The 64,614-nt window shown below is 39.1% G+C and overlaps 9 protein-coding genes across 14 annotated transcripts in view; 4 read left to right on the top strand and 5 right to left on the bottom strand.

Moving 5' to 3' along the window:
* Positions 1-304, top strand: part of LOC133721419 (UDP-glycosyltransferase 86A1-like) — a 2,744-nt gene extending 2,440 nt beyond the window's left edge. The window contains exon 2 of the mRNA XM_062148030.1: positions 1-304. This exon is cut by the window's left edge and continues 943 nt beyond it. Coding sequence (XP_062004014.1) covers positions 1-10 — 10 coding nt within the window. The 3' untranslated portion in view covers positions 11-304.
* Positions 305-3,624: 3,320 nt separating this feature from the next.
* LOC133720010 (cell division cycle protein 48 homolog) lies at positions 3,625-8,263 on the top strand. The gene is made up of 9 exons (XM_062146212.1): positions 3,625-3,784; positions 3,911-4,076; positions 4,428-4,656; positions 5,151-5,917; positions 6,015-6,236; positions 6,332-6,403; positions 6,516-6,797; positions 7,258-7,617; positions 7,734-8,263. Exons 1-9 carry the CDS (start codon positions 3,756-3,758, stop codon positions 8,028-8,030), a joined length of 2,424 nt encoding a protein of 807 aa, XP_062002196.1. The 5' UTR covers positions 3,625-3,755; the 3' UTR covers positions 8,031-8,263.
* Positions 8,264-16,531: 8,268 nt separating this feature from the next.
* On the bottom strand, positions 16,532-17,260 carry LOC133722876 (uncharacterized). Its single transcript, XM_062149736.1, has one exon. The coding sequence runs from the start codon at positions 17,258-17,260 to the stop codon at positions 16,532-16,534; it is 729 nt and encodes a 242-aa protein (XP_062005720.1).
* A 10,435-nt stretch (positions 17,261-27,695) lies between these two features.
* On the bottom strand, positions 27,696-28,425 carry LOC133719713 (small polypeptide DEVIL 16). Its single transcript, XM_062145881.1, has one exon. The coding sequence runs from the start codon at positions 28,092-28,094 to the stop codon at positions 27,876-27,878; it is 219 nt and encodes a 72-aa protein (XP_062001865.1). The 5' UTR covers positions 28,095-28,425; the 3' UTR covers positions 27,696-27,875.
* A 10,446-nt stretch (positions 28,426-38,871) lies between these two features.
* Positions 38,872-39,903, bottom strand: LOC133722875 (uncharacterized). Its single transcript, XM_062149734.1, has one exon. It carries the CDS (start codon positions 39,901-39,903, stop codon positions 38,872-38,874), a length of 1,032 nt encoding a protein of 343 aa, XP_062005718.1.
* Positions 39,904-44,889: 4,986 nt separating this feature from the next.
* Positions 44,890-47,416, top strand: LOC133720871 (pentatricopeptide repeat-containing protein At2g32630). Its single transcript, XM_062147349.1, has one exon. The coding sequence runs from the start codon at positions 44,986-44,988 to the stop codon at positions 46,783-46,785; it is 1,800 nt and encodes a 599-aa protein (XP_062003333.1). The 5' UTR covers positions 44,890-44,985; the 3' UTR covers positions 46,786-47,416.
* Positions 47,417-47,508: 92 nt separating this feature from the next.
* On the bottom strand, positions 47,509-51,882 carry LOC133720872 (RNA polymerase sigma factor sigF, chloroplastic). Of its 3 annotated transcripts, none has more exons than XM_062147351.1 (9): positions 51,577-51,882; positions 50,900-51,027; positions 50,530-50,630; positions 50,212-50,412; positions 49,878-50,130; positions 49,552-49,782; positions 48,934-49,074; positions 48,323-48,523; positions 47,509-48,173 (listed from the first exon to the last, which is right to left on the bottom strand). In XM_062147351.1, the coding sequence occupies exons 1-9, from the start codon at positions 51,674-51,676 to the stop codon at positions 47,886-47,888; spliced, it is 1,644 nt and encodes a 547-aa protein (XP_062003335.1). In that variant the 5' UTR covers positions 51,677-51,882; the 3' UTR covers positions 47,509-47,885. The 3 variants fall into 3 exon arrangements, with proteins under 3 accessions (XP_062003335.1, XP_062003336.1, XP_062003334.1); XM_062147352.1 differs by having other exon boundaries at positions 50,900-50,970; XM_062147350.1 differs by having other exon boundaries at positions 50,900-51,051; positions 51,577-51,881.
* Positions 51,883-53,614: 1,732 nt separating this feature from the next.
* LOC133719793 (transcription factor TCP11) lies at positions 53,615-55,004 on the top strand. The gene has a single exon (XM_062145964.1). It carries the CDS (start codon positions 54,020-54,022, stop codon positions 54,764-54,766), a length of 747 nt encoding a protein of 248 aa, XP_062001948.1. The 5' UTR covers positions 53,615-54,019; the 3' UTR covers positions 54,767-55,004.
* Positions 55,005-55,166: 162 nt separating this feature from the next.
* LOC133719792 (OVARIAN TUMOR DOMAIN-containing deubiquitinating enzyme 12) lies at positions 55,167-60,747 on the bottom strand. 4 transcript variants are annotated; one of them, XR_009851466.1, is made up of 12 exons: positions 60,566-60,747; positions 58,931-59,330; positions 58,704-58,843; positions 58,201-58,274; positions 58,039-58,093; positions 57,802-57,876; positions 57,625-57,698; positions 57,483-57,531; positions 57,244-57,328; positions 56,840-56,896; positions 56,410-56,609; positions 55,167-55,576 (listed from the first exon to the last, which is right to left on the bottom strand). XR_009851466.1 is itself a non-coding variant. In XM_062145963.1 (12 exons), the coding sequence occupies exons 3-12, from the start codon at positions 59,256-59,258 to the stop codon at positions 56,545-56,547; spliced, it is 1,002 nt and encodes a 333-aa protein (XP_062001947.1). In that variant the 5' UTR covers positions 59,259-59,330; positions 60,240-60,348; positions 60,566-60,747; the 3' UTR covers positions 55,167-56,544. The 4 variants fall into 4 exon arrangements, 3 of the variants coding, with proteins under 3 accessions (XP_062001947.1, XP_062001946.1, XP_062001945.1); XM_062145963.1 differs by adding an exon at positions 60,240-60,348 and having other exon boundaries at positions 55,167-56,609; XM_062145962.1 differs by adding an exon at positions 60,244-60,348 and having other exon boundaries at positions 55,167-56,609.
* Between the last annotated feature and the right edge of the window lie 3,867 nt (positions 60,748-64,614).

The raw sequence follows: 64,614 nt of genomic DNA, 5'->3' as shown, positions 1-64,614 counted from the left end.
CATTCGCTAGGGTTCCTAGAATGTTACATATTCCAATAAGCCAATGTTGTCGGTTTTGTTTGTTTTATTTTATCAAATTCACCAGGTGGGCTGGCACGGCGCTTACGTTCATGTTTGTCCACTTTCTTGAAATGTAGGAAGATATTGCACTTCTGTGTCACTATATGGTTGCCTACTATCACATTTTCGTGTAGTTTTAGAATTCTAGTGCGCTATAGATTGAAGATATTTTATTAGGATGTACTAATCAGAGCTATGTGATTCCATGGTACCATTATGGAACATTCTGTTTTTGTTTGTGTTATATGTGATCGAATCTACACCATTGATTATGTTGATAGACAATGAATGTGTTTGTTGATAAGGCGTTTTTTGGTTATTGTCAAATGATTTTGTCCCAATAAAATCTTGGAAGAAAGAAAAACGAATTAGACTTCTATTATTATTATTTTTTATGTCGAAATAAGTTCAATGAAAAATTTATGGCATCCCTAATGTCGAGAGCCATGCATATTGGTGGTTACCAAACTCAAAAATTTACGAAAATCAAAACCACGATTAGCCATATCAATGTACTAATTCTTCAAAAATAGTTGCAACAATATATTTACGGTACATGCAAGGAATTCGAATTAATTCTAAAAAACACAATAGATCTTTAATATATTCTTACCTCCAAGAGATTAGTTAACCGTCATTTATATTAATTTGCAATAGTTTATAATCCTTCTTTCCTTTTTTCTTTTCTTAATCAGCAAAATGAATAACCTAAAGAATTACATATGTGACATACCTTCAGATTATAAATGTATAAAATAGAAGTTCGTTTAGTTCTACTAGTTGTCTAGTTGGTTGATCTTGTGGGAAGAACATAGCCTTTTTCTCCTTTTGAAGTAAAAGATCTGCTAGTGGGTTGGGTGCTTAAAATAGTTGGCCGATTTGCAAGACAGCCCAGCCCAAATCGTATCTCTTTCCTTTTTCTTTGGGTTTCCAAACCCGAGCTTTAGCTTATGATCATTACTTTCCTTCTTTCTGAAATGAGGATAATTACTTTCTTAAATGAGGGTTAAAGGGATACTTCGGATAAAACTTTATCCATCTCTTTTCTTTTCTTGTTTTTGAAATGGATCCATCTTTCAAATAATTTCATAAATTATACGAGGATATATACATGACGTGTATTCCTAATTACTTAATACGCACATTTTACTCAATACATCACCTATTTAATTTCTTATCCTAGCGTTTTACTAAAAACACACCCAAAAATATCCAAACTACCCTCAATTTTCATAAACCAACATCCATTATCAATCACTCAAACAAATCTCAGATCGAGGCAGCACCATAATCAATCAACCTCGTGTCCAAGATCAAGGTAGTGTCATAAACCATAATTGATGACCTTGATGGGATTAGACCTTTTTTTTTTCCTCAATGAGTAGAAATATGATTGGATAAAAGGACACATATTATTTTCATGCTAGAGGTGAATAATAATTTAGGAATTGAATAATGATTTCATGTTCATCTTATTTTAGGAATTGAATAACAATTCAGCTTCTCTAACTCATGATTGTAGGTGTTTGAATTGAATAATTATTTTATGTTCATCTTTTCTTTAGACATATACAAATGTAGCTAGACGATTATGATGGTAATGTTGACGTGTGCAATGTTAGGGTTAGGAAGAACAAACAAAGAGATATATAGAAGAGACAACATAATTCATTTAAATTATTTCTTCTATCAATCTAATATAGATGTTTTTTGGTCATTTTCTCTACCCACAAATTTTTATTTGAAATGGAAAATATTGGGATGTATATATAAAAATTTTCAATGCAAAGTAGAGTCATGCCTTCCTAGTGCTATTTCTACTAGCCATTACTCGAAATTTTCTTTTCAAACCGTTTTTGGCCTAAATAATAATATCAAAATTTAGTTCTTAAGAGCATCTTTAGCAATGCTAGCCATTTTTGAGTCAAATTTTAGCCAAAGTAGCTAAAAACGTCTGCATCCGTGCTCTCTATTATAGCTGGTTTTGAATTTATATTATTTTTTTAAATGAACGTTAAATAGTTTAAATGTATTTAAAAATTACTAAAAATAACTCAAAATGAATGTTATAAATTATAAAGAGCCTCATCTTGCTCTTTATATTTAGGAGTGAGATAGTTAAAAGTTATAATGGAGAGCCACTTAGAGCATTTTTAGCAGACTCTCTATTTTGGCTCCTTAACTATTTTGGAGAGCATGTTTAGCTTTTTATATATTTTAATAGCTGCACCAGACTCCTAAGTGACTCTCTATTATAACTTTTAGTTATCTCACTCCTAAATATAGAGAGCGAGATGAGGCTCTCTATAATTTATAACATTCTTTTTTAGTTATTTTATGTAATTTTTAAATACATTTAAACTATTTAACTTTTCTTTAATAAATAATATAAATTCAAAACTAGATATAATAGAGAGCACTAATGCAGACGCATTTCTAAAGTGACTAGCCAAAATGACATTTTAGCTATTTTGGCTAAAATCTGACTCAAAAATGGCTAGCATTGCTAAAGATGCTCATGAGTCTGTTGCAGCTGCTAAAATATATAAAAAGCTAAAAATGCTCTCCAAAATAGCTAAGAAGCCAAAATAGAGAGTCTGCTATTTTGGAGAGCATTTTTAGCTTTTTATATATTTTATGTAATAAATAAATACATTTAAATTATTTAAATTTTATTCAAAAAATAATATAAATCTAAAACTATCTAAAATAGAGAGAGGAACTGATGCAAACGTATTTTAAAAGTGGCTAACCAAAATAACTTTTTAGTTACTTTAGCTAAAATTTGACTTAAATATAGCTAGCATTGCTAAAGATACTCTTAGACTTGCTATCTAATGTTACAACAAGTGTCCAATGATCATGAATTATTCATCTTATGGATTAAACAAAAATTGCACATTATATTTAACTTGTCTTATAATTTGGGCTATAGTTTATTTGAAATATCTTACTTTTTTCCTGACTTTTGAACAACTAGTCTTTTTAGAGTGATGGCTAGTGCCACGGATGTGCTATGATAACAATTAACAACACAATGTCATCATAAAAACCTCTAGCCTAGAATACATCACAAGATTATTCACATTACAAGGTAATTTCCCAATATTCCGTAACAATTAATAATTATATCTCCCTCATAAAATAATTAGGAGCCCAATTTTGTTGGATACAAGACTTGCTGGGTTTGGTTTAGTCGGCGTCCACACCATGATAAAAACAAGCAGATAGAACATTCTAGATTTAAAATAATCCCTATTGGTCTTTACATGATTATTTTTAAAGCCATAACCAATCCAAAAAAGAGAACAATTCTTCATTTACCTCTCTCATAAAATCGAAATCGAAATCGAAATACAACTTGAGCAAACCCTTTTCATGGGTGTATTATGATTCAAACATGAAATTGTAAAATTTTCCATTTGAAAATCCACAAATAATGAAAGAAAAAATAGTTTCTAATAATAAATCCTTGTATTATTTTATTCCTGGACTGAAAAACAAGTAAACCCCAAAAGCTTTTCTTTCCAAGCAAGAAATTGGAGTTAAAGTCTCTATAGTGTTGGGCTCTCTATATATAAATATCCCAACCCCCAACACACCCCACCTACTCTCTCTATATCTCCCTTCTCTTCTTCTCTCGAAAACAATCTCTCTGCTTCGGTCTTCGTCGGTCTTCCTGCTCTTGTTCCACCATGACCGATAAAGCTGAATCGTCCGACCCGTAAGCCCCCAGATCCAATTCCTCTTCTTTTCGATTTCGACCTAACTTTTTTGATTTTCTCAATTTTTTATTTTTTTTGTTAAGGGATTTTGATTTCTGATGCGATTGGTTTGAAAATTGTTGCAGTAAGGGGACCAAGAGGGATTTCAGCACTGCGATTCTCGAGCGGAAGAAGGCGGCGAATCGCCTCGTCGTCGATGAGGCCATCAACGATGACAACTCCGTCGTCGCGCTCCACCCTGAGACCATGGAGAAGCTCCAGCTCTTCAGGGGCGACACAATCCTCATCAAGGTACGGTTTTGATGTGCCTATTTGGAATATTGTTGAAGAAATTGATGGAATTTTGCTTAATTAGGTTTTGGGTAGTGAGTAAAGGATTGGGTTGATGGGTTTTGTTTGAGATCTGATGACTGGGTGTGTTTGGGTGTCTGAAAGTTAGGGTTTTGATTGTAAAGTTTTGTGCTTTTCTGCTGCCTCTGAACCCTTATGGGTGTGACTCAGGTTGGACTGAATGCCTATGAATTCTAGTTTCTTTCATGGGTTGTTCAGTTGGGATTTGGTGCTGAACCCTAATTGTGCAGTGTATGCTTGATATTGGCATTGTTTGCAAGTACAAGAGCTAATTATGTATCTTTCTTTCAGGGAAAGAAAAGGAAGGATACAATCTGCATTGCCCTTGCTGATGATACTTGTGACGAACCAAAGATTAGGATGAACAAGGTTGTGAGGAGCAATCTAAGGGTTAGGCTTGGGGATGTTGTTTCTGTTCACCAATGTGCTGATGTCAAGTACGGGAAGCGTGTGCACATTCTCCCTGTGGATGACACTATTGAAGGGGTCACTGGAAGTTTGTTTGATGCCTACTTGAAACGTGAGTCCCTATCTAAATCTGTATATTCCCAGCTGTAACGAAAGTTGACATTGAATGCATGAGATAGAAAGGACTTGCACAGTTTTGAGCTTTCTACAGAGCTTATGTCAATAAAAAAACAAGTAACACCTAATAACAGTGTAGTTCTCGAATGTTTCAACTTCTGCAGTTGGTACTGCTGTTTAGTTATATCTGCATGCATAGAAATTACAGCTTTGCTGTGATCAGAGTAATTAATAAGTGGATCATCTATTTACATCATAGATACATGTGAAAACTATGATACTTTTCTTTACTGGAATTTATTTAAAGAGTATGCAATGGTGAAAATGTTATGGATATCCTTGTCATATAACAGATATTATACTGTTTGACAGTCACTGTTGCTTTTGAGCATTGAATTTTGAGTTTATTACATCTGTGTTGTAGCTTAATGCTGGGGTTTAATTCCCAATGGCTCGTATATTTACCTACTCTTCTGATCTATGTTGCAGCGTATTTCCTGGAGGCCTACCGCCCAGTGAGAAAGGGTGATCTCTTCCTCGTGAGAGGAGGAATGAGGAGTGTAGAGTTCAAGGTTATTGAGACTGATCCTTCTGAGTACTGTGTTGTTGCTCCAGACACTGAAATCTTCTGTGAGGGGGAGCCAGTAAGAAGGGAGGATGAGGATAGATTAGATGAGGTTGGTTATGATGATGTTGGTGGTGTCAGGAAGCAGATGGCTCAGATTCGTGAATTAGTGGAGCTGCCACTAAGGCATCCTCAGCTCTTTAAATCAATTGGTGTGAAGCCACCAAAGGGTATTCTGTTGTATGGGCCACCTGGATCTGGTAAAACTCTAATTGCCAGAGCTGTCGCGAATGAAACTGGGGCGTTCTTTTTCTGCATCAATGGACCTGAAATCATGTCAAAATTGGCTGGGGAGAGTGAAAGCAACCTCAGGAAAGCTTTTGAGGAAGCAGAGAAGAATGCACCATCAATTATCTTTATTGATGAGATTGATTCAATTGCTCCCAAGAGAGAGAAGACACATGGAGAAGTTGAGAGGAGAATTGTGTCCCAGCTCTTGACACTTATGGATGGACTTAAATCCCGTGCGCATGTAATTGTTATGGGGGCTACAAATCGTCCAAACAGTATTGACCCAGCTCTCAGAAGGTTCGGTAGATTTGATAGGGAGATAGATATTGGTGTTCCAGATGAAGTTGGGCGTCTTGAGGTCCTTCGTATTCATACAAAGAACATGAAGCTTGCTGAAGATGTAAGATTAAATGCCGTCCTTCTACTCTTTTTATTCCAAGTTGTGCTATTTTTTCTTTCCTTGATAAAGTGCTTATAATGTGGTTTTCTCTATATAGGTTGATCTGGAAAAGATTGGCAAGGAGACACATGGTTATGTTGGTGCCGATCTTGCTGCTCTATGTACTGAGGCTGCACTCCAGTGCATCAGAGAGAAGATGGATGTCATTGACTTGGAAGATGAGGAAATAGATGCTGAGATACTCAACTCAATGGCAGTTACAAATGAACACTTCTCGACTGCTCTTGGAACAAGTAACCCATCTGCTCTTCGTGAAACGGTAAGTATTTAGATTTTTATTTCTAGTGATAAGAGTTTTTGATGACTGAACGATTTGTTGATCCATAACATGATGTTTATGTTTATGCTGGCCAGGTTGTTGAAGTGCCCAATGTTTCCTGGGATGCTATTGGAGGTCTTGAGAATGTTAAGAGAGAACTTCAAGAGGTATTTGAGTTTACTCTGTTGTACTATTATATACAAAATTATTTATTACTTATAAGATATATTTTTATTCTACGTAACAAAAAATTAATATCTGTTTTGTCTTGTGATGCAGACGGTTCAATATCCTGTTGAGCATCCTGAGAAATTTGAGAAATTTGGGATGTCGCCCTCAAAGGGAGTTCTATTCTATGGCCCTCCTGGGTGTGGTAAAACTCTTCTTGCCAAGGCAATTGCCAATGAGTGCCAGGCAAACTTCATCAGTATCAAGGGACCTGAATTGCTTACTATGTGGTTTGGAGAGAGTGAGGCCAATGTGCGTGAAATCTTTGACAAGGCTCGTGGATCTGCTCCATGTGTCCTGTTCTTCGACGAACTTGATTCCATTGCTACTCAGGTTTGAACCTGTCTTTATTTTTGTTACTGCACTTGACTTTTAAGTTGAATATTGCAATTAATCAACCAGCAGTTAAATTAAGGAGAATGGACTACTTGAATATCCATAGCTTAGCACATATATGCTATTATGACCTCAGCAACTCTTAAAAGCCTCATCCAAAAAGAGCATTTTAGATTGTTATTATTTTTTCTTTGCTAGTCTCATGATGCAGAGACCTATGCTTATAGTATGCTAATCTTATAGTATAACAATCTTGGGGGTTTGCATACTATAAGATTAGCATCCAAGAAAAAAATAATCATAAGATTAGCATACTATAAGCATAGGTCTCTAATCTAGAGACCTATGCTTATAGTATGCTAATCTTATGATTATTTTTTTCTTGGATGCTAATCTTATAGTATGCTTTTACTCTTATCTATACATATGCTTATTTCTTTACTCATACATCTTGCAGAGAGGTAGCAGTTCAGGTGATGCCGGAGGTGCTGCAGATAGGGTTTTAAACCAACTCCTTACAGAGATGGACGGAATGTCCGCAAAGAAGACTGTTTTCATTATCGGCGCCACCAACAGACCTGACATTATAGACCCTGCACTTCTACGTCCAGGCCGTCTGGATCAATTGATATACATCCCTCTTCCTGATGAGGAATCCCGCCTTCAAATATTCAAGGCAGCCTTGAGGAAGTCTCCAGTTTCCAAAGAAGTGGACCTTACTGCCCTTGCCAAGTACACCCAAGGTTTCAGCGGTGCTGATATCACAGAAATTTGCCAGCGTGCTGTCAAATATGCCATCAGAGAGAATATTGAGAAGGTATGAAATTAGACTTCCTGGTTGCTTGGGTTTATTTTGTTTTTTACAATTTTTTTATTGTGACCTGGAGAAATGTGAATTCATTTGTGATTAACTAATACTTTCTAATCCTGAAGGATATTGAGAGGGAGAGGAGGAGAAGCGAGAATCCTGAGGCTATGGAGGAAGATGTGGAGGATGAAGTTCCTGAAATCAGGGCAGCTCACTTTGAGGAATCGATGAAGTTTGCTCGTCGCAGTGTTAGTGATGCTGATATCCGCAAATACCAGGCATTTGCTCAGACATTGCAGCAGTCAAGAGGATTTGGAACAGAGTTTAGGTTTCCAGAAAGTGGCTCTGCTGCAGCCGCCACTGGATCTGACCCTTTTGCAACTAGTGGTGCTGGGGCTGATGAAGATGACCTTTACAATTAGAATAGTTCCATTATGCACACTTGTTATCTTTTCAATTTCAACTTGCATTTTGGATTCCATCTATGTTGTGGTGGAATTGCCCATTTAATTGATGATGTGCCCGAAAAGGCCTTGGGGTTCTTCCAGCCACTGGATGACCCAAGGATAGGTAAGTTAAAACAGTGTTATCACAATGGATGATGTAAAGACTGCACCATTTATTTCAGTTCGACAGTTCCATGTTTTTAAAGACTTTTCTGGTTTTTGGTCATCTCTTACTATATACTACTTTCTCTGTGTTTTATTGCTATGTCGGGAAGGTTTCAAGTTTCTGGGCTTTTATCCTCAATATAATGTGTTTTAACAAATTGCATTTGGATAATGGAAAAACGAGCTTCTGATAATTCGATGAATTGTTTCTCTGGCCGCTATTTCATGTTCTATTACAGAACTGCTATCAACAGAGTTCAGTGTTCAAAATGGACGGAGGAGATATTGGTCCGGCACTTGCCGCCTTTCATTCTAACACCCAGGCCTGCCTACCCCCATGTCTTGTCCAATGCACAATGGTCTTACTTCACACCACTCTGGTCTACTTCCCGACGAGGGCTTCAGGTATTCAATCCTTGCACTCAGTAGAGAGTAGAGACCAGACTCTGTTTCTCACCATTTGGGATCAAGTTCTCAAGTGCAATAGTTGGATATGAAGTTCAAGATTTTCACTTTGGGCTCCGCTGCTGCTTGATGGATGTGCTGATACGTAATGCAGAAGTTTCGTGCTTTCCATACTAGTTGCGGTGTGTGCGTCCCTTGGATGCGTAAGACCGAAAAAGACAGTGGCATTTGAGAATAGTTGGAACGGAGTTTAGGTTTCCAGATGAGACTTATAGTGATGACACCGCACCGCCTAAATATTGCGGAGTCAAGTTTCAGAGAATAGTTGATCCAAGTGGTGCTTGTGTTGCCCGAATGGATCTCAAGAAACAAATAGTAGAGTTGTTCCTCGTTAATATTTTTTTCTGACCAAAATTTCATTGCTTCTCATCAAAATTTGTTTAATTATTTTGGCCGACGATTATTTCATTGACAATGGTTGTTTCTTATAAAGAAATTACTCTTATTTAATTAGTTTTGCCCAAGACTGTTTCATCAGCAAATGTTGTTCCTCATCAAAAAACTAAATTACTTTTGTTGTTGACGATTATAATGTCCGCAACGGCTAGCCCTCATCTTTTTGCTTTATTTTATTTTATGTTAGTTAACAATCATTGATTTCATGGATCATAGGACCTCTCTCTGTTGCCTTCCAAAAATCTTGACCTGATTTCAACATGCCATTTTCCACAAAAAGCGTGGTGCTATATATAATATAGTAAGCAATTTTTGTTGGTTTTGCATGCTTCGCAAGTGTTGGACCAAAACATGAATTTCAGACAGTTTATACTTCAAATGCAGCTCCTAATGCCATATCCCTAAATTTGAGAGTTCTAAACCCCAAACTTACTCTATACTTTTGCAAAAATTACAATTTTGTGATTGACTCAGTCCAATCTATTTTGAAGAATCGGCATCCGATCTAATTATAATTGAGTTTTTTATTTTAAAATATAATCAGATGCAGATGATTATAAATTTATAATTGGATCGGATAGGGCAATCCAATATACTTTTATGAAGTAAAACTTTAATAATATTTAAATATAAAATCCATACATAAGAAAACAAAATATTCATCGTGTAATTCTGAATTAGGTTAGGACTATGTTATATCAATGGTCTCTTACCCTCAAATATAACAAAAAAAAAAAGTTAAATTTATTCAGATAAATGCTAGAGGCATCCACAAACTAGATAGAGCCCCTTCGCACCTATATTTACTAGTTTACTGGTCATTTGGACGATAAACAACGAAATCTTTAATTTTACTTTTATTTCGAACATTTAGAAGGAGCTCCAGAGTTGACTTTTTCTTCGGTTCATTTTTGGTGGAAATTTCCTTAAGAAAGTTGTATAGGACGTTAAACCGAGTCCGTGGACACGTCGCATACTCAAATCCAAGTTCGTATGAGTAAAATACGGTCTACAAAAGATTAATTTTTCGTTAGAGTTTTTCGAAACCTTTATAGTGGTAATCACATCATTTATTGTCATGAGTATAAAAAGAGAGAACCCTAGCTGTTATGGGGGGACCCTTATTATCTCAGGCCGTATCCACGGAGAGAGAGATATGCAGACCGGGTTTCTACCCGTCCTGCAACCAGATCCAACAGTTTCTTCACCGTCTAGCCACCTTAGGCCGCCGTACAGGTCGAAAATGATCGCTTCCTCATCCTCTTGAGATCCTTGGTGATCTTTTACATCAATTTACCTAGAGGATGGAGAATCGAAGAGTTTTGTGCTGGTGATACCAAATGTGCTGACCCGGATCGATCTCTGATCTCCGATCATTATTGACCGAGCCCTTGCGAACCCAACGCCACCAGCCTCACCTCTCAATTCGGCCAAATGCCGCTAGAATCGAGTTCGAATGTTTCAGAATGCTGAAACTTTTGAGGTAAATTCTAATCTCCTCATTTGAAATCAATCTTAGGTGTAGTTAAAGATGTTTTTGTGCGCATTGTGATAAACATTTTGATATAAGTTTTGCAGCCCAGTGGTCGTAAAGGCGACGCGTCAACGTGGCCGCGCATTGGGGCGTGTGCTGCTGCTTTTGGTTTTCTATTTATTCCATTTTGTCGAGGATAATGTTACGAGCATATGGATACAGTTTGGTAGGAATACGTCGAACTTTAGGATCGATAGGAATTTCTGAATTGTTAGAAAGTCGGGTATGAATTCATGTAATATGACCGTTGGAGCATCATGATTTTTTATTAGGTTGTTAAAACTAGCGAGTTGGTGATACCCTATAAGTTTGAGCCAATTCCAATGTGGTTTAGGATTTTTGGGAATGTTGAAGAATTATTGAATTAGGGTTTTGGGGTTTCGTTTAAATTAGAATTTATTTAAATATTAATTTATTTCCCACGAGAGTGTCGGATTCGAGCATTAATTTTGATTTGTGATTTTCTTTGGATATCATTTTACATATGATTTAAGATTTTTGATGAATAATTCAGATTTGTGTTATAATTATAATTTATGATTTCCAATAAATAGCTCGGATTTGTAGTTCATTTGTGATTCATGATTTCTGACGAATATCTTGGATTTAAGATTGGTCGTGATTGAGATATATGCTCTGGATTGAATCTTAGTTATTATTATGCGTTTTCGGATTATTATGGGATTGTGGATGTATTGATCATCGATTATGTTACTTTATGTTTGCGATATATTGTTGGAGACACTAGGAGAGAGAGGATGGACTAGTGGTCTCGATTTCTGGCACCAGAAGAGAGGGGATAAATTTGTGGCCATGATCGGAGATGATGTCTCTAACACCATCATAGTCGGCTAACACCATCATCATCATGGATTTAGGATTCATAATAAACTTTGTATTAAGACTTATCACCGAAAGATGTGTGAAAGTTAGAGCTGAGAAACAGGTTAAAAGCCAAATAAGTAACAATTCAGAAGGAAGAAAATGTTGCGATAGGATACTTAGAGAAAACTAGAAAATAGGTTGTAATCCACAACCAAGATCTTCTAAAAAGAGAAGATATAAGTGAAAGCATTTAAAAAGAAAAAATATATTAGAAAGAAAAAACAAATTTAAGTATGAATCTTTATAAGTGGGATCCATACTTAAGTGATTTGGTTTGATGTTAAACCAAACTATTCCATTTACTAGGTTAGATTGGATTCCTCCAATCATTGAAAAGTGGATTATTTAGTCTTTTGTCAAAGACTACAGCAAGTATTGTTGTATCCAACCCTTGTTTGAATAATGTAGTTATAGTGATCTGCATTATACCAATATTAACATATCTTATGTCTGTATATTTTTTTCTTCCATCTTTCAATTCTTTGTTTGTCAAACAATGGGATTTCAGTTGTTCCTTCTTCATTACATTGAGCCGTGGTGTTTCCACTAAATTGCTCAAATATTCTATGAGAAAATATTTCAAATCTAGAATTCCTATAAATATTTTCTTTATGGGCTAAATACTGATTACTACCTTGTAGTTTGAGTCCAAAATCAATTCAGTCATTGAACTTCTAATTTCATCAAAAATAGCCCTGCACTTTCAATTTTGATCTAATAGGTCCAATCTGTTAGTTTTCCATTAATACTCAACTTGCTGACGTGGCTCATATGGGGCCTATGTTTTATGATGTGGTGTTGAGGTGGTATGCATAGTCAGTTTAGGAGTGGATCCCACTATTAGAAATCTATCAAATAAAAAGTTTTTTTTTTAAAAACTCAACTATAACTAGAACCCACATCAGAAAATTAACGAATTGGATCTATTAGATTAAAATTGAAAGTATAGGGGTGTTTTTGATGAAATTGGAAGTTCAGGGACTGAATTGATTTTGGACCTAAACCACAGGGTAGTAACTAGTATTTAGCCCTTTCTTTTCTTTATTTATAGCACATTTGACTTATTTTAAATTTTGTAATTGTTCATTAGAAAAGCTCATTTCTTCTCCAATGAGATATTTTAATCTTATATTCTGAAGTTCTTCTCCAGAATTTTCTTTAATATGCTCAAATGATCTCTTCATCATCTGAGCTATCACTTCCAGTTTCTAGCTCATAGTGAATTTCTCTGTCGTCAGACATTTCTTCTCCGAATAGTATTTCAGGTTATTTTTTCAATCATTTTAACCATTTTTTTGGTGTTTTTTTTTTTCCCTTTTTAGGACATTTTGGTGCATAATGCCCTTCTTCATTACAAATGTAACATATGTATTTCTTTTGTTTTGGATTTTTTCCAAACTGTTTTTTCTTTCTCATATATTTTTCCTTTTTTAAAATTGTTTTTCTTTTTAAATGGATTCTACTTATATCTTTTTTTTTTAGAAAATCTTGGTTGTGGATTACAACCTATTTTCCAGTTTTATCTAAGTATCCTATCACAACATTTTCTTCCTTTTGAATCGTTACTTATTTGGCTTTTCACCTGTTTTTTAGCTCTGACTTCTACACACCTTTCGTTGATAAGTCTTAAAGCAAAGTTTATTCTGAATCCTAAATTATCATGTTTAGAAAATCAGGATAACCTTTTTTCGCTAATTCATCCCATGGGTTTGGGAGTTTATGAAAAAATTACGGGAGAGGATCCTCTCCTGAGCTCATTCCCCTCCTGAGCTGCCTGAGCTTTTCATTAGATTTCAACACGTGGATATAATAAATCTAACGGTTTACAAACAATTCTAGTTTGTTGTTGGTGCAGAAAAATTCTGTAGAGGAGTTTGACTCACCAATGAATGACGACTGGAGCGGGAGCTGACCGGGAACAATTGAGAAGCTTCCCTCGAGCGTTGACTCGAGGTTTGACCGTCGGCTCGAGGAGGAAGGGGGGTGCCTGCAGAAAACTCTCCGATGCCTAAGTCAGTATGTTTCTCAGTAGTGGAGTAGAGAGAATTTGAATCAGATGCCTTACCTCGACGTCGAGTAGCCTATTTATAAGTGTATTTCGACGTGGGCTGCAAGTAAACTTGCACAACAAGTTGCAGTGACTTGAGCGGTACGCCACCATTAAGGCCGCATTCACTCCTGCAATAACCGTCACTTATTGGCGGCCATAATTGCCATAATGAATGTCGCATTTATCACGTCGCATTTACTGCTACATTAACCGTTGCATTTACTGTTGCCATTACTTCTCTTTAATTGTCTTGATTGTATGGTCAAATTTGTTTACCACCCCCACAATGCCCCCAAATTTTCTCCTTGGGAATTCATCCCAAGAGAAAATTTCCAAAGCTCAAATTTCTCTATGGGCTCCACATCTTTATATTTCTCTTTGAGCACCCTCTTTGAATTTCTTCCAGGCCTTCCTCGTGTTAAAAATGTAGATGCCCGTATAAGAAAATCCTCGTTCCTTGTTTAGAGTCGGCATCTCATCTCGTCGACGACGCCGACGCTGACGTGCCCAAATCAGGACTCAAATCTGCCTTTGTCTTGCAGCCATTCTAGTGTCGGGTCTTCGCGTTGCGGACTCGTCTGCTTGTGGATTCTCCGGTGCCTCGCCCATAGCGCCGAAGCCTAGTTTCTAGTCCCGCCTGCACTCGATGCCCCTGCTGAGCTACCTCGTTCCTAAGCCGTGCCCCTAGCGCAGCTCAAACCAGACTCCGAGCCTGAGGTACCCTACTGTGAAACTCTTCCTCTTTTCCCTTCTTAGTCACCTAACATTCTGTGACATCGGCCTCGACGTCATGACGTCTCCTTCACAATGACCACGATGTCGGCGTAGGCGTCGGTGACGTGTTCTTTAATGTCTGCGGTGTCAACCTCGACGGTGGTGACTTTTCCTCAATAACCTCGGCACCAGCCTCGACGTCGGTGACATCCTTCTCAATAACTACGATGCCAGCCTCGACGTCGATGATGTCGCTCTCAATAACCTCAGCGCTAACCTCCACGTTGGTGTCAACCTCGACATCGGCGCCAACCTCGACGTAGGTGACATTTTTCTCAATAACCTCGGCGTCAACCTCGATGTCGGTGATGTCTTTCTCAATAACCTCAGTGTCGACCTCGACGTCGGTGACGTCATTCTCAATAATCTCGGTGATGCTTTCACAATAACCTCAGTGTCGACCTCAACGTTGGCGTCTCGTCATCTGCCCTTGGCGTCAACCTCGACGTCGGGGTAGGCGTTTTTCTCAATAACCTCACCTCAGCGCCGACCTCGACCTCGATGTCAGTGTTGACCTCGACGTCGGTGACGTCTTTCTCAATGCCTTTAGTGCCAATCTCTATGCCGGTGTTCACTTCGACGAGGGCACTCTGACGTTGAGGGTGTCAACCTCGGGTTGGCGTAGGCGTCCATTTTGATGAAGGCAAGGGCGTCTCGACGTCGGCGTAGGTGTCCACTTCGACAAGGGTGCCTCGACGTCGGCCTCCATTTCGACAAGGGCGCCTCGACGTCGGCATCGACAAGGGTACCTCGACGTCGGCGTCCACTTAGACGAGGGTGCCTCGACGTCGGCGTCCACTTCGATGAGGGTGCCTCGACGTCGGCATCCACCTCAACGTCGGCATCCATTTCGACGAGGGCGTCTCGACGTCGGGGTCCATTTCGACGAGGGTGCCTCGACGTCGGCCGTCTATTTCGACGAAGGAGCCTCGATGTCGGCGTCCATTTCGACGAGGGTGCCTTGACGTCGGCGTCCATTTCGATGAGGGTGCCTCGACATCGGCGTCTATTTCGACGAGGGCGCCTCGACGTCGGCTTTTATTTCGACTCTCCTATTTGCCCACTTGTATTCCACTCTCCTATTTGCCCCCTTGTTTTTCTTGTCTGTGCTCGCAGACTCTCAGAAAGAAAAACAAAATAAAAGTAAAATATTCAAGGCATGGAGCCGTGCAAAATAATAGAAGAATGGAATCAAAACCGTAATGGAGGGGCATCTGCCACGCATTGCGGCATAACAACGTCCGAGGATGGGATTGCCCCCACTCCCCGTACAGAACCGATTGCATAACCACTAGATCCTGCACATGTAAAATTCGTCACACCATCCCACCCCCGCCTGCAGCGAGGGGTGAGGCACGCCATCCCACCCCCGCCTGCAGCGAGGGTGTGGTCCATCATCCCACCCCAGCCCACGGCGAGGGGTGAGGCATGCCATCCCACTCCCACCTGCAGCGAGGGTGTGGTCCATCATCCCACCCCCGCCCACGGCGAGGGGTGAGGCACGCCATCCTACCCGAAGCATTAAGGTAACTGTCCTACTCGAGGTACCAGCTCCTATAAATCAAATGTTACTGTCCTACTCGAGGAACTAGTGTCGAATCATTAAGGCAACTGTCCTACTCGAGGAACCAGTTTCAAACCATTAAGGCAAATGTCCTACTCGAGGAACTAGCTCCTATGAATCAAACGTAACTGTCCTACTCGAGGAACTAGTTTCTACAAATTAAATGCAACTGTCCTACTCGAGGAACCAGCCCCAGTGATATTATTCACGCGAGAAATACAAAATACATGATTTCAATAGTCACTCGAATGAGATATCAACATGCGCAAAAATCACTTAAACTTTTTTATTTTTCTTATCTGAGTTTTATGAGTTGTACCATCTTTTATCAAAACGAAGTCACCATATTATCGTACGTTCTCTATTACTCGAGATGAATTTCGGCACGTGGACTTTTCCATGAACCCTCTGATTGCCTTAATTTATGTCATTTTATACTGAAGGAGTTTACCAGTCTTCATTGTTGTAAGGATTGCAGGTCGCACTCCTTGACACTTATATATGCCGTGCCCCCTTGCCTCGTGGAGCGGGCAATATCGACTTCTTTCATCCTCGTCACTAGCCTCCGGTTGGGGGAGCGGCTTACCAAATATTCCTTCATGATTGTGTCTTTTGTATATGGTCACGGGGTGAATCGTAAACCATTATTCAAGGAGATAATCTTGAGGTTTCCCTCCTCTATCACTATGAATGTCATTCTTTGTGTTATTCCATTCAACTTCTCTCGAGGTGACAACGGCAGTGAGTCGGGCCTCGCATGCTTCTTTGGCCTTTTCAATTCTGATCTCCCCCTCAACCCTTGTAATGATGTCCTCCATGTCCTTTGGCGGATCGCCTAGCAAACTTTCGTATAACGGTGTTCCCAAAAGCAATCCTTCTCGGAACGCGATTGGGGCGAATTGGGGAGCACAATTAACATGGCTCATTTCAGCTCTAAACCTTTCAAAAAAAATTCCTACCTTTTCCCCTGGCTTCTGCTTAGTACTGAACAGAGTCGCCAAGTCCTTCTTTTGCTTGCGATTGCAGAAGTATTGTGAAATGAAAGCGCGGCTCAATGTGTCGAAATCCAGTATGGAATGCGGCTTGAGGTCTTGGAACCATGTCGACGCAGGCCCCGTGAGACTGGAAGGGAAGATCTTGCACATTAACTTCTCGTCGGTTGTCTCGATGGATATCTGTTGTTTGTAACCCTTGATATGGTCCACCGGGTCGGTTGTTCCGTCATATTTGTGGAATACTAGCGTGGTAAACCGGCGGGGTTTCACCGCATTCAAAATGTCGTCGGTAAACAGAGACTTACCGACGTCCCTTGCGATTTCCGCCTCCAGCTCTCGTTGATCGGCACACTTGCATGCATCAATCATTTTTTCCATCTTCTCGCGCCACGATTTTTTGCGCGCCCTCTTGGATTGGCCTAATCCGGCTCCACCGTTCGGCCCCCCATTCGACGTGCCTCCCACCCCCTCGACGAGGGGTCCACCGGAGATTCCCCCAATAACGCCACTGGCGCCTCAACCGCTGCGTCTCATCAGCTGGAGGCAGGTTCAGGTCGCCGATAGGGCTCGGGATGGACCCATTCAGTGGCTGGTGGGGAGGAATTTCATCACTACCAGTCCTCAGTGACAGAAATGGAATCCCGTCAGGGGCAGCTCCCGCCATCACTTTTTAGGGAAAAGTGTTTCCCACAGATGGCGCCACTTGTTGGTGCAGAAAAATTCCGTAGAGGAGTTTGACTCACCAATGAATGCGGACTGGAGTGGGAGCTAACCGGGAACAATCGAGAAGCTTCCCTCGAGCATTGACTTGAGGTTTGACCATCGACTCGAGGAGGAAGGGGGGTACCTGCAGAAAACTCTCCGATGCCTAAGTCAGTATGTTTCTCAGTAGTGGAGTAGAGAGAATTTGAATCAGATGCCTTACCTCGACGTCGAGTAGCCTATTTATAGGTGTATTTCGACGTGGGCTGCAAGTAAACTTGCACAACAAGTTGCAGTGACTTGAGCGGCACGCCACCATTAAGGCCGTATTCACTCCTGCAATAACCGTCACTTATTGGCGGCCATGATTGCCATAATGAATGTCACATTTATCGTCGCATTTACTGCTACATTAACCGTTGCATTTACTGTTGCCATTACTTCTCTTTAATTGTCTTGATTGTAGGGTCAAATTTGTTTACCACCCCCACATTTGTCTTTTTTCATCTGTTCATTCACGCCTACCTAAGTGCCTCTATCTCTCTCTCTCCTTCCAGTTCTTCTTCTTCACTCAGCACCAAAACAAACAACGACTAATCAAGTGAGTTTCAATGAATTTTATACGGAAAGAGTTTCGATTTTCTGAAAATAAAAGAAAAAGAACAAGCAGTGTTTAAAGGGCATATCCAGAACTGTGGAAGTTGGATTCCTCACACTGTTAAGTCCCTAAATTTCGACAAGGCTGGCCAGTATCTGAATTGCCCCAAATGGCGAATTTGGGTAGTTGAAAGTGTATCCCGTATTGCTTGAAGAGATAAGATTGAAATTTTACAGGGAAGAACATCAATGGAACACCCAGCACCAAATCAAACCAATTGCAACCAGAAATTCAGCCCCAAAACAATAAAAGGTGCAAAAACACAAATCTCAAGTTGCTATCCCAGATTTCCATTACATACCCTTTTTTGAAGAATTAACAACAATATTGATTTGAGATGAGTCGGGTCGACGTCAGGGGAAGTGATTGAATGATCTCTTGTTCTTATTAAGAGAATCCAATTGAGATAATGACACATGCAGGAGAGAGCCATTGAATAATAAACCCTTGAGCCCAACAGGATATGTATGATCCCTTCTGTTCTTTCAACCAATTGCATCTGGAGTTAAGCCATGGATATATGTATGGTAGAGAAGAACGCTGACAGGAAGAGGGAAGACGAAGGAAGAAGAGAGAAGAGATTGATCTGGAAAGGGTATTATTGTAAAATTAATAACCAGAGAATATTTGGACCATTGGATGTAATATGAGCCACGTGTCTTCATCTTCCTGAAAGCTTAGGCAGTTCAGGTGAGAAATGAGCTCAGGAGAGGATCCTCTCCCAAAAATTACATTAACCAGTGTAGGCTTGACTCTGGTTTTACTTTGAAATAGTATTTTTATACATTTGAGCGTATTCTTCATACTGACATATATTGCAAAATTTCATCTTTGACAATATATATTCAGCATCTTCATGGATGATTTTTTCATCCGTTGCTCCACACAAATGCTCTTTTATTATTTGTGTAAAATCTTTTAATATCGAATCAAAATCTTTAAAATTCATTACAAAGCTGATTTTTGCAGCTTTCTTTTGAGCTTTCCCATTCCTTTAGTCATTGCAAAGTGTCTCCTTGCAATGTTGCTGCAAGATAATCTAAATTTTTTTCTTTTGTCCATGGACTTTTTTAATTAGTTATTAAGATGGACATAGATTGTGCTTAATCATCTATTGTTTTTTCTTGATCTTTAAAAGATATATGGGTTAAATTAAGATATGTCCGGTTTTGAGCCACAGTCTGTTTGTTCATGTCATCTCTTCTGGTATAAGATGGATTGGGTTGATCCAAAGATTCATTTTTTTATTTCAGAAGCTGATATATGTTCTTTTGTATTAATGAAATCTTTATCTGTTTCATCTTGAGTTGTTCTCAAGTATTCCTCAAAAGCTTCTTGGTTTACAAACTCGGAAAGAGATTCTTTGGCTTTTCTTTTCTTTTGAGATTCAGAAGTGTTTTCTTCTGTATCTGTTTCGTTATCACTCAATGTGTTTATTTCATTTTCATTTTCATTAGATTCTAAGGATGTTGTTTCATCATCAGATAACATATTGATATCATAATTAAAATAAGAAAGAAAAATTTCGTATTCCAAATAAGTTGTTCTTATTTGGTTTAGGATATGATTTGTTTCTTCAATTGTTGCTTTAGGATCTTTATAGACAGTTTTCCAATAGTCCAAAATTTCTACTATGCTGTTGTATTCATCTTTATTAGGTTCTTTGTCTTAAACTCCATTATATCTGTTGTAATAAACTGTTTTTGTTAACTCTTGTTTTTGTTCTTTAGTCTCTGTTTTGAGATCTATGTCAACTATTTGTCCAAGAGATTGAATTTTTTGTTCAATCTTGCTTATTGTGATATTAAGATCACAAAGTTGTTGTTCAATAACTTTTTCATTATATGTCTTTTGATTTTTTTGATAACATATGTAACATATCACAGATAGCATTTATAGTACTACTAAGAGCATAAATATCTTTATTATAATTTCTAGGAATATGTAAAGTATGATCATAATGTTGTTCATCATATAAACATTCTAAAGGTTCTTCTGTTATAAATTTTTTTGCCATTTATATTTCATAGAAGATACCTAAAACTGGTTCTCTCTGGTGCTTAAAACCAATTCCCAAAAGCCTGACAACCACCACTTGATTTAAACGGCTATAGAGAGATATGAGTTTTGAGAGAGTATAGGTTTTACTATGCTCTTGGAGCTTTATTTATGAATGATTTAAAGTTATTAGAATATATATATATATATATATATATATATATATATATATATATAAATTTACTTAAATTGTTGATTCAAACATCCTCTCACCAAACACATTTTCGTTCATCGCATATTATCATTTGTACTACCTATTTTGGTTTTTCCGCCATTATGTCTTTTTTCACATAAACTTTAATGTTACTTCCTCACAAATTGTTGACCCAGTTGACCCAATATTAGTCGACAAAACCTCAACATCTTTTCTCATAATTCACTTTCAAATCTCACTTTACAATGGATATTGCAACCTATTTTGAGCCCTTTTATCCTCAAAATCATTGGACTGTGTATAATAATAGTACTTTGATTTAATAGCATGGAATTTCATCATCATCCTTTTTTTTTGTGCTTATATTATGGATGGTCAATACGGGTGTTAATAGTATGGGTCAATTGGTAATGCATGAGTGACTAGACTTGAACAAGTATATATAGCGCGAAGGGAGTCATTCATGTCCACCAATGATTAATGTATTGTCCTTAATAAAGCAGGGGAAGAGGGTTGTTTGAGTAACCACATATAGCTAAGTTGGGGTCTGGGAGGCACTGATTAGACAAGTATAAAAGGCCCCCCCGCCGAAGTGGAAGCAGCAAAGGGCTGCAAAGATATGAATGGTTGCTCATTTATAGTATTTTAGGTATTGATTATCATCCATCGGTTTACTCCACTATTGCTGTGATTGGACTCCAATTCCAGCTGAAAATGATGATGATAACTTCATCTTCTATTCCATATAATACCAAGTTCACCCGTAGTTAAGAAATGTCAAGGTCGAAAAGTCAAGGCGTCGACTAGTCAAGTAACTGTTCACTGTCACTGGACATGGGTTTCCATCCGTTTTTTTTCTTGACCAGTCAAGACTGTTCATTTTTCACTGTTCATCAATTTTTTCTTACATAAATGAAAAACTAGGAATAAGTACAATACAACGTTATTTAGTTGTTGTACGAGAAATTCGGTTTCTAATCGATTTTTATTTTTGAAACAAACGTTATTTAGAGAGTCGTGAAAATTGACTTTTTATACGTTCTGAATTTGGGAAAACTTTCTTTATGAAATTTGTAGAGCTCGTCGATACGATCTCGTGCATATATGGAACGCAATATTCGGAGTTTGTATGAATTTATTATGAATTTTTGAAATCTGAAAATTTTCTATAAATAACAAAAAAAAATTTCTATTTTGTTTCAAATGACGAAAATTTTTCTTTTTTTCATTTCCCCCCTCCGGTTCTCTCTCTCTCGCGCGCCCCCAGACCTGGCAGGTTTCGTCTGACCCGACCCACCTGTTTCTCCCTCCTCCGGTGTCCTCCATCCACGGACCCGGCTCCCCCAAGGTCGCCTCACCTCGTCCAGCCGCTCCGTGGCGTCATCCCGCCCAGACGCTGCCCCCAGGCCGAGACCGAAGCAACCTCAGGTGGAGCAAATTGTCCTCCGGCAACTGGGCTTCAGTTTCTGCTTGCTGCGACGCCACGCGTCAGCTTCTCCTGCTTCAGTCTCTTCATCAGCGCGTCTGTTTCTCTTCTCTCTCCGCAGACGTCACCCACGTTTGGGTGTGGGCCGAGCTGGCACAGGCCTTGGCTGGGTCAAGGAAAATGTCAACCTCTTGCCTTTTTTCTTGACTTCAGTCAAGAAAATTCATCATTTGCCCGGTCTAGCTTGTGTTGGTGGAAGAGAGATTTTGGGGTTGGCCGGTCACCACCTCACCAAATCCATGCTTTGCCCGGTTAAAGAGGAACCGGCGGACTTGCTCTAAGGTTGCCACTTAATTTGGTAATTACTAAATTGACCGAATATCAACTGATGTTTTAGGTTTGGTATACCGACTTTTTAGTAATCGAGACTGATAAAACTGAAATATAAAATTACTGAAAAAGTTGGTTTGATTTTGGTAAATACCGAATCTACTGATTATCTAAATATTAGCTTTATATATTATAGTTTTCAATACACATACATGTATATTAAGAAATAAAAATAAATTTTTTTCATAATAGCATAATATTACTACATATACTATATGTATTTTAAGTAACTTGGTCAAAGATGGTTAAATAACCTAGTTTTATTGAAAAAGGCTAAAACTTGATGTCGTATGTAGAAAAGAAAGTTATAATAAGTAAATGAATACAATGTTTACGACTATAGAATTGAAAAACCTAGTATTGTTCATTCTAATTTATATTACAAAAAAATAGTTATTCTAAAGTTGATAATACTGAAAACCGAAATATTGAATTTGGTAAATATGATTAAAAACTGAAAATTTTGGTTGGTAATTGGTAACTCAATTTTAAAATCAAAATATTTGATTTTGAAGTTAGTAATACCTATAACCGATTCGAACCGACCAAGTCACAGCCTTAATTTCATGTGATAAGGCAAGACTTCTCCTCCTCAAACACACCCAGATCGTACAGCATGATGTTTCTGAAACGAGAGGACACAGCTGTTAGCCTGTTAGTTGGCAAAGTCTCTCCTAATAATGGGAAGCAAGACATGGTAAGCAAGACACATCAAATCATATCATAACCAAAATAATGATGTTAGAAGCAGCTAGATTTCAATTATGCCTGTTGCCACATCTGGCACCCCACCACATTTCTCATCTGCACTCCATTTTCCTCCCAATATTATGTAGGGCAACCCTACAAAGGGGTCCATATCCTACATTATATGACTCAGCCTACACATCGATGATCGATCTTACTCACTAAAAGTGATGGACTGATGGGTATATCATTTCAACTATGCTCACTTCTGTAAGATTCATGTAACATATCCATCATAATGAGGCTATGCATAATCGATAACAGTGCAACCACCACTGGATAGTAGTATAGTAGTAAAACATGAGCATGATGAGCTGAACTGTAAACTCATCGGATCAACAAACACAAGAACATTAGATTTTGATTTACTAAGCAATTGATTTTGATTCTCGAAACTAAGAAAAAATGTTCGATAAAATGCTTCAAAGTTCAACCATGTATCTCTACGTAGATCTATAGTTCTGTATTTCGTCTCCCTGATCTATCTAACTACGCACATTCAGAATATTCTACCTCAGAACCCTACTTCTACAGCAGTACGAGCTCCAAACTCCATTCAATGATGGACATTGATGGCAAATGCCGATGAAATCAAATGAGTCATGGGATCGACAACTGTCAACTGACAAGTTGTTGGAGAAGATAACCAAGAAAGAGATAAAGAGTTAGGGGCTTTAGGTCTTCCAGTACTTCTGGTTCACACACACACGTGTGTCTGCACATGAAGTTTCAATGGTTGTTGCAGAAAAGCATTGTGTCAATGGTGACTTTTGGCGCGATGAATGTAACAGAGCACACAGTAACATCGATCAATATTTCAACCATGTCAGGGATGCACGTGTTTGCCCTACTGTCAGGCCCAGCAGAGGAACAGCATATTGTCCAAGACTTTAATTTACGTTCACATTTTCATCTTTTGGATTTGGCATTTCATCATTAGAAGATATACTTGATTGATTGTTCTCTTGGATAGTAAAAATGAAATTCTGTGGATTCAGAGCATTGTGTTATCTGTTCCAAATTGGCAATAAATGCGACTCAAGTACTCAACCAAAGAATATATATATATATATATAGCTTCACTCGCATGTGTTCAGAGTTAGAAATTTATCATTATAGAAAAATGAATGATGCCTCCTTGTGCCATATGTTATCTATCGATGAAGGTTAGCTACCCCCCAGCCTCTTGAAGTCTTGATCATTCTTTGGATTCTTACATATCCTTCAACGGAAGCATGTTTTGAAATTCATTCGTACTCATTTGATACCGCTAATGCTTCCATAAACCTTAAAATTCATCCTCAATCTTTTCTGCAATAACCAAAATCTTTTTCTTCCAATCCCTCTCAAACCCTCAAATGGTTGGTCTTTAAGTATTCATTTCCTAATCATGAAAACTCCACAAATATAAAAACAAAAATCCAAGCTAGATGCCACATATGCAACAATACTTCGAACAACACAAATATGTTCTATAGTTTACAGTCCGGATCCATTAGCTCCTTGTGTAGACCATACATCAAAAAGTGATAATCTAACAGCTCCTAACTCAATATTCTGAAATACTACCATATATATCTTACACGAAAGAATAATGCTAGGTGAACTACTTTTTTCATTATTACATGAATCTCACTTTTGTGGCAGCTGATGTAACAGAAAGTCTAACCAACCACAGAATTTTATTAAATAACGTGATTGCGCCACATCAACTGCCACATAAAGTTGGATGCATGTGGTACCTAAAAAAATAATGCACCTAGTATTACTCTACACCGAAGTGTATAATTTACTCCTGTAATTGTCAAATGATTACACGTCAAAGGTAAGGTCTCCATCTTGATTGAAATAATTGTGTTGAACCCGAAAAAAGAGAAATAGGTCGACTGGAAATTTTACCTTCCGAGACGCAAAAATTGACTGGGCGGATCGGAGGTCGGTGAAGTGTCAAGTGTGTGCTTCATACTGTAGTTTAGCAGTAAATCACATGGTCAGAAATGAAAAGAATGGTAGACCCAGAAAAAACGAACTGGAAAGGGAAACTGAGACGATGGCCGCACGAGGGGGCTGTGTGGAAAGTCTGCTTCAGCTACACCATTCTGCACCAGATCCTGCCACCAGTCTCTCTTTAGTCTTTACGATTCTCGCTGTCCCCTCTGCTGACATACCTTCTGGGCACCACTTCTACGAAGCATGGGCCACGGCCCACGCACCCGGCATCTTCATCTTCTATCCTCGTATGCTCGCCGGAAAAATGATCGGCCACGGCTCTGGCTCGTTTTATTGTTCGGAAATGGATATATATAGATTGGTTCTATAAGTAGTAACTTCATACTAACGGGGTAGGTCCGTGCAATGGGAGACTAGCAGTAGTACAAATGTCCCTAACTTGTTTGACAATTGATATTGTATAGAGTGTTCTATATAGTTTACCTTTTTCATTATTTTGAATAAATTCGTCATTGTAGATGGTTAACCATTCATTTGCCCAAACCTATAATTCTATCATGTAAATGGCTTTCTACACACACACACACACAATTACATACTAGTCTGCAAACAGCCAAACACATGCTCTCTGCATCTGCATGTATAAGAAAATTTCTTTGATAAAAAGAAAGTAAAAATAAATAAAAAATTTAGAAAGTTATATAATTATGTGAATGATACACTCCCTGGCTCTCTGCAGATAACTGTAGATAATGTGTAGTTATCTATAGAGAAAGTTGATTGTATTTTCTTATTTTCGCATTTTTATCTAATTTTTTGTTGTTTCAGTATTTTGACAATTATGTGCCTGATATACTAGCAGTGGCCTACACACACTGTGCATAGAAAGATTTTTTTTTAAATTTTTTTTTTAGTGTGTGGTATAGAGTTTTTTTTTTTTTTTTTAAAGATGATCAAAGGATTTCACTCCTACCCCCATGGTGATTCGAACCCAGGACCTTGATCTTAGGTAATGTGGTATAAAGTTAAAAATGGTGGAAACTCCCACCACGTCTCCACTACATACAATTGAATTTCTATTTTTATTTTTTATTTTGTTAATTGACTTTATTATCCCTATTGCTTATTTCTTATTCAAAGTATTTTAATATATAAGGGGTAAATTGATAAAAAAAATTAGTTAAGGAGAGCAAACTCTCTTCTCTTAATAATAGTATGTATGTGTGTGTGTGTGTGTGTGTGTGTGTGTGTGTGTATATATATATATATATATATATCAGGGCCCTTCTAGTGAGAGATCCATTTTTTTGGTATTTTCTAGGGATATGGTATTAGACTAACTTTTCGATCATATTTTAGCATCTCAACCCTTCAGTTTTTAGGTCCTAATGTACAGATCACTTCTGCAAATTTTTAGCCAAATCAATTATCGTTAAGGCATTCAAAACTGCGATTTAAAATTATAAGCATGAACGGTTCAAGTTTGACAGATTTGGTTCGTCCATTGATTTAACCTAGTTTGACATCTTAACGATCACCGATTTGGTTGAAAATTGGCAGAAATGATCTACACATTAGGACCTAAAAACTGAACGGTTGAGATGCCGAAATGTAATCGAAAAGTTTGTCTAATGTATATCCCTAAAAAAGACCAAAAAAAGGAATCCCTCAGTGAAAGGGCCCTCTATATATATATATATATATATATATATATATATATATATAGACATACAGACATGTGTATGGCATTCTCTCTTTTATTACATAAGATTTTGTTGCAAATCAAGGAATACAAATACAGACATGTGTATGGCATTCTCTCTTTTATTACATAAGATTTTGTTGCAAATCAAGGAATACAAATATGCACTCCAAAAATTCTAATAATACATGAATGGTTTCCTTGTTCGTGTCTAGTGTTCCCTAAGCAGGAGGAGGCCACTTGTGATTAGATTGTCTGAATCGACAAATCATGTAAGATATATAGGGTATGGGTGGCATCCGTTTTATATAAATGCATCAAAATATAAACAATGTCTCTTAATTCCATGCATTAATACAGCTATATATATAGGGCCCTTATCTCAGACATGGGGAGGATTAATTAGTTGGGCACTTTGGAACTACAATGATAAAGCTGGAAAGTTAAAGGGAGAAATTATTCTTTGCTTTTTTATTTATTTATTATTATCAATGGAAAAAAGAAATTCGAACTTACCACCTTTAAAGAAAGAAATCTATAACACCAAACTAATTATAGTATCTGAAGTAGTTGGAAAGCTAGTACGAAAAATTAAATCATGCATTTAAACCTTAACTTACATCGAGCCAAAATAAAAAGAAAAATATGCACTACTATTCACTTCTGTTTCTGCAAAATCTTCTGTCCTGGTTTTAGTTTAGAAGTTAGTTATAACCAATGATCTAAATCTAATGAAGGGTAACTTTTATATCCATTTTTGACAGTCCATATAGTTCAGAATATGGATGATAAGGATCTATCCCCTAAAACCAAGAAAACTCACCTCTGAGGATTGGATGATAACAACCCAGAATTCCTTCCAATCTCATTGATCCATTGGTAAACTCCACGAGCTCTTAGTTTTAAACAGCACCATACAAAAATGGAGGAGATAGAAGAGGAGTAGTTGACAGAAAAACGAACAATAAGCTAAAAAATGAAAATAATTTAAGATCCAAGTAATATTGGACAGCAAACAGATCTTGATGATTCCATCAAAAAAGGCTAATTATAATTCCATGACGAACAGTTTAATTACAGTCCCTAGATAAGATATAAGTAGATTAACAATACTAGTAATTAACACAGAAAATAGATTAAGCAGCAGAACTAACAATCTGCAGCTGCAGCTGTATATAAAGGAGGGTGGGCTAGCTCGATGGATCCTCAGGGATCGTTACGTTCGTGCCAGCAGAGAAGCATTGCTATGCAACGTCGGAGGATGTAGAATTTGGTCCTCTGCTTCTTCATAAGATGAGTGCACTTTTGACCAAATGATCTGCAGGGCTCGCATCCGCCATTGTTGTCCAGATTCCCAGTGCTATTATTGAAGCTGGCAGTGGTTGTAAAAGTAGTAGTAGTACTATCACTTTCCTTCATTGCCATGAGGATGGATAAAGGTCTCTCGCCTGCAGCCTATTCTGCTACTATAGTTTTGTCACTACTACACTGCTAGTCCACTTGAAGCAGTAAATTAATGAGAAAGGTAGATATATATGGTGGTGCATGTGCTTCCTCTATTTATATAGAAGAGTTGTTTCACTTTACATGCAAACACACACAAAGGTAGCAAATGTAGAAATTATTTGTTACCATAAAATTATGCGGAATCACATGATGACAGTGCAAGTAATTCAACAGAAATAAAACTATATATTCTCCAGCAACACATTAATGAACCAGGAAAGAACACAAGACATTGCTAAAACTGTTTTTCTTCTTCATATGCAAATGAATGGAAAATGAAACTAAGGGGTGCCTAATATATAGAGCAGATATCTAAATCGATGACCACAAAACATAATTTAGGAAAGTAACTAAGACAACAGTAAAATAAACTAGAAAACTTAATCTCGACTTGATTTTTAAGAAAATCTAACCAAAACATAAGACTAACTAAATAAAAGACCTAAAAATAAATAAGACCTAGCTCTGCTAGGGTTTGGATTTCGCCGTTCCTTCGGGTTCGCCGCTCCTGCACCTACTCCATATTCATGGAGTCTATCATGGGTTTTGGCCTATTTCTCTTTACTCTTGTCGCTCTCCACAGTGGCGGTGGTGAGGTGTTTGTTTTGATTGCTTGGGTGGAGGAAGTTGGCGGTGGAGGTTGTCTCCTGGGGTTTCCGAAGTCTGGGCAATGGAGATGTGGTGGATTGTCGGTGCAGATGGCTGCTGACATAGATCCGGTGAAGGAGGATGTTGTGAGGGGCGCGTGGGACAGTGGTGGTGTTTTGGCTGTTGTTCACCGTGGCTGGTTGACAGAGGTGGCAAAATGCGGCGATTTGGTTTATCCAGGTGGAGGTAGCGGTGCCTTGTGCAACCGGGGGTCGACAGGGACTGATCGAGATTTGGCTGGTTCTATTGGTTTTGATTTTGATCTTGCAGGTCTGGTGGTTCGCTCTTCATCTTAGTCTCTACTTCGCTTGGGGGCGGTCGGTGTGGGATTGAGTCAGCGGTGGTTCTGGCGGTGGGAATGGAATGGGAGTCTGTTGCTTCTAACCCGGAGCCAACTGTGCATCTGGGATCCGGGTGGAATCTGCAACAGGATCCGGATCTGGGATCCGGGTGGTTTTTGGATTTGGACTGCAACACCCTATCTTTATTGTGCTGTATGTCAAATGCTAAACTGGCTTGGGACTCCTGGGCATTATTGGTATTGGATTCAAGACCCAAGTTTATGGTACCTGTTCATGAAAGATCGTCTGCCAACATGGCCATGTTCTGACACCCTTGGCCGACTTCAATCTTTAGGTGGGAGAGTGCCCTCATTCCAGTGCCAAATTGGTTTATGTCAATTTGTGCGTTGAAGTTGCATGGGTAGTCAAACCACCGACTACTCAATTCACTACACGGCTGCAATCCTTAGTGTAAAATCAGCGATGCGTTTCGACGTTGTTGCTCTTGCATTTTTAATTCTTGTATTTCCGATGTAATTTTCGCATCTTTTTCATTTCGTACTGTTTATTTCTTTATTGATGCTTGACATCGTTTCGTTGTAATTTTTCAATTTCAATAAAGGGATGACCTCATTTTACTAAAAAAAAAAAAAAAAAGACCTAAAAAATCAGAATGTGAAAAGTACAAAATTCCCTAGTTTTCCCACCGCCTGCGAAAACCTAATAGTGGAAGGTATAAGCGTACTATCAAGCTTTCACAATGATGATCCTAACTTTCCCAAATCATTCATCATGAGTCAACAAGGCTCATAATTATATGCTCATTCAAAGTTCATTATTTGTTTTCCTTGATCAGCGTGATATATGCAAAACACTCATTTTTGAGCTATTGCGCTAAGAAGCATACTTAATATGAATTTTAGGGAGAGTTTCTAATGAGGACTACTAAAATGAAGATTAGATGAGGATATTTTTGTGAGACTCACTTTTCGATCACATTTCATAATCGTAATTTATCAGTCATGAATATGAACAGTTCATGTTTGACAGATTTAGTTTGTCCATTGATTTGATCTAGTTCATAACTGATAAATCATGATTATGAAACGTTCATATTCATAACAATTAGCAATTTAGAAGAAAATTTTCAGACGTGATCTACTCATGCATACATAAACATCTAACGGTTGATTTGCAGTAGCATAATCGAAAAGCGGGTCTCCCAAACAGTTGATTAGAAAGTTCTCAACTTGTCCTCATTAAAGTGGTCATTATTAGAAGAGCTCCCATTTATTTTATATCTTCAAATCATTCATTCTTATGCTTTCTTTTCAATTTGTTTGTCGAAACTGAATCAATTGTTCTTGTACATCATATGACATTATTGAATTCTAATCTTCAGGGTAATTGGGGTTATGTTGTCGAATCCTAATCAAGAGCTTGATTTTATGGAAATACTATCTAGTCATATATTTTTCACTTCACAAAATGCCTCAAATTACTTGCAAACTCTATCCTAGAGACACTATGCTATTCTGTTTTGTTATACCGTATCAATATTTGAGAGATTTTTCTATATCACAAAATTGTTTGACAGCTTTTTTATTTTGATCTTATTGAAAACTTTTGAATGGGGGGGCGGGGGGTGTCCTGTTGGGATTGAATACAGAGCAGAGAAGAGAAGGGACCTTGTGAGCCTAGAAGTAGCCTCTGGTATTTTTAGGTTGTAATTATATGAACAGTGAACACTGCTATGTACCAGCTGTCCAGCTGTCAGGGAAGGATAGTTACACAGCATATGTAAACATAATAAAATGCCCTACTAACTACTTAGTTAAAAGTTAAAACTTGAAACATCCAGGCCAGTGAAACAATGCATATGTATATGATTAATCATGCAAGTCTTGCTTGATAGCAGCTAACATGCGGTGTCATATGTCCTCCTATGAGCCTTCTCTTGGTGCTGCACCGGAAAATTTTAGTCGAGATAGTGACGGATCTAAGGTTTTTATTTTTTTTTCACTATGATTGTGTGTGTATATATATATATATATATATAGATCCTATTCAGAGCGAGGCCTCGTTCTGAAATTAAAGTGCGAGGTTAGAGTTTAGGGTCACTTTTCGGTCGCATATCCACATCTCGACCGTTCAGTTTTTAGATACTGATATATAGATCATCTCTGCAAAATTTCAGCCAAATTGATGATCTTTAAGGTATCTAACTCGCTTAAACCAATGGATGAACTGAATCTGTCAAACCTGAACCGTACTAGCTTTAAGGCAGTTATCAATGCCTTAACGACTATCAATTTAGCTGAAATTTTGCAGAGATGATCTATATATCAGTACCTAAAAACTGATATATACAGATGCTATCCAGAGCGAGGCCTCGCTCTGAAATTAAAGTGCGAGGTTGGAGTTTAGGGTCACTTTTCGGTCGCATATCCACATCTCGACCGTTCAGTTTTTAGGTACTGATATATAGATCATCTCTGCAAAATTTCAGCTAAATTGATAGTCGTTAAGGCATTGATAACTGCCTTAAAGCTAGTACGGTTCAGGTTTGACAGATTCAGTTCATCCATTGGTTTAAGCGAGTTAGATACCTTAAAGATCATCAATTTGGCTGAAATTTTGCAGAGATGATCTATATATCAGTATCTAAAAACTGAACGGTCGAGATGTGGATATGCGACCGAAAAGTGACCCTAAACTCTAACCTCGCACTTTAATTTCAGAACGAGGCCTCGCTCTGGATAGGATCTGTATATATATATTCATTTTCATATTTTAGTTTTTTCAAAGTGTTTCATCAAACACTTTGCCTCCGGTTAATGTAGAAATTCTTTGAAAAATGCGAGTTACATAGCCCCCACTTTGAGACAACAAATAAGCCAGAAATTCTAGTAATTTGAAACGTTGGAGTACTAATGATTAAGTTTTTGGTCAGCAAATGAATAGAATCTTTGACCATACCCCCACACACATAAATTGCCTTGAACTCTAGACTACAGACTACAGAGACTGCTAAGCTATGATGGCTCACTCAGTCCAACTATAGATGTCATTTTGTCACTATAGATGTCATTTTCCTTGCATTGTAGTGATAAGAGTGATCACAGAAGTCGAAAGACTAAAGACCAAATTTGATTGGTAAATACATGCTACACACATAGGTGATAGGTTCTAGCTTTCTTAGAGAGGTACGGTATTTCTGGAATTCTGTTGATTGTTCACCAGTCAACAATATGGTTCGTCTTGCCATTAATGGTAAGTAATATGAATATTTTTATCGACTCTAAAATTTCATTACTCTAAATTACCGTAAAATTTCTACATAAAAGCGTCAAAGATCACGTTCATGGATGGGTCATCATGCCATGTGCTATATAAGCCAAAGTTTGAGGCTTTGGTGAGTTAAGGCTCACTGATCTGGTCCAGGAGAAGAGAAGACTCAATAATTTCTGATGCTCTTCTTGGTCTTAGGGAACCTTTTAATGTGATGGGTCTCCATCTACCACGATACAGCATCACTATCATCCCCACCTGCAATGATTTTAATTCAAACTATCTGCAGTTTTAAAGGCTGGCAATAAGGCATCTCTGGTTTCAATTTCTATTAATCCTAGTTCCTTATTATCCAAAAAAAGAAAAAAAAATCCTTGTCCCTCGCTCCACTCCCTAATTTTCACAGCCAAAAGCTTCTTGTCTTGGTCTGTGGCTCCAATGAGATGGATTAAAACGTCTTGCTGGTGACTGGTTTAAGAGGTTTTCTTCTTCTTCTTTTTTGGGTCATAAGAGGTTTTCTTCTTAGGGCAAGCACGAGATAAAGAAGTCTAATTTTGGTTTGGCTTTTGGTTTCCTTACTCAATACCTTCATATTGATTTATTGAGACAATTTATTGAACATCTTACTTTTATTTCTTTGCATACGAGATCTTCACTCCCTCAACACATTTTAATCATATCTTACTTTTTCGTTTAATGATCTAGATTCAAACTACCTGCAGATTTAAGGTCAGCTAGGCATCTATAGGGTCAGCTAGGCATCTATAGGTTTAATTTCCATTACCCCTAGTCTTGCTTTTTCTTATTCAATGGCCCTTACTCTTAAGTCTTTTTGAGGCAGTTTATTTGTTCTTGCCTCTTTGCATGGGAGCTTCTCGATCACTCGATCTATCACCACTAGACCTGTAAATGGATCGGATTTGGATCGGATCGACCTAAATCCAAATCCGTTTACTTAAAAAAAAAATTCGATCCAAATCCGTATCCGCCGGGTTAACGGATACCCGATCCGCTAATCCGACCCGTTATAATTTCAAATATTTTTAAAATTTTAAATAGTAATATTAAATTTATATCATGATACCTCATCAGATATTAATAAAATATTAAAACAACATGAAAAGTATCACCAAAAGTAGAATTATATCATCAAAATTCTTAATGCTTCTTGGAATCTTGGGTGATAGACTGTCCCTTAGATTTCTGCAAAAAATTTGTATTAGAAATTCTTCATATTTTATATATTTTAAAAATAATAATATATTAATAAAAAATAATATTTTATTATTACAAAAACGGGCCGGATCATTAACGGATCGGATCGACCTAGATCCGTATTTGATCCGTTAAATAAACGGGTTAATGGATTCGGATCATTAACGGATCAACGGATCAAAACTTTCGATCCAAACCCGTCCAATAGTCACGGATTTGGAACGGGTCCGGATCAAAATCCGGTCCATTTACAGGTCTAATCACCATTTTTTTTCCATCTTCTAGCCTTGAGGTGATAACTAAATGAGAAATTTTATTCACACATTGCTAAATAATAGATACACATCTCCAACGTGTCGTCAAACCCTAAGGCAGCGCTCTGTGTGCAGCCGTCAAACCCTAGAAAACTGAGCGACGTCTGTCGCTCCCCTTTCGATCTCCATACCGCCAACATGTCCAGCATCGACGCCGTCACCTCCTCCTTTGCTGCGTCGCTGGCACTTGCTAGCAGGGACGTCATTGATGTTTCCCACACCTCTGGTGGAATCCAACGACGAGCCAAGCAGTCTTTTCTCTTGGCACGTCCTCTGGTCAAGAAGCCGGTCGCCTTGAATGACCTGAAACGCTTTCTCCAGCGAGTATGGGTCCTGGATAAGGACTTTAAGATTCAAGAACGTGCACCAGATCGGTTCGTTCTGGCTTTTGATCTGAGGAAGGATCGCAATAAGGTTCTGAAGGGTGGACCGTGGAGGTTCCAACAAGCCCCGATCGTATTTCAGGAATATGATGGTGTTGCGCCCATGGAAGATATCGCTCTAACCCTTCTCTTCTTCTGGGTTCGCATCAACAACATCCCACCGCTGTTTGAGGAGCCTGACATGATTAGAAACATTGCTTCGGTGGCGGGTAAGTTCCTTGAACTGGATGAAAAGCTTTTTGCGAATCAAGGCAAGGTTCGAGTCCGTGTGGCTCATGATATCTCAAAACCTTTTTTTTCTGAACAAAACCCTAAGACTTGCAGCTGGAGTTGAAGCTGAAATTTCTTATTTTTTTGAGAACTTGGTGGGAAAGTGTGACCATTGTAATCTGATTTATCATGAGGGTGATCATTGCCCTTTGCTTGGGCGTCATACTACATCATATACAGGGGACCAGAGAAAGGATATTGTTGGTCCGTCTTTGGATTTTGCTGCTAACAAGTTTGTTGATGGAACCTTTCGCTTTCAGGGTGTGCAAACACCGACGTATATTTGCAGGTCTCTATTCCAACCCAAGGAAGCAATCAAACCACGCAAGCCAATTATACTGCGTGCAAGAGACCTCAATCTCTCTGAGACTGATGAGGAAGTCCACCAACCTTTAGCACTGGCGGTGCTTGCTGACCCAGTTAACCATGTATCCAGTTCTGAGTCGATAACTCTGACTGAGGGCTTGGAACTTGAGCAGGTGTCACCATCTGATCCGGCAGAGAGCACTCCTAGCCTGAAAACTTCTGACAACACAGGTGTACCTGCAGAGTTGGAGGCAGTGACCAAGGAGAATAGGGGTGACAAGCGTCACCTACCTCCCTCTCCTACAAAATCTCCCCAAAAGCTAAAGTTCCTGCTACCGGAGCTGTTTAAACCTCTCCTCCCCGAGGTTCATGCCAAGAAACAAAAGATCCCTATGTTCACCAGTAGGTTCTCTGCTAAGTCCATAGGGATGGTTGAAGCGCCTGGCAATATCCTCGTCCCCAAGGAGCTAGTCTCTGCTCACTCTGATGCCAAAAAGAAACGAGGAAGGCCATTAGGGGCAAAGAATAAGAACCCTCCAAAGTCGAAGAAGGTGACTGCTGCGCAAGAGACTTGCTTTGCTTATCTTTCTAAACCTCCTAACCCAACTGTTAAGGGCAAGGAGCACATTTAATTTTGTTTTTCTGCTAAACTTTGCCTAATTACTATGTGCTAGTTTTTGTCATAGTTCTTAGGCTCGCTTTTCTTAAATAAGTGAGCACTGGTTGTCTAATGGGTGGTGCTAGCATACCACGTCCTAAACTTGTCCTTGGTATGGCAAGGGAAGGTATGTATCCGTGCCATTCTGGCTTGAGCATGAATGAAATTGATGATTGAGTTCAAAAAAAAAAAAAAAAAGATACACATCTCGTACTTTTTTTATTTTTTTATTGAGAGAAACTGTCAACTCAGATTAATTAGGAGGTAAACTCCTTAGAAAGTACATCAACAATACAATCTGGAGGCTCGAGACCCCAAAATAAAGAACTAGAAGAAGAACAAGCAAAACTAGCTAAAGTATGAGCCACAACATTGGCTTGACGATAAGCATGAGTGAAATAAGAACCCGGCATCTGCTGAAGATGGAAGGTAATGTCATCATACACACGACCATTGAAGGAAGTATGGGGAATGACTCTCAGCTTTGTAGCATGAAAAAGAGTAAGAGAATCCGTCTAAAAAATAACAGGAGAAAGGCATTGCTGCAAAGCAATTGAGACTGCCTCCTTCCCAGCTAAAGCCTCAACCTGTTCCGGAGAAGAGACATTATTAACTGGAGCATAAAAACCTCCCAAACATTTCCCCATATTGTCACGGATAATAACACCAATTCCCCCTGAACTGGCATCTTTATGAAATGCACCATCAAAATTAATCTTAACCCACCCTGCACACGGAGGTTTCCAAGGGACTACAAGTCTATTGCCTCCCCCAAAGCCCTTGCCATGATACTTCTGGTACTCCTGAAACCTCACCCCCAACTGCACCACTACATGATCCACCTCCAAACTCTTATTATCCCATACCCTATTATTTCTCTCCCTCCAGATGCCCCACAAACTAAATACAAGAGTAGCCCATAATTTAGGAGATAAATTAGAAGCACAATGCACTAACCAATCCGTAAAATTTAGCTGCATAGCACCAAAAGAGTAAGCAACCCGTACTACACCAGGGACAACCGCCAAAACGCCCTTCACATATGGACAAAGTCTGCAAATATGTTCAATTGTTTCTTCCCCTATTCCACATAGAGTGCAAGGACATGCCTCCAAAGGGACCTGTTTCTCAATCAATCTAGCTACAGTTGGTAAGCAATTATTCAACACCTTCCATAGAAAGATTCTAGCCGTACCTGGAATATTAGTAGACCAAAGTTTCTTCCAGAACTCTTGCATCTGCACAGATACCTCTTGGACTCTCTCCTCCTCCATTAAGAGTCTATAAGCACTCTTGACCGAAAACAAACCTTTAGAATCAAAATGCCACACCCAACGATCTTTCACCCTACGATTGCTCAATGGAATAGATAAAATAAACGGAATATCCTCAATATGGCAAACCTGATGCACCAACGTTTCATTCCACCTACCGTCACTATTCAATAAATTGCTTACTCTCCATACCTCATTCCAACCCCCATGAACTGGTACTAAACGAAATGGCGCCGCTCTAGGTACCCAAGGATCGGATAACAGAATATTAGCCCCATCTGCCATCTCCCACCTGCCAACGAGCCCCTTTGACCAGAACATCTTTAGCATAAAAAATACTACGCCAAGAGAAAGAAGGGGATGGATGGTGTTCCGCCTCCCAAAAAGAAGAATCTGGAAAGTACCTCGCTTTATACATCCTGGCAATCAGAGAATCCGGAAACTGAATAATTCGCCAACCTTGTTTAGCTAGCATGGCTCTATTAAAAGCATATAAATCACGGAACCCCAACCCTTCTTCCTCCCTTGGACGACAAAGGAATTTCCAAGACTTCCAATGAATCTTCCGCTGCTCAGTATTACTCCCCCACCAAAATCTAGCACACCTCTACTGAAGGTCATCACATAAATTCTTTGTTATCTGGAAGCAACTCATAGCGTATGTAGGCAAAGATTGGGCCACCACTCTGATAAGAATGTCCTTACCCGCCCCACTAAGCAACCGACCTTGCCATGTTTGAAGTTTCTGATCCAGTCTCTCCTGAATATATTGAAAAGTACGAGTTTTGTTCCGCCCAACATACGTAGGCAGCCCAAGATATTTCTCATGTGACTCAACTACCGTGACCCCCAAATGACCTGCAAGCAGATGCTGTTGATCCGTACTGACATTCTTACTAAAAGTAACAGAACTCTTATGGAAATTCACCGTTTGACCGGACGCTCTACCATACACTCGCAAGACATTACTAATCTCATGACAAGCTTGTAAATTAGCCTTCGCATATAACATACTATCATCAGCAAAAAGAAGATGGTTTACCATAGGAGCTCCATCACAAATAGCAATACCTGGTAGCACACCTTGATGAGCTTTCTTTTTCAACAAAGCAGACAAACCTTCCGCTCCAAGGAGAAACAAATATGGTGATAACGGATCTCCCTGACGCAACCCTCGTGAAGGTACCACATATCCTCTCGGTTTACCCCGGACCAGAAAAGAATACCTGACAGAGGAGACACACTGCATAATCATGTGCACCCAACCATGAGTAAAACCCAATCGCTCCAAAACTTTTTGTAAAAACCCCCATTCCAAACGGTCGTAGGCTTTACTCAAATCCAATTTTAAGGCCATGAATTCCTCACCTGCTCTTTTATTATGAATAAAGTGCGCTAACTCATTAGCCGCCAAAGTATTGTCAGTAATGAGCCTGCCAGGGATGAACGCACTCTGAAATGGCGAGATTATCTGAGGCAAAATGACCTTCAACCTGTTGGCAATAACTTTTGAACACAACTTGTAGATAACATTACACAATGCAATAGGACGTAAATCAGCCATTGTCTCAGGGGAATCGACCTTGGGAATCAAACAAATATGCGTAAAGTTAATTTGTTTAAGCAACTGACCCGTATGCAAGAAATTATGAACAGCAGCAGTAATATCTGCGCCTATACTCTCCCAATAGTGTTGGAAAAATAACGGCGGCATGCCATCCGGTCCAGGTGACTTCGTAGGAAACATTTGAAACAACGCCTCCTTCACCTCCTCACAACTGTACTGGGAACACAAGGAAATATTCATCTCCTCCGTTACCGAAGGGGAAATAGCCTGCAATGTTTCCTCTAAAGCCTTCGTATCAATGGTACCTGCTTTATACATTTGTTCAAAATAATTGACCACCACAGATTCCATACTGTCATCATCCTCTTTCCAAACCCCTACCTCATCGTATAGCCCTCTTATGAAGTTTTTCCGCTTCCTATTAGAAGCCTTCCGATGAAAAAACCCCGTATTACGGTCCCCGTCCTTAAGCCACGAAGCTTTGGCACGCTAACTCCAATACAGTTCCTCTTCCGACAACAGTCTCTCCAATTGTTCCATTAATTCTCCCCTCTCTATCAACAAAGCCGGGGTAAGCGACACAAGCAATATAGCTTCTAGTCGTACCCTAATGTCCATAATTACCTTATGCCGGTTCTTGAAGACACTACGCTGCCACAAATCCAACGCAATACTAGTACGCTCTATCTTCTTCGAAACCAGGAACATTGGTTGCCCACTGATCGGTCTGCCCCATTGTTGATGAACTATCTCATGACAACCCTCATGATGCAGCCATAATGATTCAAACTTGAATCTATGATAGCGCTTCTTCCGACGAATAGGAACTGAACTGATAGATAGCAAAATCGGTATATGATCTGATTTGCTAGGAGGCAAATGTTGTACCCGAGAATGAGCAAAAGCGTCCGACCAAGCTATCGTAGCCACCACCCTATCCAGCCTAACTTTCGTCTCTGAATCACTCCATGTATATGGGCACCCATAAAACCCAAGGTCGGCCAGTTCCGCATACCCCAATGCATCTCGGAAACCTCTCATTTGATTCTCCGACCTTGGTCTACCGTCCAACTTTTCCAACGCCAGCAAGATCTCATTAAAGTCACCCAGTACAACCCATGGTAGGCTATCCTCATCACTCAAAGCCTTCAAGAGATCCCAGGATTCCTGGAGGTCCGCCGCATTAGGGTTACCGTAAAACCCCGTGAACCGCCAACGGACAAACCCTACACCCTCGTCCACCACCACGTCAATAAACCAGGCCGTAGATGGTTGTCGGACTGAAACACGCAGATCATCATTCCAAAAAAGTCCCAAACCCCTTGCTTGTCCAACACTCATTACCCCCTCCGCATGGGCGAACCCTAGGTTACGTCGTAGTCTATCAAACTCCGCTTCATCTCTGATTTTGGTTTCGATTAGGAAAACCAGTTTTGGTTGGTGCTGTGAAATCAGAATCTTCAAAGCACGCCATGTAGAAGGATTACAAATCCCTCGACAATTCCAGAACAGTACGTCCATGGCCGTATGACACTGATCAGATCAAAGAAACCTAGGTTTCCGACCTCTACCCTAGCTCCGAGAAACCAGGTTTTTTTTACTTTTTTTTTTTCTTATATAGAAGAGGTCATTAAAAATATGTTAAAAATTATTATAATCAATACTACATCTCCTACTTAATACACCACTTCCTAACTTTTTTTTTTAACATTTTACTAAAAACACAATTCAAAGCTTCCTAAACTATCCTCATTCACAATGCACCATATCTATCCACTAAACATCCATTTTTTTTCCCTCTTTGGTCAACTGAAAATTTTATAAACGAAGGCAACAACCAAAAATAACACCAAAGAAAAATACAACAGAAGAAAAGCTGCAAACACAAAAGAGAACAACTGGAGCTGGAGACACAAAACATTAATTTGCTATATATGTTCAACTTGTTAAGCTAAAATCTGCCTAACCTTATGCCCACAAGCCATTAATTTAAAATGTACTTGTCCTTCTATCAATTCAACCATTATGTGTTTCATATTCAAAACTTTACAGCTGAATCTCAAAAAGACAAATAACAGGTTTAGCACACACAAGCCAGGTATTACTAGTTCCATCTTCCAACTCAAAATAAATTTCCTTTATTTAATCACCTTACATAATCAAAATACCATACTTATATATTCGGTTCATTATACACTATGTGAGCCTTATTTTGAAGGAAAAAATTCAGCAGATTTGCTTCAAGAGCATCTATCAATATATTTTTTCATTATATGCACTCGATAATTAACAACATAGCCAAATAAGGAAACAACAAGATCAAGCATTGTTTGCTACACTTTAGAACCAAGCTAGAGAACAACATATGCCAGTACTCCTCCAATAACAATAACAAACCCAGCCACTATACTAATTAGCCATATATTCATATATATTGATATCAATACTAGCTTGATAAAACTACCTAAAATTGTTCTCATCCCCAAACTCTAAGCACAGCCGCCGGGGGCTTTCTGCACGATCACTTTCTTCGTCCGGTGGTGGCTCTAGGCTGGCCTTTGGGCCTCGCCGACGCCGCTGCCGGACGGGGATTGCAATATACGATCGAACTCTGTGCGGGGGTTGCTCGAAGGTTTTTGCAGGTGGGTTCTGATTTCGGTTTCTGGTTTGCATCTCGGATTCTGGTGGCTTTGCGTCTGCGGGTTTTGGTGGACGTCGGTTCGGGCTTCTTCGACGGACGACGGTTGCAGGGGTTTGAGATTCAGGATCTGCAGCGGCGTGGGTCGGTGGGGTACTAGATTGCGGTGGCTTCGGTGTGAGGAAGGTGGAGGCGGCATGTTCTGCGGTGGGTCTGTTCTGTGGCGGCGGGGATCACAGCGGAGCGGCCTCATGCAAAGCTTCACTGGAACTGCGTGCAGGGTTTCAGGAGTAGAGATGGCTGCTGGGCTGGAGTCAAGCCTGGCCTGCTGGGCCTTTAAGTGGGCTTTCCGTTGGAGTTCTTGGATCTTGGCTATTTTGGGCTAGGGTTTTGGCCTAAGCCCAACTCTATGTTAGTAGCTGTGTTTACTTTCAATAATTCCCTATGTATTTAGGGATCCTAGCTTTGGTACTTTGCCTACAGAATGATCGGTGATTCTACACATCTAAGTGCAAAGTTCTTTGGTGTACCGCAATTGAGCTCATTGGCACCGGGAACTTTGTCTGCTATTATTTTAGTATAGAATTATGTTGTTCTGCTAGGCTCCGGAAAAGGAGCGGAATTTTTGTAAGTGTAATGGTACCTATGTATAGTGTCATTCTGGCCTGAGCTTCCTATTAATGAAACTATTATCTTCATTCAAAAAAAAAAAATACTAGCTTGATAAAATAATAAAGGGCTAAATACATATTACTACCCTGTGGTTTTGATCCAAAATCAATTCAGTCCCTGGACTTCTAATTTCATCAAAAACACCCCTGCACTTTCAATTTTGATCTAATAGGTCCAATTTGTTAGTTTTCCGACAAATGAGTTATTTAACTTGTTAACGTGGCTCATATATGGCCTATGTTTTATGATGTGGTGACTACAGACCACCTCTAGTCAATTTAAGAGTGAGTCCTACTATTAAAAATAAATAGTTTTTGAACAAATAATCCAACTATAACTTGAACCCATAACAAAATATTAATGAATTTGACCTATTAGATCAAAATTGAAAGTGTAAGGGTGTTTTTGATGAAATTAGAAGTCTAGGGACTGAATTGATTTTGGACTTAAACCACAGGGTACTAACTAGTATTTAGCCCAATAATAAAATATGTTCCAACTATGTTTCTCTATTTTTGATATAAATGTCTCTTTTGGTAATTTTATATACCTATAAAATAAGATGTTGGATTGTTGGGTATATGAAATCTAACTAAATTGAAGGTGTGTGAATAAAATTTCTCTAACTAAATTGAAATCTATTGATTTTTCTTGTTCTCCAGCAAATATGTCAATTGTAGTGTAGAAAAATAAGGGTCTCCCGCAGAGGATTAATTTAAACTCAAGGCTTCAACAAAAGTCACAAGAAGTGATTACTGCTCCAATTGAACAGTAGTCGAAAAGTAAATTGAAAACCTAACCAAAACAGCTCAGAAAAATATGAAAATTTACACAGATGTACTAGACACACAAGGCGTCCAACATACAATATTTGGTGATTTTTTTAGGTTGTTTGCTATACATGTAAAATACATAAAAAAAAGAGAACAGAGAGTAAAGGAAACTGAAAACAGATTTTTAGGATGTTTGAAATCAAGATGATGAAACTAGCTAGGAAGTATCCACCCCCAATAATCACACATAACACACTTTGTCCAATTTGTCACCAATTAACTTAGTTGAAGATGCTCAGATTGGCTCGGTACGCTTGAGCACAACTTATTACTCTTTCTTACTTTGTACGCTACCTAAATGTATTCTCAAGCAATGCAACCTAAATGTATGTTTATTAGGAGACCCACTTTTCGATTACATTATGGAAAATCAACCATTAGATGTATATATATGCATAAGTAGATCACTTTTGAAAATTTTCTTCCAAATTGCTAATCATTAATCTACCAAACTAGATCAATCAATGGACATACCAAATCTGTCGAACATAAACCGTTCATGTTCATAATTGACAAATCATGATTATGAATACCTTAAAATTTTTCAATTTGGTTAAAAAGTACAGGAATACATAAACATCTAACAGTTGATTTGCGAAAATGTGATCAAAAAGTAGGTTTCACAAGAAAGTTCTCAACTAGTCCTCTCTCCCACTCTGTTATATAGTAAAATGTCATATAAAACCACTCACAAAGTCACATCTACGCGCTTGCATATGATTAGAACGTCGAAAGTGTCACGTAATAGGACCTAAACCCGCTGTTGGACCCGTTTCTATCAGTTGCACTATCGGATCTGTTCATTTTGAGCATTGCAGATTGCAAAGTATTACAGTGTTTGCGGGTATTTTTGGTTTTTGGTAGGGGTGGGCTAAAACCGAACCGGGCGAGCAAAACCGGTCGAACCGGGCCGGAAAAACAGTGGCGGTTACCGAACCGGAAAAAACATTGGGAAATGTTCAGTTTTCCGAACCGGACCGGATCAGACCGGGTCGGAAGCGGGTTTGTTCTTTGGACCAACCAGAAATAACCGAACCGGCCGATTTATTATATTTTTATTTTTATTAATTTTATTAGGTGTTAATTTCTTAGTGGTCTAGATAAGGTTCCACATACTTTCACTCGCACCCGATCACAAATTAACCCTAGGTCTATGCGAGAGTACTCGACCTCTCATTCTATCACTCAGCCTCTCACTCGAAGACCTCTCTCTCACTCAGCCGTTCTCATTCGAAGAACTACTGGAGTTCGATCTGCACAACCCGAGCCTTCAGCCTTCCGCCTTCAACAACGCCGACCTTCAGCCTTCGATCTGCACAACGCTGACCTTCAAACCTCCTTCAATCTGCAGTTCTGCACAACGCCGCCGTCGCCGTTTTGTCTCATCACTGATATGGACTCGGTAAGTCCTCAGTTCTTTTTGACTCCCTCTCGCCACTCTCTCTTGGCAAGTTTCTACCTTTTTAGTATAAATTATGTTATAGATCTAGCCGTCTGGGGTTCGCTCTCTCTTGAACTTTGATTGAATGATTATGGTTTTTTTTTTTCTAAAGATTTGGGTTTGATTTGTATGCTATTGAATGAATGAATCATGGATTTAGTGTTCTGATTTTGGTATTGCATGTCTTCGATTTTGGGTTTGAATATCAGGCTATTGCATGTGTTTGATTTAGTGTTCGATTAAGGATTTGATTATTAGACTATTGAGATATTGTGAAATTTGATGTTCTAATACTTCTGTATCTTTGTAAACTAGGATCGGTGGCTTTCAGAGGTATCTGCAATGGTGTTCATCTACTGGAGCCAAGAGAAATGAAGCTGGGAATTGAAACACTATCATCGAACCTTTAATCTTTTGTTGTTTGTTTGAATTAACTATGGCATTTTGATTTATTTGGTCTGTAATAAGTTATCATTTTCTTTAGTTCTTGTTAGTTTTTCCCAGGTTGATTATTGTTCATATCAATTAGGTTGAAGAATTGGTGTTAATCTATCGTTGAAGTCTGAAGCTGTTAAATATGTTGCTAAATTGGAAATGGACTTAAATCTGTTAACTAAATATGAGACTGGACTTGTAACCAAAAAAAATAAAAAAAATAAACTGGGCTTGGATATTTGGACAACTAGTTTAAAAGAATATGTTAATTAGGCCCATTAAAAAAACCCGAAACCAAACTGGCCCGAACCGTTATTTCGGCCCAACCGAACATGTCGGCCCACCTCAAAATGAATCGGGCTGCGGTTTAAGATTTGGCCCAACCAAAATGGGCGGTCCGAAAACGGTTTGGGCCCAAAACTGAGCCGGCCCGAACCGTGCCCACCCCTAGTTTTTGGCTCCATATGATCTCTTCCCATTTTATACCCGCCAAGACGTTCTTCTTTTTCAAAACCTGAAACAATGTCCTCCTCCCAGAGCACCCTTTTAAAGCCCTGAAAAAACTGATCCCCTCAGACGCCACCATGATATCAAACCAACAAGTCGCTCAACAAATCGCTAAAACCCTAGTGGAATCAGGCCTTCAACACCTCAAAGTTCTGCTCTCCAATCTCAACCCCAACATAACCCACCTCGTCCTCTCAGACCCAATCCTCCCACCTCAATCTTGCTTGACCTTATTCAACTTCCTCAGAAGAAACCCGTCTCTCAAATCCCACAGACCCAATCTCCAAGCCCATGTAACCCTCTTTTGCAGGCTCCACCAAGCTAAAAGATTCGCCCAAATGAAGAATGTGGTGAATGCTATAGTGAACAACGATCGTCTCCGATGCCCGGTTTCCGGAATCGTTTCTTTGATCGAGAACGGTTCTTATGCGCCTGACTCGGTTGAGAAACTTTGTGATATGCTATTCAGGGTTTATGCGGACAACCAAATGTTTGAAGAAGCCATTGGGGTTTTTGATTATGTGTTCAAGAATGGGCTTGAGATTGAAGAAAGGTCCTGCTTTGTGCTTTTGCTCGCATTGAAGAAGTGTTATCAAGTGGATGAGTGTTTAAGTTTCTTTGATCTAATGCTCGAAAAGGGTGTTCGGATCACGGTTTATTCCATGACATTAGTGATCAATGAGCTTTGTAAGAGAGGAGAGGTGGAAAAGGCTAAGACATTGATGGGTGAAATGGGTGGGAGAGGGATTGAGGCTAATGTTTATACGTATAACACGATTACGAAAGCCTACATTGAAATGAAGGATTTCGGTGGGGTTAATGAGGTCTTGAGCTTGATGAAGATGAATAATGTGGAGTATAATGTGGCAACATACAACCTTTTGATTGATTGGTATGGGAGTTGTGAGAAGATTGGAGATGCAGAGAAGCTGTTTGATGAAATGCGTGAGAGAGGGATAGAGCCGGATGTGTATGTTTACACTTCCATGATTAACTGGAATTGTAGAGCGGGGAAAATGAAAAGGGCATTGTTTCTGTTCGATGAAATGACTGAAAGAAGGCTTGTTCCGAATGATCACACTTACGGCGCATTGATTAATGGTGCTTGTAAGGCAGGGCAGATGGAGATGGCAGACATTTTGGTGAAAGAGATGCAAGGTAAAGGAATTGCCATAAACCGAGTTGTGTATAATACACTGATTGATGGGTACTGCAGAAAAGGGATGATAGATGAAGCTCAGAGGTTCCAGGATGTGATGGAAAAGAAAGGGTTGAAGGCTGATGTCTATACTTACTGCACTATAGCTAGGGGATTGTTTAAATTGAATAGGAATGAGGACGCAAAGAGGTCCTTGTTAACTATGGCAGAAAGAGGTGTGGCTCCAAACTCAGTGTGCTTCACTACTCTGATAGACATATATTGCAAGGAAGGAGACTTTGTCGAAGCAAAGCGGGTATTTCAGGAGATGGAAAGGAAAGGAGAGAGGCCTAATAACGTAACATACAATGCTCTAATTGATGGGCATACCAAGAAAGGTAAACTGAAGGAAGCGCATAAGATGAAAAAGGAGATGGAAGACAAGGGTTTGATGGCAGATTCATATACATATTCATCGCTCATACACGGTGAATGTATCGCTGGCAACGTGGATGCGGCACTGACATTGTTTCATGAAATGTCCAGGAGGGGTTTAACTCGAAACGTTGTCACATACACAGTAATTATTTCAGGTTTGTCTAAGGTGGGGAGAAAAGAAGAAGCTTTCAAATTGTACGATGACATGAAAAAAGCAGGCATCATACCTGATGACAGGGTATATAATTCACTTGTACAAGGCCTTTATACAGACACGTCTAGCTCTATGGCAGATGAGTAGCATTGTGGCTGGTGGCAATTGGGTGCAGCGTTATGACATGTCTGAAATGACAATAGGACAGTCAGGTGGCTTCCTGCTAGAAATGGCCTTATTCTGCTTCATCTTCATGGCAACATATCTGACTTTCCCAATTTATCTTGTGGCTTCTGGTCCGAGGACTTCTTACTGTCAAAGGATAGAATTCACATTTACAACCCCAGCTCTGGAAAGGGGTTGCGCATCTTTCTGTTCTCCACAAGTCTGAGCAGGAACCCTCGGGCAGCTTTTCTTTAATTTCTCGGTTTACCGCACTTTAGTCAGTGGGCTGCGCTCTTTGGAAGGGTAAGAACTTGTCAACTCTTGTGAAGGAGCTTCGCTTGGAGAGTTGGAGGTAACTACATATGCAAAGGAAGGAGTCTAGAAATTTCAGAAACGTCTGCAAACCTTCAATAGTTACTCTTAAGTAATGTCTTATCATCTACTAGTACCATAATAGGGTGTTTTGCTGTTCCAAACTGCGTGCCTCTTTGTCCCCGTTCCGATGTCAGCCTTGTTCTTCTGTAGGCTGGGGGCTGCTTCTAATAAATTTGATTTCAACATAAGGAAAAGGAAAGTTTATTATTATTGTTTTGTTAGAAAAAGGAAAATGGATCTACTTAACTCTATGGTTCCATCCTCCCTCGCCTACAGAATTCAAGCTTTTGCAAGTAGAATAAACTGATTGAATTCTAAAATATTTCAATATGAAACAAAAGAATCATTTTACTTTGAACTGGATAAAATCAATAGATACAATAGAAAGCATCCACCCCTCGTGTTGGAGTGTTGGCTTCAAATAGGGATGTGAGAAATATACAATGACTTGCGGTAGTTTCAGCTCTTCTCCAGAAATGGAAAGAAAGCCATCAATACAGCGTGGAAGCATAAGATCTAGCCTAAGCTAGCACAAGTTTTGCACCCCTTAAACCTAACATATTGGGCGCTCTCCATATTCCAAGCCACGGCTTGCTGTACATTCACCTCAAAAAAACTGGAGAGCTCAATAGCTGAACTCCAGATTTCCTTAAAAGATACCAGAAATCTGAATTGACGGAGTAGATACTATAGCAAAACGAACTCTTTTAAACAAGCAAAGGAGCATAAGCCCCAAGCCCTTGGCTGCCAAGTGATTCCTTGAGCTTCAGGAATGCTCGGCTCTCCAGTTGCCGTACCCGTTCCTTGGACAATCCAAAAATCTCACCAATCTCTGATAGTGATCTCTGCTTACCATCTTCAATACCATATCTTAGCCTGATTATCTGCCTCTCTCTTTTTTCAAGAGTGTGTAGGAGGTTGCGCACATGTTGTCTCATCAGCTGCTTTGCCACACTCACATCTGGGATCTCAATCCCAGTGTCAGCAGTTACCTCCTGCAATTATGAGTGAACAAGAGTCTTATTCTTCTTAAACCACTGGAGAATTTTTTGCTCAAATTAATGAATTATATCTCAGTCAAACTGGCATATGACATAGAAAGAGAGATTATATATGACCTGGAAATCGAGACAACGATCTCTACCTGGAAAGTGGTATCTTGGTCTGCCCACACGGTTTGTTGCATTGAAACTGGCATTCTTGTAGAATATAGCAATTTCCCCAATTTTTCAACCGACATTCCAACTCGTCTTGCTAATTCTTCTCTGCTTGGGTTGTGATTTCCTTCCTGAATATATGATTTCTTTGCCTCCAATACCTTGCCAAGGAGGGTGTATACATTTTCCTGCGAATGCATAATATATTGATTTTCTGTCATGCTTATCAAAAGGTTCTTTTTTCCTTTCAACAAGCTATGAAATAATCAACTTTTTGGTAGTCAGGCATGGAGTAAGAGGATTTAGTATGTCAACATTTGTAGATTCTCCACCACAATAAGAAGTGGATAACCAAGCTATGAATTCAGGATATAGATTTCAAAGGTATCAGTACTTTTAGTCATCATTAACATTACCAATTCTAGATTTTCATTTGTACCAAAATCCCAGATATAACGCTTCCACAGAAACTTTTAAGAAGAGGCACAATCAGTTGACACCAAAGAATCAAAGATAGAGACTATGACAGCAAAGAAAACATTAAACATGAATTTAGTTGAAAATTGAAGACCAGAGAGATGATAAAGATGGTTATTACCGGCAAGCGGATAGTCCTGGAATGTTGAAATATGGCCTTCCTAATTGTTTGTCTCACCCACCAGTATGCATAAGTAGCAAATCGGCAACCAGCTTGGGGTTTGAATTTCTCAACACTTTTCATAAGACCCATACTTCCCTCCTACAAAAGTATCAGGGGAAAATAAAATAGTATTAAACTTCTTCTCGAGGTAAAACCAATGCAATAATTGTCCAGGCCTTATTCTGAAAATCTAGTTAATGCTCTTTTTAGTTAAAATGAAGTTGTATAAAAAGATAACCTCCAACCCTACCAACCCTAACCTATCGAAACAGCTATCCAATTTTTGATAACTCTTCCTGTGCAGCAATAACATTTAACACATGTAAAATGTATGTAATGCTATAAATTGGTAATTCTGTCAAGATGAATATGATGATATCCATGAAGATAGGCATGTGCAGTAGTCGATTTGTACAGGTGGCACAAACTTAAATGTAGGACTTGCCCGTTCAATTTCATCATCTACGGCAATATTTTACTGCATTTCTAGCAAAAAAAAAGAATGAAAGTTTCATGTGGAACTCCAAAATCCTTCAGTAAGACTATATATTATATAGATTATAAGAAAAAAGTTACCTGCAGTAAATCCTGAAGGCCAAGACCTCGCCCTTGATATTGTTTAGCAATGTGCACAACCATACGTAAGTTAGCATAGATCAACTTTTCACGGCTGCTAGTACCAGAGCGAAGCTGTGATTGCAACATCTGACAACTGATACCAACAGCTTCAGCCCATTCAACCAAAGTTGGTTCACGGCCATATTGAGATTGAAGTCTACTCTTCACCGCTTCTAACTTAAATACATCCTGTTACATAACTCCGCACATCAATACAGTATAAGACCCTTTATAAACCAGTAATGCTGAAAATAAGCAGAGACAACAATGATTTAGATATGCACCTGAACTCGGGCAATCAACTCAGTCTCTTCTTTAAGTGTCAAAAGTTGTCTTGTTTCAGGACCCCACAAGAATAATCGCAGGGGATCATTAGGATTTATTCCTTCACTAGATTTTCTCCGTACATCTGAACTTCTAAAACTGCTAGTCTCATGATTTGGAACTTTTGTGTTAAGCAAACTCCTTTTCTTAAGTCGCTTGCGCCGCCTCTCTAGAAGTCGGGTTGACCTTACAGTTTCCTCCTCCCACCCCAAACTGGAAAATAAATATTTGGCTTCAGTTCCAAGCAATTGACATGGAAATAATAATTAAACAAGTTAGTACCACAAAACTGACCCCATAGAAATAGATTCATTAAAACCAGCTCTGATCGAGTTGGAGTTTTCAGCTAAAGAGGCTGCTTCAATTGAGGCTGACAAGGCATTTTTAGCTAGGGTCAATACATCACATGGTTTGACGTCCATATGCTCATTAGCAGTGGTATTAGACTTCGAAGCCAAAGTGGTGGATGGATTTTCACCAGTTTGTAAGGGTGAACTGCAATGCAGAAATGTAAAATCAGGATTACATAAGGATGCAATTGAGTAGTAACACTGCAATCACCCCAATAAAACTGATGCAAGTGATGAGACAGAAGAGTTTTATTTCTCTTACACATGCAACTGGCGAAAGTCTTTGACCAACTTGTAAAAGTCATCAATGTTAAAATCTTCCTCAGCAGTTGTATTCTCTATCTGCACCCGATCTAATGTAGCCTTTTATGAACACAGGCAATGGTACACAGATCAGGAGTTTCCCATGAGAGAAAAGGTTAGTATGAGTTCTGAGGAAGCAAATCCAAGTATATGAGCCAAATTGTAAATATGTGAAAAGAAGAAACCTCCAATAGTTTTAAATTACTGGAATTATGGTGGCATTTGAAAAAGAAAGATAGTATCCTCAATATGCATAATTTGAAATGAGGGATGACATAGGTTTAAGTAAGAAAATACTGAGGATTACACAAGTTGTGCAGTGCTCCAACCTGAGATGTTTTCTCTTCCTTAAACATGTGCAATAGAGGCTTGAACTCGTCGCGCTGCTCTTGTAAAAGAACTGAAGTAGGAAAACGTCGAGTTATAAATGTAGTCGGCAGAGAAGTAACTGCAGGAGCTGCTTGCTCATGAAGCATCAAGACTGCAAATTAGGGTACCAAAAATGGAGAAAATGGGAGTAAATTATCCCTTATTCAAATATTTTTGTACACAACTAATATCTTTCCGTAAACCAGTCAGTGACTATTACTACACTCTACATCTCTTTCATTATCTCCTACAGTAGTATCATCATACTATCTAAAAACTTGATACTTAGACTCTCAAGACATTGTCATATCATCTCATTCTACACCTTATTACTCAAACACAAGACACAAGAAAACACAATTCCACTACTACCAAAAGTGCTCAAATAGGTAGCATCATAGTCTTTGTATCCACAACTGAACACATATGACCAATTTCAAGGAGTGGCATTCAAACACAAACGGTCAGAAACTTTAAAACCCATATCATAACAACACAAACTCTACGCACCCACTTATGGGGTATATATGTTTAACCACCTATTGCTAGATTCCAAAGTCTAAAACTTTTCCCGGGAAATTCCCAGAAAGCAAAACAGAGAAGAGAGCAAAGCAAACATGAAAGCAATGAGCTTTACCTGAAGTAGTAGAAGGAGAAGAAGGAGGAAGAGGATGCCTGAGTTGGGTTGTTGATGGAAATGCTGAAGATGAAGAAAGAAAATGCCTTCCAGCCTCCATTGGATTAATAAGAGATGGTTAAATTTGTGTAAGTATTACTAGAATTGTGTAATAGAATGAAACAGAGTATCACATAGTGTCTTTGCTCTCTATCTATAGCTTGCAAAATTTGCATAATCTTTTCTGTTTTTTTTTTTTTGTTGCAGATAATGTTTTAGGAGGAGGAAGAGGTTCTGCGCCTGCTCTTTCTAAAGGCTATTTGGCACCTCAAAATTATTTACTTGTTTTTTCCATATAGATCAGGTTTAGATTTTTATATCACATTTGGGCTCATGTCAGTCAATGCAGGCCTTGCACGTCTGGCCCGTTCCGGCCTATATAAAAAAAAAAAGGGTTTGCTTACAACTTTGCCTTTTTTTTTATCCGTGAAGGTCCAACTTGTGTATAACACACACACACACCCCCAAAATAAGTAAATAAATAAATGTGTACTTCAACAACAGAAATGTTAATTCGAACTTCACACCTGCGAAGAATTTTATTGAAAGAAAAATGGCACTTTTATAACATAAATGTAGGCCTCATCATTTAGCCCGCGGATCAAGTGGGCCGATGGAGGCCCGCAAGCCCGACGGATTAAAGCTCGTCTGCATGAAAGCCCGCATTGGTGGGTAGAGGGCCGAGCTTGGTTTAGGGGTTTAAAACCCGACCCGGCCCTTAAAAGCCCGTCCGGCCTGTAAGCCCACAAATTGAGTCGAGTGGGCTAGTTGTCATTGTTGTGGGGGTCTGAGATTTGGATCGGAGGGGGGGGGGGGGGAGGGGGGGAAGAGAGAGAGAGAGAGAGTTTTAGTTGTAGGCTGTGGAAGGGAGAGGATGAGACAGAAAAGTATAGGGATTTTTGTTTTGTTTCATGGAGGAAGGGTAAGCGTCCTGGACCTCGCTTCTGGTAGAAATATTTAACTCTCAGGCAAGGATTGAAAATTGTACCAGCTCGAAATAAGTTTCTCCATTGCTTTGTTTCAGTGTGTGTGTAATTATTTATTATTTAAAACTAGATAATATAGACCCGACCCGGCCTGGCCCGAAAAAGCTGGCAAGGCCAGGTTTATATGGATAGCCTGATCTGACCCGTTATTATGTAAAAATATTATAAAGCCTGATCCGGCAGGGGCTCGTTGACGACCCCTTGGGTGTGAAACTGTCTAGAAAAAGGACCAAAAATCACCCTCTCTCGGACAGTTCCTCCACCCATCCCTTTATGGAAGTAATCCATGTAACGGTTAAGACTTAAGACTTTGCGAATAAGTAATTCCACTGAATTTTTACTATTTTTCGAAGACTATTCTTCAAGCTAGTGGCATGTCGCGTTTCCAACACTCTCTCCCGCATATGTGTATTGGTTTTGACTACGTTCGATTATAAACTATAAAGTGTCACTTTAATCAGCCAAAAATAGAAACGTCACTTTATACTGCTAATTTTCAAAAGATTTATTTTTATAAGCGAAACTTTCAATTATCGCTTACAGGAAAAGAATGGATGAGTACATGGCAATACAACTAACTCTAGTTAAATTAACGGGATTTGTCAATCATGAGTTCATTAACGAGAGTGTGGGTAGTTATCAAACGAGAATCGCTCTAGTCACCATAACTGACTCAAGTTAAATTAACGGGAGCTTGAAAACTAAGCTGAGGTGTGTACCACGAAGGGTATATTCGACCTTTCGCTCGCAGTACTAGGCAGTGGTCAAAGTGTCAGCGTGCGAAACAAATCTTGACAGCAAATACCTGAACAGTGTCACTGCTTGTGTTTTTTGCAAGCACTGATTCTATTCTCCCCTCTAAAGCGCGTGGATAAGACAGCAAGCGGGCCCCGCCGTGCATCAGACGCTTTTTCCCGTTTTCAAATTTTTTCTTGTTAAAAAAAGCTAATAAACAATTTAATAAAACATTATACTTTTTCAATAAATACGAATCTGGTCAGCTTTTAGGAACTGAACCGTCAGATTTCAGCTTCCTCCGAGGGGCACTTTTGTCTTTCCATTCGTAACAATGGGAATTGGGAAATAATGAGTCCCACAAAAGGACCCACCCAAAAAGCAGAAACTAATTTTTCACTTTCACTCGACGTGCGTTCCAGCGCGTGGGAACCTTCTTCTACGACACCTGACAAGACTTAACTCGACCCCACCTAACATCTTTCAAATTTTCCGGGTTGGGCCCAGAGCGGGACCCGCAGCGCGGAAACAGTGAGACCCACCCAGATCTCACTCTCGCAATAAAAAGGGCCCTTTCTCTCATATACTTGTGGGGTCGCATAGAATCCAATCCCTCTCTCTCTCTCTCTCTCCCCAAAAACCAAACCCTAAAATTTCTCCGGCGGACCCCAATCGCCACCGCCATGGGCTCCGAGATGGCCCTCCAAGACTACCTGTCCCCGGACCCACCACACCACCAGCAGCAGCAGCAACTTCCCTCACTCAAGCGTGAGGACCCGACCCAAAACGTCGCCGTCCCGGCGGCGGTGCTCACCTCCACCACCACCGTGACGACTGCTAAAGACTCGGCCAGGACGACTCAGCAGCTCAGCCGCACTCGGAAGTCGACCAACACCAAGGACCGCCACACCAAGGTCAACGGCCGCGGCCGCCGTGTCCGAATGCCCGCCATGTGCGCCGCCAGAATCTTCCAGCTGACCCGCGAGCTTGGCCACCGCTCCGACGGCGAGACCATCGAGTGGCTCCTCCGCCACGCCGAGCCCTCCATCATCGCCGCCACCGGCACCGGCACCCACCCGGCGCAGCTCTGCACCTCCACCCCCGCCATCTCCGCCTCAATGCCCTCCCTCCACTGCCGCCCCACCATCAGCACCGTCAACACCACCGGCGCCGCCGGTCAGCTCATGTACCACCTCCAGCAGCACCCTGTTTCCCAGTCCCACCACCACCACCAGCAGCTGAGCTGCCGGCTCGACTTGTGCCAGCCGCTGCCCGGTTTGGACTACTCGGCGGTGGCCGGGAACAACAACGGCGGGTACCAGAACAGCCACGGGTACAACCACCATGGATTCACGGCGCTGCTGTTGCAGTCTGGAGTCGGGGACGGGGGAGACGCCGCCTCCGGAGAAGGCTCTCAGGGACTCGACTAGTCTAGTCTAGTCGAACTGAGAGTCTGTATATCACAAGGATATAGCAAATAATAGAGAGGTAGAGGTGTAATGGAGAGGAGGTTAGAGGGCTGTGTTCTATTCTGTTGAGCTGGGTTTCGAATGTGGGTTGTGTTGCTGTTCATTGTTCAATGTTTGTGTGAAGTAGGAAGTGAACTATATGTAATGTAAGGGGATCAAATCCAGATGGAAGTGAAATGAAAATGAATGGCTTTGATCTTTGGATGAGTTTAAAATATATTGCATGAGTTGCTTGGCACTTCACTAAATATGGAGGGGACCATAGAGAGAGGTTTGGACCCACCATTGTTGAGCTTCTTCAAATTGTTTAACAGGGCATTCATTCTCCAGTCACAAATGCTTATAAAATAACACCAACCCATTTCTTCAAAACACTACATGTATAGTCAGCCCTGAATACATATTTACCCATTCAACAATGAAACAAGACACTGCAACCAAAAGCAGGAAATCTGTATTCTGTTTCACTGTTATGAATCCAGCAGAATTCTGAATCAAAATGAATATATACTCAAACGATATTCAAGAAGCAAACAGGCTTGTGTTATAAGCAGAACAAACATTCACAGTTGAAATCAAAAGCGAAAAAAAAAAAAACCTATATCTATTGTACTGTTTCTGAAACTGGACCATTCTGCATTGAAGCATATACTTCACCAGTGACCTTGGGGCAATTGCACCGTAACTATCATAAGTACATGATGTAAAATAATGGCCACCACCATTTTCCAAATTCAGCTGCACACTGTCGTATGGACTCAACAAGATGCGCTTTCAACAAGGCAACAAAGTGTGTGAAAGTGCAATTCATTATAGCAAAGAGTAACATATTTGTCGTGCTTCGTTGAATATATATCACATTAGTTCTAATATTACATAAAGGTGGGCAACTAAGTAACTCAAACCATAGTAAAGTAGGAAAGAGATGCTAATTCATTAGGGAGAGAAAATTTCTTTTATATATGGAATTAAAAATAATTCAACAGGGTTTTACTTCCAATCAAGACTTGTATTATATAAGCAAGATATCCGGCAAGTATACCATATAAAGACAATTTTATTCTCCAAGTTGCAAATATATCCTTCAAATCACTGCATGGCTCCTTAAGCTACAAGCACAGCATATATTTCCCCATAAAAAAGAATCGACTGTACAAGATAAATGACCGAAAGGTTATAAAAACCTTCGTTCCCATCTCTATATGTCGCCAAAAATCCAGAATCTAACCATATTGTTTATGCTCATCACATTGGTCCTCTTCGTCTCACTATGGCTCTAGACATAATGGCAGAACAATTTGCTCCATGATTATTGTGCTTTCCATTTCCTAGTGCTCACCGACTACATTTATTTGGACTTTTCTGCGTCCTTATAAAGCATGCCATTGCATACTTTCCATGATACCGATACCTTCATTTCAAGTATCCAATATATGTTTCACATTCCCATATTTGTGCATACTCCTTTCTTTTTTGAACATGTATAAAACTAATTATCCTACTTTAACGGTCGAAACAATGTCAGACGGTTCTAGCATGATGATAAAATTCACACATGCAACCCAATCGTAATAATAGTAAAGTTTGGAAAAGAGAAAAGATACCAACTCGCCAATGAGATAATCCAGCCTGGACGAACTCAGAATTTTGGTGGGTCCTGAACCAAGGATCTACCCAGTTTTGGAAACAGCAATAGCTACAATCGAAGGCAAATGAGATGCTATGCTGTCCAAAGATTCCTAATTTTTATTCCCAAATATCCACCACTTTTTCTTCTTTCTATACTCATCTGAGGAGGGTGTACCTGAAACAAAACAAAACAAAATAAGTGAACTAGCCGTAAGGCATAAATGAGGTAGTTAGGGGCACACATTATCGACAATTATAAAAGTTAGGGGCACACATTATCGACAATTCCACATAAGAGCATTACTCATTTCTAGTTGACTTTAGCTTATCAAGTTATCCCCTCCCGAAGTTTGAATTTACTCAATACAGTGAACTACACATGTACATGAAAATGAAAGCATATACCTTCTTGAGGATAAATTGAGTTGTAATGCACCTCTGCCCAGAAACTCAACATAATAACTGCACAAGACATAAAGAGTTTTCTGTAAAGGTTATGATGAAAAAATAATGCACGAGGATATTGTATGCAATAGTTCGATTAAAAAGTAAAATTCCAAGAAATCTGTTTGTTGCAAGTATGATTCTGAGACTAAGATTGAACTCAAGACAGTGATATGATATTTGTAATTAGGTTAACGGGAGAAGTGAATTTAGAAAACTGTTACATGTGAGATATGCATCACAATCAAATTATTCAAGAACAGATACAGAATCATAATGAAATTTATCATACATAAAAGTCAATTAAATGATTGAACATCCAACTGCTTATGCTTAAAACAAAATTAAGAACACAACAAGTATACCTTGTTTTGACGTTTGGACATTAGGAAGAATCTCTATGCAACATGTATCCTTAAAAGAAGTGAAGACAAATATTTTCACACCATACTGCAATAAAATTATTCATAAGTATCAGTCATTGTATGATTAGTGTTGAACAGTTGGAAACAAATCCAGTAAAGTGGCAGACCAAAAGCAAAAAACCAAGAAGAGTGCATGATGAAGTATTCACAAGTATCAGTTCTCATTGGAATGTTCATACCGAATCAGCAGCAGCCTGCAATGTAACATGATCACCCCACTGGCCACTCCTAGTTTAATTCACATGAAAGCGGTATTAATTTGGTGATCCCAAAACTTAATACAATGGGAAAAGAACAACATATTATGAGTTCGACTAATACTTTGACATCTTCTCCAAATAGTCATCGTATGCCATTGGAACATATCCCTCGTAAATTTCTGGGTGAGCCTTAAGCTGGTCACAGTAAACAATTGAAAAGAAAAATCAGAACCCATGGCAGATGCACAAAATTCCAGTGCTAAAGTTCTGTTGAACAAAATAGTATCATATTTCTAACCTGATTTACGACTTTCCTTCTCACATCATTGTGGTGGTCTGGTGAGTGATACAATTGGTCTGATAAAGCACTAAACTGGAAAACAAAGGAAGTTATAAAGATGTAAACTTGGAAAGAGCTAAGGTCAGCTTCCAGTTCCAGGGATAAGAATAAGACTGATCGATCTAAATGATAACTACATACATGTCAAGCGAGCATGATAAACAACAGAAACAGGTAAAGCTGCAAAACACTAACCTGACAGTTACCATCTCCTTGAACCTTACGCTCCACGACGCCATATAATTGCAGTCTACATTCAAAGGCGATAAATACGTTTAACACACCCCAAAGACAACAATTGGAAGAATTGATAGTGCATATACTTTTACTCCTAGAGAGGAGAAGAGCAGGTATTACCTGTCAAGCAGCCTCTGATGATCTGAAGTAGCTTCATCAATTGAAGGAATTTCTCCATTAATTCTAGGAATATGCTAAACCATATAAAAGCAAAGGTTAATACTTGTGTCAACATTTTCAAAGTACACCATGTGTTGAAAGCCAAATAACAATCTAAATACATTTACAATAATTGTGAAATTTCAAACTGTAGAATGCTCGAGTCTTGACATGTCTATGTAAGTCCCCAATCTACATTCTGACTCTCAGCATCAGATTATTGCTCAATATAGATATAAACTACGCAATGTGTAAAACTTTCTCTAAGGTAACTCCTACACAGTGGTTGATAATAAAACCAGTATCAATAATTTGAGATTAGAACATGGTGACATAAGCCAAACTAATAGTGATAAATGAACTACATATATGTGTGTGTGTGTCTATACACACACACACACACACACACACACATATATCTTCAATAACTATAGAAAAGTCAAACTAACAGAACATATACGTACAGGAACGGGCATCATTTCATTGAAGCTCCAGCCTACTTCACCGTCAACTGCACACTCATCAGTTAACTCCAAATGACCTGGGCTAGAACATGAACTAGAAGGCACCACTGTGCATGCTCCTTCATTTGGATAATCACTGTCTGCATGGTGTAAAAAATGCCTATCAATACAACTAAAGTGATATCTGTTCACAAACGAAAAGGTGCAAGCAATAGTTTTCTGGATACCTGAACAATAGTTCCTTCTGGACAAACTATACCAATCATCTGCATGAGTAGATGCTTGTGATTGCTCTTCATCTCCATGTGAGTATCCAGAGGCGTCTGCTACAGATAGTCGTGAATATTCTTCTTGAAGTGTGTGTGCAATGATCTCATCATTCTCTACATGGTTAGATTCGGTACCATATTGACCTCTAATATATTGTCCGCGGTAGATGTCATTAGCATCGTGTTGTATCATGTCACCATAATAGACAGTATTATAAGCTGGATCGCCATCAAGTAGACTAAGAGCCCACTGCATAATACCAGACTCATGCTCTTGGCCAGCCATCCCCTTAAAAGAGTTAATCTTCTCCCAAAGTAACGATGGAATCCCTAAGAAGTTCAACTAATATAGTGATATCTGCCCAAAAGCAACAAATTATGTTCAAAAGACAGTCAATGCCTTGACGTGCTCTAAAAATAACTGTAAACACTACTGACATCTCCAGCTGCCCAAATCTAGAAGAAAGCATCAACATGCATTATTATTGAATAATTGCAAGGCGAGTCTAAAATTTTAATATAACTACTCAATATAATAGAGAAGTTGACTTTGACACAGAATACTGAACAAATATAGAATAGAAGCTCTAATTGCAATTGTTTGGACACCTAACAGAGAGAAAACTACGCTAGCAATATTTGTGAAAATGATGTCTGCCCAAGTGATCACAATTTAAATCTTTGCTGGGTACAAGTATGTTTATTGTCAACTTTAAATAACACTTCCACGTCTAAGAAAATGTACTGAGATCAGAAAGGGCTTCTGACAGACCGTCAAAATACCATGGAAACAATAACCAGCTGGAGACTTTGATTATCTGTAAACTAAAGCGACGGATAAACCCATGGACCTAACAACATATGCTTACGAAGAATAAAATACTGCAAAGAAAGACAAAAACCTAAAGCAGCCTGACTTTCACGATTTAATCTAGATGGACGACAAAAAGGAAAAATGAAGAGTCAACATTAACTCAGACTGCTCAAAATCCTAACATAAAACTTATAAAGAACAACCCTTTTGCCAAAAATATGCAGGGAAAAGAATCACAAATAATCAAATAAACTTTAGCCACCGGTTATCATTACTACGATAACCTTTTATATAACAGAACAGAAATACAGATAAGGAGATAACCATATTACCAAAAACAAAATAAAAAACACCTATGCGAGCAGCAATTTAACACAAAAGAATTTACGAAAAACAAAACTACAATTACTCTAATTTAAAATTCATATTACTATATAATCAAATAGTGAATACCTACATCAAATTTCGTTTGCTACATGAGTCAACTTTTCTCCAGAACAAGCCAACTGCTCCATGCAATCATGCTAATTCATTCATATCATCATCATCATCTCTATTCTCTCTAACAATACCAAAATAGAAACAAATAAATCATTCTCAATTTCAACAATCCAACACCAAAAACACAAAAACAAAACGAAAATTCTGCAGATTACAAACTCAAAAAATTAGAAATTAAAAAAAAAAAAAAAAACAACTTCTCCACCAAATCACCATAACAATTCAACAATTGAACAGACCTATAAAACGATCAAAATTCAACGAAATTGATAACTCACCTAATAAGCTTCGAATCAGAATCGAATAGTCAGAAACGCTTCTCTTCGGCAAAGGTCAAGAGAGAATTAGAGAGAGGGAGATGAAAACAAGGAGTGTGTGTGTGTGTGTATTTATGGAAGGGTGGAAATGCGATGAAGACGAAGAAGCCATTTGAACAAATAAGCAAAATAAAGGAAAGCCCACTGACTTCACCCGACTTATATACAGTTCTCTCGCCTCGTTAAACGTCGAGCAAGTCCCCGATGGTAAACTCCCCTCTGGACGGCTGCGATTCACGCGGCAACTGCCCGAACGTTTTCGGGAGGGAGAGATCGACGGCGGAGGTTTTGTCGCGTGAGAATGGAGGGTCCTGATTGGAGCAAGTTTGGCCGCTTGGGCCCGAAAGTCGCAGGGGACCTTTCCTATATAAAAAGAGGGCATTTTTTCTAATTTGCCGGAAGAATTAAAAGGTCCACACGTGGGGACGGTGGGGATGTCATACATTCGTGTTATTTTATGATATATATATATATTTTTAATAATATTGTTTGCCAAAATTATAATTTTTAATTCGAGTGACGCCGTCGAGATTATGTAGGACTAGTGAAAAGGATAATTATGACACGCGTGTGGTAATACTATTGATTATTTTCTTTCATTTACTCATTCGATTGATTGGAAGTAATGTACGGGTGTCTGGTATTGATGTACATCAATTGCGGTCATAATCATCTTCTTCTTCAGAAAAATAAATAATTATACTCGATGAATTCCAAGAAAGGAGTCAGAATTATAATGTGTAGATTATGTTTACAATTTTTTGAGAATGTATTGTTGATTTATCTCTCCTTCATTTTGAATATGTGAAAATTCATTGGGTATGAGAATATTTTAGTTGGAAGAATAAGTTGGGGCCACATTGAGGGACTTCTTTTCAACATCTAGTTAACTTAATATTCATTTTCATAAATTTGTGATCATGATTATCATTTAATAAGCACATAGTTGTTTATCACTATACTATAAACAATCATGATAAATTGATAATGCTTAGATGTTTGAATAAGTTCCGGTGTGATTGTTTACATATAGAGAAGTACTAGAAAATTGGCCCGTGCTGTGCCACGGGTTTTGTTCTTGTAAAGAAATTAGAAGGATCAAATAAAAGGAGGCTATGGACGGGAGATCATGGCTGTATGCATATCAAACAAAGTCCATATCAATTCAAACCCCAGACACTGAATAACAAAACTATCAAAAGATGGCAGCCTGTAATTAAGAAACAATGAAAGGGTAAAAACGTCTTTTCCTATGTATAGGGCAAATGCAAAATTGTGGTAGAAGACCAGGGGTAAAATCGTCAGTTTACTGTTACATGAACAGTTGTGAATAGTAAACTCATCTTTCATATATAGTATAATTTGAATGAAAGATTTAGAAAACAAATAGTATAAATCATGAATGGACATTGTTCTAAACATAAGCAATCTTCAAGCCTCGTTTGATTCACAAATTGAAAGTCATAGAAAAATTATTATTTTGGTATTTGATGGAGATGAACAATCAAGGTTCTCATGTCTTAACTATACGCAAAAATGAGAGCCGAGAGGGAGAGCGTGTTCTCTCCGAACCCTAGCGCCGCCGCCTTCAGTGGGGGATGGCGAAGCAGTCTTTGGATGGCAATTCTGTTATGGCTGCTCCGTTCCCGGCGTGGCTGTCTTTGCAGTCATGGCAAGAACACCGGTCTCTGGGTTGAGTGGTGCAATTGGAGTTTCGATGGCGGAACTGGTTTTTTGGTGGCTCTCTTGCAGAATAGCGTTTGAGTTTTGCACTGGTGAAGGGCCTTGATGCAGACGACGTCGGAGTTGCTGTTGTGGCCAGAGGTAGTGGTAGTCACGCGCTGCCGCTTCTGGGTGCTGCACGGACTTTGGATTCGTCTGATCGAGGCTTGGGCTGACCTGATGCTTTGGGTCGGGTGGAGATTGGTCTTGCTTTCAGGTCTGCTACTATTGGGATTGTCAACGGCGTTCTAGGGTGGCAATTGGTTCTTGGTTTGGTGGCTGCGGTGGGTTGAGATTGCGGTGCTAGGGTTGGTTGAGGTGTTCCAAGGAGGCGGTGGGCCTCTGGTTTGCTGGCCGGGTTGGACGATGTTGTCGCTTGGCGGTGGTTGGCTACAGCACCGGGTGTCTAGATGTTGGGCTGGTTGCAAGCCTTCCTCACTTTTTTGGTGGGCCAAATCGTCTCTTAGGTCTGGATCCGGCCGACAAGTTTGCAGAAGTGAGGCAGCGGTACGTGTAGGATTCTGAACTGGTGCGGTGGTGGAAAGGCCGATCGCTGGAAAACCTGGCAGTGGCGACGGCGAAGGCCTGGCAGGAGACGCAGGGATTTCATCACCCTACTAGCTCGAGTTTTGCCTGGGCTTGGGTTTGGGACTTGGCTTTTGGGCTTGGTCTTAGGTTTTGGGCCATTGAGTTTTTAGCGTAGTTGGTTTAGTTAGATTTTTGTCCATGCTAGTAGACGCCTCTCTAAAAGCCTTTGTAAAAGTATCTTGCTCTCTCGTACCACAGTGGCGTGCTTGGCGTAGTATTAGGTAGAATAGGTTGCCTACGAGGCAAGTTGTTTTTGTTAGCATAGACTACTCGGAGCTTACATTGTTTATTGGGAGTAGTCTACTTTGTACTATTCTTTGACCATGATCAAGGGTCATATTAATTTATGAACTCTTATTTTTCAAAAAAAGGAAAGAAAAAAAAAAAGGCTCTCACGTGTTGGTTTCATAAAGGAAACAATAACACAAATCTTGTCGTGTAATTACACTTTTTCTTTGGAAAATATGCAATTAGAATTTTCTAAGAGAAGCATTCTAGATTTCTAGTCATATGAAAATGGTGTGATTAATATTGAATCTATATAATTAATATTGAGAAATGAGAAGTTTTTCAATCTCAAGTAGGATGAAGGGTACCAATTTCGCCTCACTTTCCCAACTCCCACTTACCAAGGAGGAGAATATAGTTTCTCTTATTTACAACAGACTAGTATGAAAACAAACGAGATTTTATTCCTTAGTGCGTTTGGATGAGAAAATTATAAAATCCGTAGGAATTTATAAATGATGGAATCTTTAACTCCATCAATCTAAAATTCCATTAATTGCAATTTCTGTTGTTTGGTTGCATCTATTTAGGATTTGAAATGTCTAATAAATTAAGAAAGTTTAAAACAAATAAAAAGATCAAATAGAAAAAAGTATTGTTTTGGAAATAAAAATTGAATACTGCAAAGGAATTCGTAAATGACACTTTTTTTTTTTTTTTTTTTTAAAACCCTTAACTCACCCCACCCTTACATATGTCAGTGAGAATCGAACCCATGACCTATATAATGTTGGAATTATAATTTACCAACAGGTCACAGCTCACCGACCTATTTTGGTGGAAATTGAAGTGAGGAATTTAAATAATGAATTCCTTCGTTTTTTTCCACAGATAAATTTAAAATTTCCAATCTGATAATGCCAAACGAGGGAATTGGCTTTTAGGAATTATGAAATCCTCACTTTCAATTAAATGTCATCATTTTTTCCCTCATCCAAACACACTCAGTCGTTACTCATTATTTTCAATACGTTTGTCATAACTACGTACATATAAACACTGTTCCTTAACCGAGAAGTAGCCCAAGCTTCTCTAATAAGATAAACACTAGTTAGCTTGTTTAACCCTACTTTTAAGGATCGAAAGTGCTTGTATAACCGGCACTAAGCGTTTTCTAGACGCTGCTATTCAACGCCAGCATTTCTTCCTAACCACGTTACACACTCATCTCTCTTTGGCTTCTATCTTCTTCAAGTTATGATTCAATGTTTGAGTGCCACACATGAGTTTTCAAGACGTGTAATTTGGGGAGACCTTGAAAGCTACACAATTTAACGCAAATTATATATATGACAAACCACAACAATATTCTTCAAAAGTCAGCCACAAATGAAGAAAAGAGAATAGCTCAGTCACCCATTGGAGTAGAAAAATTATACCAGACATAATTATTTGGCAATGAGTCGACCGGA

Source organism: Rosa rugosa, chromosome 7 (assembly GCF_958449725.1).
Source record: "Rosa rugosa chromosome 7, drRosRugo1.1, whole genome shotgun sequence".
NCBI classification, from domain to species: Eukaryota; Viridiplantae; Streptophyta; class Magnoliopsida; order Rosales; family Rosaceae; genus Rosa; species Rosa rugosa.
The sequence above is the reverse complement of the archived record's forward strand: the minus strand, read 5'-3'. Positions and strand labels throughout refer to the sequence as shown.

Excerpts from the sequence above, each read along its gene's own strand:
- LOC133722876 (XM_062149736.1), bottom strand. The coding sequence starts at position 17,260 with ATGGAAAAAATGATTGATGCATGCAAGTGTGCCGATCAACGAGAGCTG.
- LOC133719792 (XM_062145963.1), bottom strand. The coding sequence starts at position 59,258 with ATGGCTGGCCAAGAGCATGAGTCTGGTATTATGCAGTGGGCTCTTAGT. Across the intron at positions 58,275-58,703 it reads ATGAAATGATGCCCGTTCCT|CATATTCCTAGAATTAATGG; the intron begins GTACGTATATGT and ends TATATGGTTTAG. Across the intron at positions 56,897-57,243 it reads TGTCCAAACGTCAAAACAAG|TTATTATGTTGAGTTTCTGG; the intron begins GTATACTTGTTG and ends TGTCTTGTGCAG.
- LOC133722875 (XM_062149734.1), bottom strand. The coding sequence starts at position 39,903 with ATGGACGTACTGTTCTGGAATTGTCGAGGGATTTGTAATCCTTCTACA.
- LOC133719793 (XM_062145964.1), top strand. The coding sequence starts at position 54,020 with ATGGGCTCCGAGATGGCCCTCCAAGACTACCTGTCCCCGGACCCACCA.
- LOC133720872 (XM_062147350.1), bottom strand. The coding sequence starts at position 51,676 with ATGGAGGCTGGAAGGCATTTTCTTTCTTCATCTTCAGCATTTCCATCA. Across the intron at positions 51,052-51,576 it reads TTCTCCTTCTACTACTTCAG|TCTTGATGCTTCATGAGCAA; the intron begins GTAAAGCTCATT and ends CCTAATTTGCAG. Across the intron at positions 49,783-49,877 it reads AGTTGATTGCCCGAGTTCAG|GATGTATTTAAGTTAGAAGC; the intron begins GTGCATATCTAA and ends GTTATGTAACAG.
- LOC133720010 (XM_062146212.1), top strand. The coding sequence starts at position 3,756 with ATGACCGATAAAGCTGAATCGTCCGACCC. Across the intron at positions 3,785-3,910 it reads AAAGCTGAATCGTCCGACCC|TAAGGGGACCAAGAGGGATT; the intron begins GTAAGCCCCCAG and ends AAATTGTTGCAG. Across the intron at positions 6,404-6,515 it reads TTAAGAGAGAACTTCAAGAG|ACGGTTCAATATCCTGTTGA; the intron begins GTATTTGAGTTT and ends CTTGTGATGCAG.
- LOC133720871 (XM_062147349.1), top strand. The coding sequence starts at position 44,986 with ATGATATCAAACCAACAAGTCGCTCAACAAATCGCTAAAACCCTAGTG.
- LOC133719713 (XM_062145881.1), bottom strand. The coding sequence starts at position 28,094 with ATGGCAATGAAGGAAAGTGATAGTACTACTACTACTTTTACAACCACT.